The following is a 60,948-nucleotide window of genomic DNA, read 5'->3' as shown; positions in this document are numbered from 1 at the left end:
CATTAAGTTTAGTGAGACTATCACAATGAGCAGTAAACAGATCAGCAATATACATGTTCTTAAATCTCTTTTCTATCAAACTCATCGTCTGAGAGAGCAAGTTTGTGATAAAACAATTATCTGATAAGAGCTTAGCTTCATTTCATTCATCACAAATCTACACCAATAATGTAGAGTTTCTTGCCATTCTCCAAAAGAGAAACCTCCACCTTGAAGTGTCTTGAGAGAGAGGAAGTTTTTTAACCTTCTTAGTCATGTGTTTTGAGCATCTGCTATTTATCAACAAACACTGACTGTTTCCTCTCTTCTGCACCAGAATCACTTGTTAGACTTAGGAACCCACTTCAAACAGAGTTTCAAAAAACTGTCAAAAGGCTTAACAAGAAACCTTCCTGTCCAAGGGGGCAAAGTGTTCTTGCTAAAACGATAGCGAGGACCAGGTCCCTTGCGCTCCGTTTCCATATTATTGTCGGATCTGACAAATTTAGCATGAAGACCAGGTCCTCTTTCTTGATTTTCTTGATTATTTTCAGATCGGACAAACTTCACATGCCTTTCTTTAGCTTTTTTCTGCTGTTTGGAATAATTTGACGAACTTCCTTCAAATTTTTCAAAAATTGGACAATCTTTCTTAAGATTTCCATCTCGACCACAATTCTCAAACAACAGATTATCAGAATCAGGAACATTATTTCTTCGAGGATTGTAGGAGGATTTCATCTTGTCACAGCCTAACCCTCTTCTACTGTTGTTGTCTTGACCGATAAGATTTGTAAGAATCTTAGAGGAATTTGTCCATTTGAGAGATTTTTGTAGTTCCTCTTTTACACGGACCAAGTCCCTCTCTAACTCAAGATTTCTTTCTAATGCAATTTCGGTCTTCATTTCAGCAGTGTGCAGCTTATTCTCAAGCTCCAGGTGCAATCTTCTAGCCTCATTTTTTCTTTAAAACTTGTAGTAATCGCCCCTTTTATCTTTTCCTTCAGTTCTAGATTTTCTACTTCTAGAACAACCATTTAACTTTCAATATTAGATATTTGGGCAACTAAAGCAATTTTTCCATCTTGAAAGATGTCTAGGCTATTGTTTATGAGATCCTTCTCATCTGTCATCTCACTTATCAAATCAAGTAATACAACAACCAACTTTCTCAACTTACTAGTTGAAAAGGTATTCAAGTTTTGCTCGAAATAAGATAGAGTTACCTTTTCATCAGAATCTTCCTCGTCTGACTTTGCCATGAAACCATTATATGTGTTTTCAAAATCATCTAAATCACTTGAGGATTTTTCCCATGCAGCCATTTCTCTTTTTACTGCCCCGAAGAAGACTTCTCTTCTGCTTATCTTGGGATGGACCTGGTCCCCCTCTTTGTCTTTACCTTCTGCAGCTGTGACAAATGTCATGTGGTCAGCTTTGTGCACAGAAAAGTTTCCAATGGAGTGACCAGACAGATAACTCATGCCACACACTTTGCTTGAGCTGGTAGCCTTGTCATTATTTTCTTTCTTAGGATTGGCCTCATTAACCAGATCAGTTTTCTTGTCTTTGCCCTTGAGAATGAGCCCCTCATTTTTTCTGTGCATCTCCTGAACTTGAAGATGCTCAAATAGTGTATGCATCGTCATTACATCAGGTTCTCTTGTCTCATTTCCAGTTACAAAATCATTTGTCCAAGATCTAGGAAGAATTTCCAGTATCTTAGAGACTTGGTTGACAATAGGAACAGGTTCTTCAAGAAACATGAGCTCATCTGTGATGTTGGAGAATCTGGTGCGCACTTCATGAATGAGTTCACCATCATTCATGGTGAAATCTTCAAACTGAGTAGAAAAGAGATCTAGCTTAGATTTCCTTATTTCCTTAGTGCCCTCATAAGTTATTTTTAACAGATCCCAAATTTCCTTGGCTGATTCACAAGATGAAATCAGATCGTATTCATTTATACTAAGGCCACACATCAATAGCTTCATTGCTTTATGATTTTTTTGGACTAATAGTCTGTCAGAGTCATTATATTGTTTTCTAGTTTTGGGAATGACTCTTGTGACCTCTCCATCTTTAACCTCCATAGTTGGCACATAAGGACCTTCACATATGACATCCCATACTTCACTGTCCTCAGCCATGAGATAGTCTCTCATCCAAATCTTCCAATATTTATATAGCTTACTATCAAACAGAGGAGATCTTGCGGGAGACTGATTTCTTTGCTTATCTAGTAGTGACGCCATTTCTCGCAGGAACTTCTCTCTTGGTGTTAACCAGATAGAGAACACCGGCTCTGATACCACTTGTTGAAATATGTGCGTCCACTACCAGTCAATGGACCAGGTCCCTTGACACAGCAAAAACAGTGCAGAAGATTAAACAATATGAAGAACACACTACAATAAGTTTACGTGGAAACCTCCTTGCTCAAGGGAGTAAAACCATGACCTGTTGCACAGGATTTACAACCGTCTTCACTAATCTTCTCAAGCAAAAGTGAAACCCGGTTACAATCAATGTATGAAAAAGTTATTAATCTCACGATTAAGTAATCTACCTATTACTTGAAGATCCTAAGCGAATACCACACGACCCACTAAACCACCTAACTCTATATGACTTAGAATTTGACTAATCAACAAAATAATGTTTCCCACTAAATTAGGTAACCTTAACTGATTTAGACTTTTACAAACCCAAAACAAATATCTGAATCCTTTATAGATTAGGAACAGATTTACAATGTAAATACATAGACACAAAACTCTAAATACAACAAAGATTCTTCTTTACTCTATTAGGTTCTTCTGTTGAGTTGAGCAATGTTCTTCCTTGAAGATGGCCTTCTGTTCAAACTTGTGAATTTTCAGAGAAAATCCAAATTTAATTTGCCAAGTCTTGAATTTGTGTTTGTTGGAAAGAGATAATATAAATTCCCACAAATTCGTTGAAGTCATCCCATTGGCTGAAGGCCTGCTATTGGAAAAGATGTGCACCTACCGCATCAGAGATGACAGCTTTTCTGACAGCTGTCTTTTCGTCCTTTTCATGTCGCAGTCTTGCGGGTACCAGGTCCCTTGCTTGCGGGAACCAACTCCCTTGCAAACTTCTATATAAGTTCTTGAAAAGGCTTATTGGCTGACTTCCTTCTTTTGATGAACGAATATAATAAACATAAAGAGTTATTATCCGTTGGACAAACGCGCTCCTCCATTCTGATTGGTGTAGTACACTGACGCCTTACCAACCTTTACAGCTGTTACCATATATGTATCTGATGGAGGAAACTCTGCCTGGTACCAGGTCCCTGCATTTGTGAGATACTGAAACATACAATCTCATCCGCGCTTCTTATTGGTGTAGGATACTGCACTTTTCACCTACCACCTGACATGACAACTTTTATGACTATACCCCATTTGTATTTGGACGAGAGCACTCTACCAGGAACAAGGTCCTCGCATTTGTGAGGATCATCAAAACACCTAGAATATAACAGAAGTCTTCTTAATGGAGTGTTTCATTTTTAACATGAGATTTTTTGGTGCAAATTAAAATTTAGTCTAGCTCTAATATGAATATGGATTATTAAGCGGATATTTAAAAAAAACACTTTGTATGTGCTCCAGTGTTTGCCAGCTTGAAAAATCATCAAATTACCTGTTGCTGGAATCAGTTGCATCATATCTTTCCAATGATGTAAGCAGGATATTATATATATATATATATATATATATATATATATATATATATATATATATATACTAGGTAAGAGTTTTCCGTGTAAGCACGGGCCCAACGTTGTAAAATTTTTATGAGTTCGCAAGGATAATGCATACATGGAAACATATGGAGTCACAAATATATTGTAAATATGGTTGACAGTTGTTTTGTTTGTTGTTATTGTTGTGTTATTTACATTGAATGTTGACATGCTATTTCATTTCGACTATTTTGGAGTATTACTCAGCGCCAGAGGAAAAATATTCTGTGAAATAAGAGTAAAAATGAATTTAGTGTGTAGTCAATCATAGGGAGGAGTAAATGTGAAGTATAGCAGAGAATTTTTGAGCGACTGCAAGATGCAAGTACTTGACAATTTCCAAGAAGCGGGTAGCAAAATCCATGCTATCAACAGCATAAGTGAACGCCATCAACATTTATAGTAATTGAGTAGACAAAAGGAAAATAGTTGAGTAGACAAAAGGATAGTGACAACCATATTATAAAAAAACACTCCATACAACATACTAAGTTGATAACAAAAGGGGAAATCACCAGTTGTTGAAGAATTAGAGTGTTGAAAAAATATATGCTATCAAAATGAGTATCACTGCAGGTTGTGATATTAACATACAATCACTGGATTTAGAATCAATAGGATATTTGACTATGAGACATTTATTGAGACATAAATATAGGCATAAACTAATGGATTTTGAATGCAAAGCGTGCTAGTAAGTTGTAGTGACATACAATTGTTACTTAAATTGATTTCACACGGGATCGATTACAAAACAATATATCAAAATCAGACAATGAACAAGTTTATTAATTGTTCAAAAATTATCAACTCAAGACACTTTCCTAAGATCACATTTAATTTTCTAGTCTAATAGATCATCAAAATCCTTCAGAAAAATTCAACTACACCAAAAACTCATTTTTGTAATCATTTTACCAACCAAGAACCCCAAAACAACATTATTCATCCTCAAGTCCAAAAGGATCATGAAATAACATAAGTATCCACATAAGAAAAGTTTCCAAAAACATCAGAAAAACAAAAGAACAAGTTAAAGTCTAAAGATAGAAACTTCATTTAAACATTAGTATAATCACATATGACATAACATAAAGTATAAAGAAGAAACTTTAGTGAGGAAAAAAGTCAAATTTGTGAAGAACTTTATCAGATTAAGCCCAAAAAGTGTGAGAAAAAATAAAACATAAGGAGTGGGTTCAAAATGGGATATGTAATATTATTGGATAAAAATTGGAAGTTGTGTAGAGAGAATACCTTTTTAGTCTTTCTTTGTCATGATTTTCTTCAGTTTGCGTTTGCTGCTTTCTAGAGTAGTCGGTGCAGTGACTGGCAATGGTAGGTTGCTAGCAATATCCTTCTCGGTGATTGAAATGATGAACGAATTTGCTAAAGAATCCTTGTTGATTTGCTTGCAGTCAGAGCATATTAAATGATCCACCGTTTAGAAAGAATTGATCTTTCAGCAACTCTTCTGAAGACGGCTTAACAGACATAGAAAGCATACACTTCTCAATAATATCTCTGTAATATCTTTCACTCTGTAATCCTTCACCTTTTCGAGAGACACAGGCTTTACACCAGTGCACACTCATATATGCATTTGATTGCTGCACTCCATATATGGATATTCACCGGTAACCATCTCAAGAAGACACATCCCAAATGAATATACATCGATCAACTCATTGTATTCATCATTGTAGCACCCTGGAGCCATGAATTCAAGGGTACCTTTAGGCTCTTTTTCTTTCATAAAATCACCATCCATAATACAAACAGCCAACCCAAAATCTCAAAAGTGTAACTTGCTTCCCATCACTAGCAACAAACACATTGTCACACTCGATGTCTCGATGAATAATCTTAGGGATCTGGCTATGTATAAGCACATGGAATAAGATTTTAGGTAATTGTTCCTCATACTGTTCATAAGATATTTCTTTCCCTTTCTTCCTTGTCCAATGATGGATTTTCTATGTCTTGTCGTCTCCTTTAATCAGAAGAGTACAACCTAAAGCAAAATTTCACTTATATAAGTGAAATTGAAATAAACACACCATTACAGATTGTGTAAAAAAAGTTGAACCGTGCTAAACCGTCTGAATATAATCGAAATGTCATATATTCAAATGAATGTTCCTAATGCACTTTTCTAACTTTGATTGGTCAAAAGTATATAAACAGTGCATTGCAATGTGATGCTATCGCAATAAGATTCAACAAAGGAAGGACAACATGGTAAAAGTAACCCTACAAGTAAAAAAAAGTTAATAATCATACATAGTATATTTCTAAAAAAATAATAATCATGATCCCGTTTAAATATTTTTCTCCATTTTGGATGAGGAACAAAGTTCAAATTCGTGACGTGCACATTCCTCAGTCTAATTTTTCTCTCAATATCTAAAAATCATTGCGAAGATCAATGCATTGAATCCTTGCTCTTTGCATGAAAGCATAGAACTTTTTTAAATTTATAGTCTCTACCACTTGTATGTTATTTATGAACAACATGTTTTCCTCATCAAAACTTAGAAAAAACAATATTTCAACTAACACTACCAAATATAGCAAGAGGAAATGTCTAATTGAAAAGAACAAAACTCTAGTCTTTTACCTACCCGTTCTTTTATCCAGAACCTTAAATTAAGACTAAGGAAAGAATATAATAGTACCCTTAAAATTGGGAAAGACTTTTAGAAATTATAGACTCGTGTTAACTTACTTTTTCAAAAGAGATATAAATACGATTTTTTTTCACCTTTTAGTTGTTAAATGATAGAAAATGAAGAAATATAATCTTTTATATTAAAGATGGGAATGAGAACTGGGTCACTGACTCAAAAAATATTGTTGTCCATACCTTTAACTACTGCTCCAATTGCTTCACTATGGATATGAGAAGGCACAATGTCAATTGCATCCTAGAAATAAATTGTGAAAAAGAAACCACAAAAAGCATAAACTAAACGACTTCACTTGCCACACACCATCAGAAATCAAAATTTAATAGTAAAAAGAGAAATTGTAGCATTGAAAAATTAAACGTCAAGTCTGTAACTGAAATGTCAAGAATCAACTAACATGACTGCAATAAGTTTGTCATCTTACCAATTCGTACATCCTTTCATATTTATTAATCTGGGAAACTTCTTTAAGATTATTAAGAAGATAACTCCTTTTTAAGTTAGTGACAAAAGAGCAAGAAAATTTACAGAACCAAGTAACCTCATATGACAAAGTAAAGATAAAATAAGCTAATCACTCTTATAAACTTCACTTGAGCAATATAAGTGTTGTATTTAGGCTACCTTGTGTGAACCCCGACCAATCCACCGGGTACTTAGTGTTGCCTACCAACACAAATATTGAGCAACTTCGTTCACTAAGCTCCTAACAACACAAATCTCGAATAGCTTCATCCACTCAGCTTAGGTAAATGCGAGAAATTTCTGCACTTTTTCAAAATTCCTCTGTCGGGACGTAGCAACACAACTATCGAGTAACTCCATCAACTAAGCTTAGGTAGATGCAAGAAATTTCTGCACTTTTTCAGTTATTTCTCTATTGGGATTCCAACCTCGATTTTCAATTTCCCCTAGCAATTACTCAGTCGCTAGGCTATTCCAACTAAAATTCACATGTTGCAATTTCTTTTATTTAAAACATCATAAAGAGATAAAAGATATACTAAAACCAAACCAATACAGTATGGCAACGCTAGTTATATACATAAGTCGGTGGAGTAGTAGCAGAATCTATTGGGAAAATTTTTAATTTCATTGCCTATAAGATCCAAAGAAACTCCAAAATAAACCCACAAAAACTCCAAAATAAACCCACAAGAGCCAAGAAAATTGATTTCGATAGAAAGCCCATATATGAAGGAAGGAAGTTCAAAAGAATCGTGATTAAAAAAATAGAACTAAAATAAAGGAACCACAAAGTTAATTCCGAAGGTAAAACACCAAATTAGTTATTGCATGTAAAAAAATACAATAAAAATCCGAATGCAATTTCATGACATTCCAAATTAGAAAAACGAAAGCATAATCACCAAACCCAAATTGAAAATTGAGACTTCAAAAACACAAGTAAAATTAAACAGCAATAGCAGACCCAAATGGAAGACTTCAATTTTGATGAAAAGAAAAATGATACAAAAATAACTCAATGAAAACATGGAAGAACCTTACCTCGATAGAATGCTGAAGAAAAGAGAAGAACTTTGATGTCTACTGATAACACTGGAGGAGAACACGTAGCTATAACATGGATCTGAAAAGACATAAATGGTAACACAGCAAGAAGGTACGTAACTACAATATGAAGCTGAAAAGACAAAAATATCCTTGAGAGTAGTGAAACAGGCATGTTGAAACAAGATTTTTCTAATATATGAGTAATATGGGAATGTTTGTAAATATAGTCACTCAAAATTAAAATCATAATGCAATGTCATAACTTAGCTTACTGAATTAAAATGGTGAGGAGGATTTTTTAATGTATAGTGGGATAGATAGAATATAATGTTGGGGAATGAAGCATGGATGTGGAATTGGGAACAAATATCCACTGAGTATATATGGCCTGCCTAATGTGTCTGTTCATAATGATATTGATGTCACAAGCTCCTAAATCACCCTTCAGATTTTTCAATGTTTGGAAGGATCATGTTGATTTTCATTCCTATAGTGACCATAAATTGGACCAAAAGAAGAGCGGGAGGCAGCATGAACATGTGTGATATAATCCGAAGAAACTTAAGGCTGACTTTAAGTAGTTGAATAATGATGAATTCAAGCATATTGGACAGAAAGTTATAACTTATAAAAATGAGCTGGAGATGATCCAGACTGAGATGAGATCACTCTAATAATGAAGGAGAAAAAAGTATTGCTTAATGGTCTATGATAGAAGAGAGTGTGATGAAATGAAACAAAAGGCTAGGGTGACTTGGATTTCTCTGGGTAATGCTAATACAAAGTACTTCTCTTCTGTAATGAAGGAAAGGAAAAATAATATCTTTCGAAAATTCTCAAGTTTATTATAGGCTACTTAAGGCCACTTGAGATGATTACAATCATCAACTACACCACAATTTATACTACTCAAAATAGAAAACAAAAAGTCTTACAAAAATAACTAAATACATGTATCACAATTTACTAGATACATGTACAACGAAATTCTAAAAAGACTTTTTGAAAAAAATAAGAGACAATTTTCGAAGACTGAACATTAATGCATTAATTCCAACACTCCCCCTTAATGCATTTGCTTGATAACTCCAATGCGTTCTCGAAGATAGCAAAATTTTTCTCTAGGAAGTGCTTTGGTGAAGATGTCAGCAAGTTGTTCTCCTGTCTGACAATAATGCAACTAAATTTCGTCTTTCTCTTGTCTGACAATATGCTTTGATCTTTCATGGCTGACTGGATTCTTGACAATTGCAATTGCTGATTTTTTATCACAATACAGAACAGTCCTTTTTTTTTTGTTTTTCACCAATGTCTTCAAATATTTCCCTTAGCCAAATAGCTTGAGAAGTAGCATTGGATGCTGAAACATATTCTGCTTCGGCAGTGGATTGAGCACCAACACTTTGCTTTTTTGATAACCAAGAACAAATGCTTGATCCAAATAAGAAAGCATAACCAGAAGTACTCTTCATGTCATCTATACTTCCAGCCCAATCACTATCACAATAACCAATTAAGTTCAAATTTCCACAAAATTTTTACATTATCGCATAATCCATTGTTCCTTGCAAGTAGCGTAGAACACGCTTTGCAACTCCAAAATGCACTTGGATTGGTTCTTGCATGAATCTAGATAATAAACTAGCAGCAAACATAATATCTGGCCTTGTAGAAGTAAGATATAGCAAACATCCAATCAAACTCCTAAAAAGTTGAGCTATTAACTTTCTTTTCTCCATCATCTTTTCTAAACTTCTCATTTGCTGCTAATGGTATGGACACAGACCTGTAATCCATCATTTTAAATTTTTGAAGAATACTTTTAGTATACTTCTTTTAAGAAATGAAAATTCTTTCTTTCACTTGAGAAACTTCGATGCCCAAGAAATATTTAGCAATCAAGATCACTCATTTCATAAGCTTGCATCATATCTTGCTTGGAATTTTGCATCATCCTTACATCATTTCCTGTAAAGAGCAAATCATCCACATAGAGACAAACAATGATAATGTTGTCATGTTCTTTCTTCACATACAAAGTGGCTTCACTTTTACTTCTCTGAAAATTATTTTTCGGAAAATATGTATCAATTTCATTGTACCATGCTCTTAGAGCTTGCTTCAGCCCGTAAAGAGCTTTTTTTAGTCTATACACCTTTTCTTCTCCCCCTTGAACAAAAAATCCTTGAGGTTGCTCAACATAAATCTCTTCATCAAGTTTTCCATTCAGAAATGCTGATTTAACATCAAGTTTAAATATCTTTCATTTCTTTTGTGCAGCAACAACAATTACAGTTCTAATTGTCTCAAGACGAGCAACTGGAGAGAAAGTTTCATAAAAATCATTACCTGGTTTTTGCGTGAAGCCTCTAGCAACAAACCTTGCTTTGTGCTTTTGAATATCTCCTTCCTGATTGAGTTTGATTTTGTAAATCCATTTTAAACTTACAACTTCTCTTTCTCTAGGAATAGCCACAAGCTCCCAAGTGTTATTTTTTTCGATCATTCGAATTTCTTCTTCCATGGCTTTCTTTCAAACATCATGCTTTATTGCTTCTTCATAATTTTCTGGCTCAACACCGGCAAAATTACATCTTTGATAAATGTCACTCAACATTTTTGTTCCTCTTGGAGGCAGTTCTTCATTATCTGAATCTGGGATTTCTCCCCATTGAGAGACATCATCATCTTTCTCATCCTCTTCTTGATTTGAAAATATGATAGCAGTATTCTCTATCTTTTTATCCTCCCAATTCCATGTTGTTTTTTCATCAAAAATGACATCTCTACTAACAACAAGTTTGTTAGTTTTGACATCGAGAAGCCTATATCCTTTTGTCACATCACTATAACCAAGAAAGACACATTTTTGACTTTTTCAACCAATTTTTTTCTTTTCTCAGCAAGTACATGAGCATAACAAATACAGCCAAAAATTTTAAAATGACTTACAGAAGGTTTAATTCCACTCCAAGCTTCAACTGGTGTCTTGTCCTTTAGTGTCTTTGTTGGACACCTGTTAATGATGTGAACTGTTGTATGCACTGCTTCTGCCCAAAAATATTTTGGCAGCCCTTTCTCATTCATCATAGTTCTGGCCATTTCAATAATTATTCTATTTCTTCTTTCAGATACACCATTTTGTTGAGGAGTATACCCTGTTGTAAGTTGCTTCTGAATGCCTTCATTTTTGCAATATTCTTCAAATTCTCGACTTGTGTACTCACCTCCTCGATCACTACGAATGGTTTTGATGTTGCAACCTTTTTTATTCTTATTCTTGAATGTAGAAAATGCTTCTAAATTTTCTTTCAAGAAATAAACCCAAGTAATTCTTGAGAAATCATCAATAAAGATTAGAAAATAACTTTGATTTCCAAGAGATGGAGTCTTCATTGGTCCAGAAATGTCGGTATGAATTAGTTCCAAAAATACACTTGCTCTCCAAGACACCCCTTTTGGAAAAGACTTCCTGTGTTGCTTTCCCATTATACAACTTTCACATGTATCCACCTCAGTATGTATCTCAGGAAGGCCTTGCACCATGTCCTTTTGCTTGAGAAGCTTTAAACCATGAAAATTCAAGTGACAAAATCTTTTGTGCCAAAGCCATGAATCATCTACAATTTTATTTTTAATGCATTGTAATGAAATTGCAAACAAAAGTTTATTTTTATCATCTTTACTTCAACAATGACTTGATTTGGCTCAATTTTATCATAAATCTTGCAATAATTATCTCTAAACACAAGAGAATAACCATTTTCCATGAGTTGACCAATACTAAGCAAATTTTCTTCCAAGTCAGGAACATAAAGAACATCATGAATTTTCTTACAGCATCCTTTCATGTTGATCGAAATAGTACCTTTACCTTTCGCATCAACTAAGGCTTCATTCCCCATCTTCACTTTAGTAGTGATGCTATTATTAATTGAGAGGAAAGCCTTTTCATCTCCAGTCATGTGATTACTACAACAACTATCAACATACCATTCATTGCTTTTTGTTGAAGCATCAGATTTAGAAGCAAAGAAAAGATTTTCTTCCCTTTCTTCCTCATGTTTTTCACAAAAAAATTGCTTGCTCCCGTTTCTTGTGCCAACAATCCTTTTCAACATGGCCAAACTTTTTACAAAAGTTACATTGGGGCTTGCCTTTGTGCCAACATTTTTATGCATTGTGATTAGTCTTTTTGCAAGTTTTACAAAAAAGACTAGAGTTTTTCTCACATTTTTCTTCAACCTTCTTGGAAGAACCATTATGATCCTGCTTCTTTTTTGGCTTTTGATTTTTCTTCGGATGACTTTTTGAGAAATTTTGAGAATTCTCATTTATTTTAGACTGGAAAGCCGTTTCTTTGGGTTGATCTTCACGAAAAAATCTTCGCTTCTCGTGTGCATGAAATGATCCAACTAGCTCTTTGATGGAAAGCTTAGAAATATCTTTCGCCTCCTAAGTGATAGCAACGATGTACTCATACTTTTCTGTGACACTAATTAGAATCTTTTCCCCAACTTGTTGGTCAGAAATTGTATCACTCTGATTTCTCATTATATTAACAATATTCATGACTCTTGTGGAATATTCATCAATTTTTTCAGATTCTATCATCTTTAAATTTTGAAACTCTCTTCTAAAAGTTTGAAGATTTATAGTGCGTAACTTTTCATCACCATACACCTCAGTTTCCAGAAAATCCCAAGCTTCCTTTGTAGTCTCACAAGTAGCAATTTTTTCAAAATAAGCTCTTGAGACTCCCTTTTGGATTTTGCTCAAGGCTTTTGCATCTTGACGATACTTAGCCTCAAGATTTTTCATCTCTGCTGCTGTAAGATCACCATCGTTTTGTGGATCTTCAAAGCCATTTGCAACAATAGTCCACAAACCTTCAGCTTTCAAATGTGTTCTCATTCTTATCTTCCAGTATTCAAATTTAGTTCCACAAAAAAATGGAGTAAGAACAACTAAAGAATCAGCACCTTCATTTGTTTTGGAGGCCATATTTTTTTCTTCACCTAACCCCAAATTAAGAACGAAAACCTGCTTTGATACCAATTTGTAGGAAATATGAAAGGAAAAATAATATCTTTAGAAAATGCTCAAGTTTATTATAGGCTACTTAAGGCCACTTGAGATGATTAAAATCATCAACTACATCACTATTTATACCACTCAAAATAGAAAACAAAAGTCTTGCACAAATAACTAAAAACATGTTTCACAATTTACTAGATACATGTACTACGAAATTCCAATTTTGGAAAACTAAACATTGATGCATTAATTCCAACAGAAATAACAAAGAAAGGAGATACTAAATCTCACATCTCTTGATGGAACAAACTTGAAGGATATCGAACTAGAGATTGTCAAATTTTACAAGGGATTGATGTTGCTCAAGCCTTCCTGTTGTAAATGCTATGATTAGGCAACAAGCGCCTGTTCTTTCACATGAGCAACAATATGTGCTGAATAAAGATATTAAAGATGCTGAAATTCTAGAAGTCATAATCAGTCTGATAAATCCCCCGGGGTTGATGGATTTAATGCAACTTTTCATAGGGCTGCATTACCAGTGATCAAGGCAGACATCATTGCAGCTGTCCAGGAATTTTTTCGCATCCGCAAAATGTTCAAACCTATTAATTGCACTGCTGTAACTTTACTACCTAAGACTACTAATCCAATTACAATCAGGGATTTCAGGCCTATAACATGTTGCACAGTGCTTTACAAAATAATCTCTAAGGTATTGGCCAGGAGGATGTACAAGGTTATAGCCATAATTATTCGTGAAGTGGGAGAAAGATTGTTGATAATGTCATTCTAGCATATGAGCTGGTACAAACAGATACTGGAACACATATTTCTCACAGATGTATGCTAATAGTTGATCTCCTAAAGGCCTATGATAGTGTTGAGTGGGTATATTTGAGGCAGATATTGGAGTATAGATGGATCATGGAATGTGTGCAAACGGTGAGCTACACTTTTAGCCTAAATGGGGAGTATACCACCCCTTTTGCTGTACCTAAGGGGTTGATACAAAGGGACCCATTGTCCCCTTGTCTTTTTGCGATTGCAATGGGGGGCTACATGAATTGCAACATGACAAGGGTAATCAGTATCATCCTAAGTGTGATAATTAAGGTAAAGTTGACGCATATTTGTTATGCAGATGACTTACTCTTATTTGCAAAAGGAGATCTCCAATCAATAAGTGCATTGCATAGTGTTTTTGAGCACATTTTTACTGGTTCTGGATTGAAAGCAAATTGAAACAAGAGCAATGTCTATTTTGGTGGTGTCTCACTATATGATCACGATCTGATTTTACTACATCTTGGGTTTGTAGGTGGGGAGTTGCCTTTCAAATACTTACGAATTCCCTTGTCTACTAAAAAACTCAAACTTATCCAATGGCAACCACTTATTGAAAAGACAGTCAGTCGAATCACTTCTTGGACAACAAAGAGACTTTCATATGTTGGTAGAGTCCAATTGATTCAAACAGTGCTCTTTGGGATACAATCTTATTGGTCGCAAATGTTCCCCTTGCCTATTAAGGTAGTCCAAATAATTGAAGCTTATTGCAGAAGCTATGTATGGGCAGGGACTAACACCATCAACAAGATGGCTTTGATTGCTTGGGATACAGTTTGCTCACCTAAGTCTGTGGGTGAACTTAATATCATTAATTTGCTTCTATGGAACAAATAAGTCATTGCTAAACTTTATTAGGACCTTACACAGACACAAGATAGCCGTTGGATACGATGGATACATGCATACTATTTCAAGACTCAGATGTTGGGTTTTATTTGCCCTAAATTTCTTACCATAAATAGGTTTTCCTTGTAGGAAAGATTTTGGATTGACTAATCTTTTTCTTGCAGGAAAAGGTTTAGGACTCTATAAATAGATGCATGTTCCTTCTAACTTAATCAACATTCACAATGTAGTCTTAAGGGCTTTGAGAGTTTTGGTTAGGGGGAGAATTTGTGGATCAAAAGCTTGATACATTATCAGTTGTGTGAACCTCCCATGTATTCCGAGTGAATTGGTTGAGGTTGTTTCCCTCTGTATTTGTACTCTCATATTCATAGTGGATTGCTCATCTCCTTTGTGAACGTAGGTCGATTGACCGAACCACATTAAATCTTTGTGTTTTTTGGTATATTTCTCGTTATCATCTTACTCGTGGTCTTTCGAGGTTTGAATTGCTAACTTCCGCATTTACACCTGCTTATTTCCGGTCCTAACAAGTGGTATCCGAGCCAGATTCAATGACGGAGTCAGGTTCAATGGTTCGATAATCGATGATTGAACCAGGTTAGAAAGATGTGTTCATCTTGGCGGTGTAGTTTTAGCAGTAACCTTTTTTACAGTAGAAGATTTTGTTGGAGAAATTGTTTCAGAGAGATTCTTTGTGTTGAGACATAAATTTTGCAAAGGAGATTATGGAGAGGAGAAGCGAGTTGTTGAAGACTAAGTCAAGAAGGTGGACAAATTTATTTTGTCAGAAATTCAGGCCAAGGGGGAGATTTGTTGGCTTTTATTTGCCCTAAATTTCTTACCATAAATAGGTTTTCCTTGTAGGAAAAGGTTTTGGATTGACTAATCTTTTTCTTGTAGGAAAAGGTTTAGGACTCTATAAATAGATGCATGTTCCTTCTAACTTAATCAACATTCACAATGTAGTCTTAAGGGCTTTGAGAGTTTTAGTTAGGGAGAGAATTTGTGGATCATAAGCTTGATGCATTATCAGTTGTGTGAACCTCCCATGTATTCCGAGTGAATTGGTTGAGGTTGTTTCCCTCTGTATTTTGTACTCTCATATTTATAGTGGATTGCTCATCTCCTTTGTGGACGTAGGTCGATTGACCGAACCATGTTAAATCTTTGTGTCTTTTGGTATATTTCTCGTTATAATCTTACTCGTGGTCTTTCGAGGTTTGCATTGCTAGCTTCCGCGTTTACACCTGCTTATTTTCGGTCCTAACATCAGAACCCTTCCACAATGGTGATACCACAACAAGCATGTTGGATGATAAAGAAGATTATGGAGGCTAGAAAGTTTTGGGCACAAGATAGTGGGTCTAATATATCTGGCAAGAGAATCCTAAGAGAAAAATACTCAGAGCTGCTTGAAGACAGAGCTAGAATTCCTTGGAAGGCTACTATGTTTAGTAATGCTGCAGCACCCAAAATTGTGTTTATAATATGGGTTCAACTAGATGCTAGGCTGCTAACCAATAGGCTCTGGAAATGGGGAATGGAGATCAATCCCACGTGTGTGCTATGTAATCAGGAAGATAAGACGCAGGATCATTTTTTTGCGCATTGTGAATTTACTATGCTAGTTTGGGCAAAGATGTTGCTTTGGATCCAGAGACAGAACCCTCAGACTACCAATTGGAATGAGCATCTTCAGTGGGTGATCAATTCTTTAAAAGGGAAATCTATGCAGGTACAAGTATTTAAAATGGTGTATGCTGATACAGTCTATGCACTGTGGAATGAAAGAAATCAAACGGTGTTTGAAAGGAAAACTTTGGAACCTAATCATATTGTAAGAAGAGTAGATTATATTTGCAATGTTAGATCTACAACAACGGTTAGGACCCTTATACAAACGTGGCTATTGTAAATATGAGATGTTGTTAGACTTTGAGTTAGAATTGTAATGTAGTTGCTGGTTATTCTAAGCTGACTGAGTTGGACAACTATTTGTAATGCTTTTCACCGGTGATAAATCAAAACTTTAGTTACCTAAAATAAATAGTTTAATTATGCTTCATAATTATAGTTTGTTAATTACGATTTGTAGCTACATGTTAGAAATGTTATAACTCAATAACACTCCTACTACAGAATCAATGATAACAACCTAATTAAACACTAGTTCTAACATGTTTGGCTTCGTTCTTCACCTTTAATCATTGTCATTTATTGACTTGAGAAAGTTTAAATTCTTGTGCAATAGCTGCTCTGCTTTGTGTATTTTCTCTTCTTCCTTCTATATGTTGCACTCCGGAAGCCTAGGATTTGATAGAAGAAAAGATCTTACTTAATTTACTCGAAATACAAAGATATTCATACAAGTGATATCACTTGTGTCTAACCGTTTCTCCCCCTGCACAAAAATCTCAAAGCCCCTTTGAGAGACTTTCCTTGTAGAACGCAACCTCTTTTAACTCAAAATTTAATCCTTGGTTTTGATCGCCTTAGGGAGATGTTTAGAAGATGAACCAAAGGTTGGTACAGATTCGGTGTGGAAGGATAGTTCAATGAGGGACTCACCATGACTTGGTCCCCTTTTGAACTATCACCATTAGGGTGTACATGACCGGGTTGGTTCGAATTTTTCAAATATCAAATCAAACTATTTGTGTCAGATTTTTGAATTTACAAACCAAACCAAAACAATAAAACTCGGGTTTTTTGACTTCAGGTTTTTCGGGTTTCTTCGGGGTTTTCAAATTTTTGGATTTTTTCTATAAAGTATTCATACAAATTTACTTTTACTTTAAATATTTCTTTAGTCCTACCAAAATACAACTACCTAAGTTATTTCTCAAAAAAATAACAAAGAATATGATATGATTAATGACACTAAAATATTAAACAAAAAAATTAATACTAAAATCGCGTAAAAAATATTGCAAATTAATAAGTCATGATAAAATTAATCATAATTTAAACTTTTAAAGTACTAAATCATGCTAAAATAAGTTTAATAAGTATTTGTTACATGACTAAATATTAAAAGAAAGTAAAATTAGATCATCTATTTTAATTGTCTAAATCTATGTAAAACTAAAAAAGTAAATATTCAATATTATTGTCATTCTGAGTGTTGAATTGACTTTCATTTTGCATTAGTATTAATTTGATTTTTACTTAAACTTTATTATCATTACCAACATGTATGGACTATAATCTTTATCAGATCATTGAGAATTCTAACTTCCAAAGATGAAATAAATATATTAAAAGGTAAAAACTATGAAAAAGTATAAGAGATATTTAAAAATTATATCAAAATAAGTATTTTTACGTATAAAATTAAATTTTAAAATTAGAAATATAATGTGGGATTGGTTTGATCTAGGGTTTTTTTTTAGTTGAAACCAAACACACCCAAATGTAGTCGGTTTTTTTTTCTCAACACCAAAACAAGTCAAACCAAATCGTAGTCGAATTTTTTTTCGATTTTACTCGATTTGCGGGTTGATTCGATTTTCGTTTCGATTTTGTACGCCCTAATTACCATGACTAATGGATTCACTAATTGGCTCCTCAAACTCCCAATTTTCTCCCTATGGTATTAGAAATAGGAAGATACATGCTTTAAAACGCAGGATCCTATAGTTCTGATGTCTATTTAATTTGAGTGAAATGAGATTGAGATGGTAAAAAATATGGATGTTGCAGTGTCTCTTTTTGACAAAACCAAATTGTCTTCAATTGCTTGTATTGAATGGTCTTTAATGTATTTTATGACATTTACTCTCATACTTATAATTATTTTCCTATGGGACGTTAGTAGCTTGTCTCTTTGCACATATATTATATTGTTCATGTAATGTTAAGAGAGGAGCGGAAAAAAATAGAGAGATATCCTTTGAACTTTTTTTAAAAAAATGATAGAGAGAGATATTCTTTCTTCTAAATGTATGGTGCTTGTACTTGTTTTTCACACTGTTTGAAACTTTGTCATTGTGCGTCTAATTCTATATTAGATGAGCTTGTTGAGTTCTATGGGATACACATATAACGGGTGAAATATTGAGAAGAATAATGTCTTTATTTGACACGCCTCAAGCTATGCGAATTATCTATAAGTGTTTGTGATGAAATATTTTCTGTAAGATTTTCACCATAATTAGCTTAGGCATTGCCTAGACTTCTGTAGAGTACTCAGCCCTTTCGAGGGTTGAGGGCAAGGCACAAAGATATTATTCCTATTGAAGAAGGTTAAAGCCAAGGGGAAGATTTGGTAGTTATGTCTTGAATTTTTCCTCGATATATTTTAAGAAATTCATAATTTATATTGGTTTAGGAGACCCTTAGCCCTAATAGATTTGGGAATGAATACATTGTCCTCTTAAGATTGGGAGAACCTTTTTCTTATATGTTTGAGTATACTTGAGATCTATTCATAGGGGATGTAGTAGGAGATTTTAACGCATGTACACTTATTTTTTTCTTTTATAGTGAAAAACTCTACTTGCTTTTGCTTGGAATGAAAAACTCTACTTGCTTTTGCTTGGAGGATTAGGCCAAACCAAACTTCATTAAATCCATCTATTATTTTTTTTGTATTTTTCTTTATTTATTATTATAACTCTAATGTGGTTGAATCCCTTTTGTTGATTGGCTACAAATGTGTTAACCGCATCTAAAGATCTGTTAAATACAATCACTCGATGAATTTTTACAAAAATATTATCTCTAAACCCCACTCCCATATAATAGTGCCAAAATTTTGATGTCGACCAACAAGATTTGGATCGAATCCTACAAAGAGCATTGTGAGGGTATCTCCAACCCAAATATCAAATTTTGTCTCAACTCCAATTCGTTGCACCAAATTTTACACCAAAAAAGAATATTTTTCACTTTCTTCATTATTATATTTTTTATTTTTTATTTCTTTTATATTTTAAATTTCATAAAACAAATTCTTTCTAAAAACATTCACCATATATAATTTATATTCTTTCCTTTTATAATCATTTAAATATAAATTTATTGTGTACCATATTTTTTAAAATAATATAAATTGCTAGCAAATATTATTCATTATACATAATAATAGATAATAAAAATAAAAGTGAAATCATTAATGAAATACAATTAAATAAATATTACAAATTAAAAGAAAATATTTTGAATTCTAAATAAATATTCAACTTTCAAGATCACTACGTTGTTCCCCATAAATGCTCTATTAATGCATTAAGTAGTTCAAAATAAAAGAAAGCGCTTTGAAAAGAATTGAAAGAGGAAAATAAAATTATATTTATGAATGTGGATGGTATTGCTGATCCAAATGTTCGTGAATTTATTCAACAATAACAAAGTCAAATAATGGAAAAAAGAAGTCAATAATTTCAGCATCCCCAACCACAACCACAATAATTTTCGACCCCATATAATTCATATTTTAATAGTATTGATGAATCTGGAAAGAATCTATCAGACTATTAAGTCATTATAGTAAATTTTTAAAATTATCATGTTTTGTTGTACTTTTTAAAATTACTACGTATTTCAATTTTGATGTACGTCAATTACTACTTTGTTAAATGTTTATTATTTTTTGTTACTTTTAAGTACATTGTATTATTTGTTTAAAAATTTATGAATTAGCATTTTTAATTTTTGTGAAGGTTAATTGTAGTTTATATTATATAATTTATAGGAGAATTAATATAAATTTAATCTTTTTAAAAATTCATATATAGAAAAAATAATTTATCAAAAAGAAAATTTATGTCTAAAATTAATATTATAAAAATATTACATAAAAATGATTAAATATAAAAGAAATTTAATTAAAACATTCAATTTATATAATATTTAATAAAAATTTTGTATATTGAAATAATATTATAATATTCAAAAAGTAAACCGGTATGATGAATATTGTTACACCAAATTTGATGTAACACTATTCATACACCAAATATGATGTGAAAATTGGTGTGGATTGGAGCTCAAAAGATCAACTTTTACACCAAATATGAAATCTGATGTTGGATTGGAGATGATATGAGAGAACTTAAAATTTGTAAATGAAATCCGATCTAATGATTACTATTTAAAATAGGAATTTAAATGGGAAATTATTATGATGTATTGTATGAAAGACAAAACAGAGTTATGTTCTTGGATATCGAAATTCAAACAAATAAATTGTCACGACCCAAATCGAGCCGCGAGTGGCACCCACACTTACTCTCCTATGTGAGCGAACCAACCAATACAAAATCCAACATCTCAATATAATAACAGAAAGTAATGCGGAAGACTTAAATCTCATTAATGAACATTGATTAAATAACTTCTAAAACTCAATAACTATTATTATCCCCAAAATCTGGAAGTCATCATCACAAGAACATCTATCTCAAATTACTAAATCTAAGAGTATCTAAGAAGCTAAAATAAGTAAAAGCTAGTCCATGCCGGAAGTTCAAGGCATCAAGACATGAAGAGGAAGACCCAGTCCAAGCTAGAAGCATTAGCTCACCCTGAAATCCGGTGTAATGAAGACTGACTAGAGTTGCGGTTGAGTTGAAGACGACGGCACGTTTGCTGCACTCCACAAATAACAAAGAAAGAAACATACAAGTAGGGGTCAGTACAAACACAAGTACTGAGTAAGTATCATCAGCCAACTCAGAATAGAAAATAGTATATATCAGATCATATCATAAATCAACTACAATACTCAATCTGTAGCAACAACATGTACAAGAATCTTTGATAAATAACGTCAAGTACACTCATGAGGACTCAAGCCTCTATATCATACTCATTTGGGAAATAGGTTCTTTTCGTTCGAATTTATTAACATAATTTCAAGATTCATTATCTTTATTCCTCTTGTGTCGGTACGTGACACTCCGCTCCCCTACTACTATGTGCCGGAACGTGACACTCTGTTCCCCTAATTCTACGTGTCAGTTTGTGACACCCGATCCCCCTAATTCTACGTGTCGGTTCGTGACACCCGATCCCCTAATTCTACGTGTCAGTTCGTGACACCCGATCCACTAATTTCTACGTGTCGGTTCGTGACACCCGATCCCATAATTCTATGTGTCGGTTCGTGACACCAGATCCCCTAATTCTACGTGTTGGTTCGTGACACCCGCTCCACTAATATCATACTATTAATTCATCAAGCCTTCTTTTATACCAAGGCATCATCAACCTCATTACTTTAGTTCATCAAGCCTTCTCTTATACCAAGGCATCATCAACCTCATTACTTTAGTTTCATCAAGCCTTCTTTTATACCAAGGCATCATCATTAACAAGGTAAATTTAGGATTAGAGATTCAATAGACTCATCATGCTTATTCATCACAATTATATAATCACATCATGTAAGCACATAATTAAGCGTATAGAAGGTTTTATAATACTACCCAACACATATCATTCGCTATTAAGAGTTTACTACGAATAACATAAAAATCATAACCTACCTCCACCGAAGATTCGTGATCAAGCAAGCAATTTCCCAAGCTTTGTTTCCTCTTCGTTTACCTCTTCTCTCGATCGTTCTCTTTCCCTCTCCTTGTTCTTTCTATTTTCTTATTCAAACCCTCTTTCTTTTACCCTAATTAGCATATAATTAAGTATAAAAGATGATGAATTAATCCATTAATTGATTCAATGGTATCTCTTTTAACCCTCAAGTAGTTAAATTATTAACATTAACCCACTAAATTTATAATTATAGCAGGAATAGTCCAAAACGTCCCTTAAAACATTTAAAGAAATCCGACCCAGCCTGGGATTACGCAGCCTGTGACGGTCCGTCCTGCTGCTTCCGTCACAGAGTTCAGAGACTCAATTCCTTGAAGAGTCTGTGACGGTCCGTCGCTCCCACGACGGTCCGTCCTGCCATGTCGTCACGAAGTTCAGAGAGTCGATTTCAGTACCCAAATTTCAGAATTCTAAGTGTTTTGGAACGAGACCCCCTCGACGGTCCGTCGTGGGATCCGTCGACCAAGACAGTTTTTCCAGAAATAGAATCTGCTGCTCAAAAAGACTAAACAGATCGTTACATAAATTGCTATCAACTCATTCTGTGGATTTATTGTACAAGACGGTAAATCTAGCAGTCTTGTAAAGCCTCTCAGCTCAATTGAAAAAATTACACTCTAAGTTGATCTTGCACTTGAATGTAGATTAGATTGTTTGATAAGCATATGTGCCAGGTTAGCTATGGTATTCCTGGCTCAACCTATTAGATGGCGGTCGACAGAGCCAAATCCATATTAATGATCATTTTCTAAATTTCTTTTGTCAAGAAAAGAAGAATATTAGCATGTTCATAATGTGTGCAATTATTAAAAAGATAATTCATATGAAAAAATCTTAATGCACTACAATAACACTATCCTACAATATTTTTAACGAGATGAATGTTGGGTTATGGGTCTTTTTTCCCTTCCTATGTGGATAAATAAAAGTCCAATTTGGACCAACCCATTTTTGTCCATAAGCCCATTCTTATGAGGCAAATATAAGCCTATTTTAGGTCTTATTTTCAGATTTTTTAGAGAGAGTTTTTCAGCAGCCAAAAGAGAGAAAAAAGAGAGAAATTCGCAGTCAAAAATCCAGCCATAACAACCAACTTCAAATTGCGATTCTCGCTTCGTTTCTAGTCCGATTGAGCTGATTTTTGGACAGCATATTATATTCATCTCAATCTTTGATTAGGAACTGACAGAGTTGGATTTGGTGGTCTGCAGCTTCAGTTTTGCTGTCGTGAACAGTAGCTGCGAAATTGGTGATTTTGCTCCTTTAATTCTCTAGATTTGGTGCAATCTTATTTTGTTGTTGCTCGTTGTTTGGCACTTTGTTTTGTGGCCAATTTTGGAGAACAATATTGTAACTCTTGGTGATTATAGTGGAGCTTTTGGTCCCGTGGTTTTTTACTCTTCACATCGAAGGGTTTTCCACGTAAATATTGGTGTCTTGTGTGATTGGTTTATTATTGTCTTGTTATATTTGTTTGGTTGAATTACTTGCTGCCTTACTATCATATTGCTTGTGGTTGTTTGTTTTCTCTTGGTTCAAATCGAAAAGGGAAAGTATAGACTTGGGTATTCTTCCGCTGTTATCCTGTCAGGCATTCTTTGTTAGTGTCTTGTCTTTCCCAACAATGAATATGTTATCCTTACCCCTACTATCGATATCAATGGATCATTCAAAGAAAAAGATATCAATGATAAAAATAATTATAGTAACTAAAGAATATGAAGTGTAAGACACATAGACTTCAAATGGTAACGAAAGAATAAATAATTGAGAAAATGCACAAGTATCCTCTCAATCTATGCTCGAAATTTCAAAGACACACTTGTACTATACTAAGGTCCTATTACCCGTTGAACTTATTTTATAAGTAATTTTCTACCTTTTTTCGGCCTACGTGACATTAGTTTGAAAAAAAATCAATTAACGTTCTGCCCATAAGATAGTGTTACGTAGGCCGAAAAGGAATAAAAAATTATTGATAAAATAAATTTAGGGAAGTAATAGGACCTAAATATAATATAAGTGTGTCTCTAAAGTTTCGAAAATAGATTAAAGGGGTACTTATACATTATTTCATGAATAATTATAGTAACTAAAGAATATGAACCGTAAGATGAATAGACTGCAAATGGTAACTAAAGAGTATGGAGTTCACAAGTTAAATATATGTATATTATTTAATATTTAATATAAATATAGAGTCTAAGAAAAAACTATTGAATTAGTTCAAATTCACGAACTCCCTATATTAACAATAACTTAATTCAGTGGTCATGGAGACTGACTCACTGATTCTCCAAAAAAAAAAATGAAGTTGGAAAGAATTTGGGAGGTGGGTGCCGCTGGTTAGTTAAAAAAAAGTCAAACAGCTTAAAAAAATTAAATTAAGTGAAAACGGTTAAAAGAGTCAATTCAGGCCGCCAACTTTATGTGGGGGGGGGGGGGGGGGGCATTTTTTTAGTTAATTAGGTTAGATTAAAAAAAATAGTTAAAACACATAATAAATGCAAACAACTTAAAAAAATAAAATTAAGTGAAAACGGTTAAAAGGCTCAAGTGATTGATTTTTTAATTTTTTAATAAAAAATTGTGTACTTTTTTTAATGTATAATTTATCTTTTTATTTTTAAATTTTATTTTAATATATTTTACTCTCCTCTCTTCTATTTCTTCTCGCTTTCTCTTTTCTAATTTTATATCTCTCTTATTCAAAACTTAAGAAATTATCTACTCTATTGATAGTTTATCATTTAGATTTGGAGAAAAATATATCGCAGCAGCTCGACTCATTTTCGAAAATCAAATCTTTATAACTTTTGAATTCGGTAATATCATTTTAATTTTTAATGTTATTTTTATTTTGTGTCTTATATTTATCATATTTCTTATTTGATATTGTAAATGGTGCTTAAAATATGTGTTAGATTTTAATATGTCAATTAGAAAAATATGAATCCGGTCATTCAAAACAAAAATAAAGTTGATTACTTGATAAAATCTTAAAAAGATGCTCTTGATAAATTTTTAGAAAACAATGTTATAATTAAATTAAAAAATATAGGGAAATGCTCTTTAGAAGAACAAGTTAATAACTTAGTTGAAGTTGAGTTAGATAATAATATAAATCAAAAAGAAGAAGAAGAAGGAGAGGAAATTAGTGAAAAGTCGGATGTAGATTTTCAAGAATCAAGAACTCGTAAATGAATTCAATAATCATACTCCTAAAAATATCTATGGTCCTAGTCAATTGAATATTATTGATGCAAAGTTAAGTGATTTATTAGTAGAAAAGGGATCAATTAGAATTACCGACACATATTTTTCAATGGTTAATTTTTAAGACACTTTTCTACTACATAGTATTTTCAAAAGTTGGCAAATCGAGAAAGACATGAAAGAAGATGGTTAGTTTAGTCCAAAGATTTAAATAAGATATTTTGTTTTTGTTGTAAGTTATTTAATACGACCTTTAATGAAAAGAATAATAAGTTAGCTAATGAAGGTAGTAGAGATTGGAAAAATATTACTACTAAGCTTACAAATCATGAAAACTAATTAACATATTATTAATATGAGTTCATGAATTGATTTAAAATTTAGATTGAGTAATAATAAAACAATTGATAAAAACATTCAAGACCAAATTAATAGAGATAGAGAACATTGATAAAAATATACTGTCAAGAATTATTTGTCATAAAACTCTTGGAAGAAATAATTTTGCGTTTAGGGGAAAAAATGAAAGAATCTATCAAGAAAATAACGAAAACTTCTTGAGTCTTATTGAAATGATTGCAGAATTTGATTCAATTATGCAAGAACATATTCGACGAATCAAACATGATGAAATTTATAATCATTATCTTGGACATAATATGCAAAATGAATTTATAAATTTATTGGCAAGTGAAATTAAGAACAAGATTATTGAAAAAGTTATAAAAACAAAGTATTTCTCTATCATACTTGATTGCACGCCAGATACAAGTCATCAAGACCAAATGTCTTTTTATAATATGGAGTGTAGATTATTTTACAACTCTAATAAATGTAACCGAATATTTCTTAAAATTCTTAAAAGTGGATGACACAAGTGGAAAAGACCTTTTTGAAGTTATTTTAGATGAAATAAAGTGTATTGGACTTGATATTGATAATTTAAGAGGACAAGGATAATATGAAGGAAAAATATCAAGGAGTACAAAAAAAGACTTCTTGATATAAATCCTAGATCATTTTATACACCAATGGTTGTCATAATCTAAATTTGGTACTTTGTGATATGGCTAAGTTTTGTACGAAAGCTATATCATTTTTTGGAATGATAAAACATATATATTCACTATTTTCTTCGTCTACTAAACAGTGAAATTTTTTAAAAGATAGTGGACCTAGTTTAACTCTTAAATCATTGTCACAAACGCGATGAAAAATCGTATTGAAAGTGTTAAAGCAATAAGGTCTCAAACTCCACAAATAAGAGATGCTTATTTAAATTAGAAGAAGTTAGTGATGATCCAAAAATTAAAGGTGAAGCTAATTGTTTAGCAATTTTTGAGCTTGAAAATTTTGAATTTTTATTGGGTATGACTATTTGATATGATGTCGCTATTGATCAATTAAGAGGTTTAGTTTCTTTTTAAAAAAAAATATAGAGAAGAAGAATTTACAAGTGCTATGATTTCAGCTAAGAAAATTGCATTAGAGATGAATATAGAACCTGTATTTCGTAAGAAACGTGTAATTTATAGAAAAAAATTTGATGAGAATGTTGATAATGAAATCACAAGATCCCTTGAAGAATTATTTAGAGCTGATAACTTTTTATACATAGTAGAACAATCCATCTTTTAACTTCAAAATAGATTTGAACAATTTTTTGAAGTATATGAAAATATTTTGGTTTTCTATTTAGTGGGAAAAAGTTGAGATCATTAGATTATGAGAATTTTAAAAATATTTGCTTATTCTTGAATGTTCCTTAAAACATAATACTCACTCCGATATTTATTTATTTTATTTAGATTTATTTTTTGAATTAAAAATGTCAAGGGAAATAAAAAAAGTAGAAGACAATACTCTAATTGAGATACTCAATCAAATAAAAAGATTTGATTCTTTTCCAACTGCTTACATTGCTTATAGAATAATGTTAACAATTTTTGTAACAGTCGCTTCAGCAGAAAGAAGTTTTTCAAAATTAAAAATAAAAAAATCTTATTTAAGATCGACAATGTCTCAAGAAAGATTAAGCGGTTTGGCTGTATTATTATTTGAAAAAGAATTATTAGAAGAGATTGACTAAACAAAAATTATTAACAACTTTGCATCTTAAAAAGCTAGAAAAATAGATTTAAAATAAAATCATTTATAATTTTTTTAAGGACTTTAGTTCGATTTTGTCCTTAGGCCACCAATGAATTTGAGCCGACCCTGATACCATGAATAATTATTGCAGAGATGAAGAGGATTAAACAATTTATAAGTTCTAGTATTGTGGACGTTACACATTCACAGAAAAAAATCAATTGATTTATTTCTCTTTTGGAAATGGACTTGGGCCATTTTTAGCTCAAAATAATTAAAATATAATTAAAATCATAATGATATAACATTTTGACATTATCACTAAATATTGAAAGTGTTGACACTATATCCTATTAAATACTAAAATAATGACATTTTAACAAATTTTCTATTATTTTATTTATTTATTTATTGAAAAACAGGCCTTGCCCAATTTATTATTGGGGTAAAAACAAAAATGATTATTTATAGGGAAATTTTTTAAAATGTCATTATTTTAGTATTTAATACAGTATAGTGTCAATACTTTCAATATTTAGTGATAATGTCAAAATGTTACATTATTATGAATTTTAATTATATTTTAATTATTTTGTTTAATTAAAAAGAATACCTAATTTAAAAAACAAACTAGAGCTATTTAGGGGAATTATAAAAAGTAACAGATGCTTAAAACTCCCTACATCAGTTACAATTTTTTTCAAAATCTTAATGATATATCTGGCCATTATTCATGATGTTCATCCCAGAAAAAAAATTATTGCAATTTTATTGGCTGAAATCATAGCACTTGGTAAACGATTTTTGGAAACTAAACACAAACGAAAAATTGAAAGTCATGTATGTTTTAGTTAATTAATCCTTATATGTATTGTATTTGATTGTGATTTGATGCATTTTTTTTTATATAATAGCATTCTGATTTGAAGTCGTTTTTCCTAACTTTAGTATAAGAAACTGTATATCCAACAGAATACTTATGTGATGCATCAATTGTTTAGACAAGTAATAATGTTCAAATCTTTTATTTGAATTACGATTGTAACTTTATTGTTTTGTATTCTTTATACAAGTTAATGATAATGTCATTATTTTGGTATTTAGTATTGACTATTTTTTTTAACTATAAAGCATCTATGGGGAGCATTAGTTTTATAATAAAGCATTCTGGACATTGGACTGAAGATAATTGCTATGTTGATTACACAACTGAGGCAATTATGATTAAAGAATATGCATCGTATAAAGATTTAGTTGATGAAGTTGCTAATCAGATTGAGCTAGATTTGAGGTATAACAGAATGAAACTTAAGTATAAAATAGAAGGTAACATTGCACCTTTGGAGATACACAACGATATGGGAATGAGGGTATATGTCTCATTGAAGAAAGAAGTTCGAGAATTCGCAAAGTACCCCATTTGTGTAACTGTATTTGTGAGTGATCGTGATATAAATTGTAGAAATCATTATGAAGAAGATATTGGCAAGTGTATAATCAACAGAGGAAGAACTACTGATAACCAAGCAATAGTTATTAGTGCACCATTAATCAGTAATGAGTTAAGTAACTCTATTATCTGCAATATGAATCATAAAGAAGTCAGTGAAGATCAAGTTTATAAGAATAAATGTACTTTGAAAGCTGTGATGATGAAATATGCCATTGATAATATATTTCAATGCAAGACAGAAAGATCAAGTTTAGTAAGGTATTTTGTATTTAAATATATTTTAGCTTTTGTTGTTATTGTAATTATTCCATATAATATCATGTCTTAATTTATTTTGATTATTTTCTTTTATAATTCGAACAGTTATACACTTGTTTGTGTATCTGAAAATTGTGGATGGATAATGAAGGCTTTCAACATCAATAAATCGGGAATGTTTAGAATTAGAAAGTTTGTAGATGAGACAAGCAACAAGCAGTCTTGTTGGAGGTATAATAAAGCCCAAACTAGTTGATCATAAAAGAAAGTTGACACCGAAAGACATATAAGTTGATGTTAGACTCGAACTTGGTGTAGATGTATCCTACTTTATGCCATGAAATGCTAGGGAAAAGGAAATAAATACATTAAGGGGGACACCATCTGATTCATATAGTAAATTACCCAGTTATTTATATATATTAGACACCACTTATCCTGGATCGCATATAAGATTGAAGAAGACGAAAAAAATGAATTTCTATATGTCTTTATAGCTTTGTTTCCTTTCATAAAGGTTTTGAAAGTTGTAAGCCAATAGTTGTAGTAGACGGCAACCATTAGGAACTTAGGTAACTATTAAATATTTATATTTTTATAAAGAATTACGCACAGTATTATATTCATTAAACATGTATTTGTTGTATTTGACGATATGTATCCTAATGTTTGCATTGTATATGTTCAGGAAATATATTGCCCCTAGCATACAATGTTATTGATTCGGAAAATGATGCATCTTGGACTTGATTTTTTGAACAGTTTAGAGAAGCTCATGGTTTAAAGGATAAAATGTGTGTTGTATCGAACAGAAACGAGAGTATTATAAAAGCAGTTTCGAGGATATACAATAAATCACATTATGTTTGCATGTTTCATCTTTGGAAACACGTGAAGACACTTCACAAAAAGTCACATGACAGTCTTTCAGAAGTGTTTTATGCAATTGCAAAGACAAACAAACTTTCTGAATTTAATGAACTGATGAAAGAAGTAGAACATATTGATGTTAGGGTGAAGAATTATTTGGAATTGGCTGGTTATGACAAATGGGCAAGAGTGTTTGCACCACTTGATCGAGGCACTGTGATGACATCAAACATAGCAGAATGCATAAATGCATGTCTTGTGGAAGCAAGAGAATTACCTATATATGATTTTCTTTAGGAATTTAGACAAATGTTTGGTCGATGGAATTTCAAAAATCATACATCTGCTTCTAATACATTCACGACACTTGTGGTAAAGCACAAGAAATGCTCGCTGAAAATGAAGAACTTTCGCTGCGTATGACGATATGTTTATGCTTCCTTAAAATTATTGTATTTTGCATTTAATTCAGTAAAATTTAAAGATTATATAATTGGTATGATTTAACTTCCTTTTAACTTTGTGTAATAGGTAGTTGCGACAAGTAAATATGTACATAGTGTTCGTCATGAAGGGGAAACATTTATTGTTTGTCTTGAAAAGAAAACTTGCACATGTAGGAGATTTCAAGTGGATGAAATACCATGTTCGCACGCTTGGGCTGTTTTGAAGAAGAAATTTCTTGATCCTGAACCGTATTGTTTTGACCTTTACAAGCCCAATACATTACTTGTTACATATGCTAATCCAATAAATCCATTACCTGATCGAAAAGATCGGAATGTGCCTGCATATGTAGAGAATGAAATAGTTAAGCCTCCAAAGTTCAAAAAATTACCTGGTAGGCCTCCAAAAAAACTTCGTGATAAGACGACAGTGAGCTATATGGAAAGAAGAACAAGAATTCTTGTAGTACTTGTGGTCAAAAGGGACATAATAGGTGATCATGCAGGATTGGACCACGAACTGAATAGTTAGATATGTTTGAATTTGTTTTGAAAATTTACATTTGTTCATACAAATCGTTTATCCTTGTAATTGATGTTTTCATAATGTTCAATGAATAAAATTTTATCATAATATGTTCGTTTGCACGTATTTACTTGTATACTAATAAAAGTTTTGTATTTGTAATATATAACTTAAACGTTCTTAATAAATAAAGTAAACAAAAATAAAATAAAATAAAGTCGTTTGTTAGTTCACTCCATATTATTGCCTATCACACTGTATATTAATAAGTTGAGAATTCAATATGTATATGTATATGCAATAAGACTAAAAAATATGACTTGAGAAATTGTGATTTAATGTTCATAAACAAATATATTTGACACTATATAATATAACTAATGTGACCACATTTGAAAATAAATTATATTTTAATACAAACAATACAACTACAAGTAATGTGACTTAATGAATAATGTAGTACAACAATTTTACAACGATGAATATAACATACAAAATATAATAAGCTGAGAATTCAATATGTATATGTATATGCAATAAGACTAAAAAATATGACTTGAGAAACTCTGATTTAATGTTCACAAACAAATATATTTGACACTATATAATACAACTAATGTGACCACATTTGAAAATAAATTATATTTTAATACAAATAATACAACTACAACTAATGTGACTTAATGAATAATGTAATACAACAATTTTACAATGATGAATACAACATACAAAATATAATAAGCTGATAATTCAATATGTATATGTATACACAATAAGACTAAAAAATATGACTTGAGAAACTCTGATTTAATGTTCATAAACAAATATATTTGACACTATATAATACAACTAATGTGAGCACATTTGAAAATAAATTAGATTTTAATACAAACAATATAACTACAAGTAATGTGACGTAATGAATAATGTAATACAACAATTTTACAACGATGATTAAAACATACAAAAATACAACACATGAAATCAACTACATAATATATATACATAAATTCAAAATGAAAAACATGCACAATAAACTGTTAAACAAAAGTTAATCAAAATGATAAGTATGCAGAATTATCTGCTACATAAAAGTTAATCAAAATGATAAGTATGCACAATATAAAGCAACATAAAAGTTTATGAAACATAAATTAACTAGTTTTAAAACACGAAGAAGTATCTTCAACAAAAGCACAACTACTGTATTTCAATTGGAGCAGAAACAACACGAACATATTGAGGCATGGTATGCCTAGGGGGTGCCTCAGAGTCACTAATGGCTCCGTTGTCTTGCTTTTGCTTAGCATATTTTCAAAGAAGTACACCATATCTTGACCTTAAAAACATTACGTTAAATGTACCACTTGGATTTCCTTGACCATAAGACAGCCACTCGGCAAAAGCAAGCATATAGATACCACAATCCTTGAATAAAACATGAGAATACAAAATTAAAATTTAAATACAAAATAAAATTAAAATTGACTAACAAAATTAATACAACTTACAAGCTGCCATCGGTCTGTTGAGGTATGTTGTCTATGAAAACTATCTCAAATAACTCATTCTCTTCTTGACTAACAGATCTATCTAAGCCTCTGTTCTTGTAATAATCATACATAGTCAACTTAAGCGGAATGAGTTGAGCCAACTTGATAACCTCTTTCCTAATTGCTGCATCATGACCTGCCGCTCTGTAAAAACCATAAACGTATACATGTCTATCATTAAGAGAGAGTACCGTCAATGCCCAACGAAAATTTTCCTTTACAAATACAGGGATAAATACGCGATCCACCAAATGCCACGGAATGCCGGCATGAACTTTATACCCTCTAGTGTAATCACCTATAAAATGCTCTTCATCAGCGCAACAGACATCACTATCTAAATCTTCATACTTCTTTCAAATTGATGAAATTTTGAACGTAAACACACAATTCACAGTTGTGTATTTATACCTGCTGTCCACATCATATTTTGCTTTCTTTCTCAAATAATAAAATATATCATTGATATGTTGAACAATAGAAAATAAATAATCATTAGATAACAATAGAACAACTAAGAATAACTAAACAACTACAGTTGTTACTTACCGAATCATTCAACAATTGTCCTTTTTAGTACAAATTGTAAAACCAACTTTTATTGTCTACAATATCAACACCAAAGTCAAATGGGACAGGAATGAGTGCTTTACCCTTCTTATATCGGTCCTGATCATGACGTCTAAAGAAATACACAAAAAATAAAAGGTATACAATTTGCTTAAATTTCATATTGATTACATAGAAACATAGAAATTATATAGGTATCTAATGTATTTGTGAAAATATGCACCAGAATTTAGAGTAACATACATAACAACAAATAAAGATCTGAATTGTTATTACAATACAGAATTTTAAAAGGATTAATGAAAAATATATGAGTTGTTTCAATCAATTTATAAAACAACGTACATTAGCATTCAATAAGTTGATTAATTGAAAATACACTAACATGTTTAGAATACATTAAAAAAATGAATCAGAGTAATAACTGATTATGCAAAATAGCCTCAAAAAAATAATAATCATGAATACAAAAAAAAGCCATATCATATACTAAAAAACGGAGAATACAAAATACAGCATACAATTTTTTTATATTATTATGCGTCTTAAATACATACTTGTTCTCATGTTTTGCAAGAAGACCTTCGCGAATTCATGACCGATGTGCATCCCACATAATGATATCACGATTGCCAGAAATAAGATCAAAGATGAACGGGTGTTTCAGTTCAAAAATAATTGGTTGCACCGATGAAGTACGTGATGTAAATGTTAAATTTTAAAACAACATACCGTATAAAATTTTTTTAGAATAAACATATATAAATCAGATTTAAAATACATTAAAATTTGTTATGTCTTTATACCTGCAGATGAGCCGAACGATGTCATATATGGGGATGTATTGAAAGGGCCTGGACGTCTAATCCTATGCCCAGGTAATGGTGTGTGAACATGACTTTTTTTGTTCTGACTCTCCATGCCAGCCTGTTTTTGAATATTTGAGTTGTCATTGCTTATGGTTTGAATGTGCATGATAATGCTTTGTTCTGCATTAATGGTATTGTCAGTAACACAAATATTTTTTATGTCACTGAGACTTGGCATTAGAGAATCATCCAACTCAAACTGTGATTGTTGTGACCCTTCCATGGGAACAATAGATTGAATAGGGGTAGGAAATATGAACTTATCCTCGTCATCATCGTCATCTTGATCTGCAAAGTCATGTAGTGGCCTTATTTTTTGGGTTTGTAAAATACAAATGATGGTTGAGGTATTTCTAGTTAATAAAAAAAATTTATTCAAATGCAAATTATACTAATAAGAACAAAAATAATTAGTTTAGATAAGTAGAAAAACATACACTTGGAATTATTGATTTAGACGAACTAAAACCAGCATCTACATTGATAAGATTACGCACAGGAAAATTGTCACAATCAACCTTTAAAAATATAAAAATTTTAATTATAAGCAATAATAAAAATATTCTCAACTGCACTATGTAAATATGTAGGGTTAACCAACATACTTGTTTATCAGCACCCCCAACAATATCGGGTATGTCTCCATATTTGAATATTTAAGAATTGAATGATCCTTGAAAAAAGGAGATTGAATAAAAAAAATATCGTTAAACCATATAAAAATACAAAATTTATAATGAAGATACTTGGAAAACTTTCTCGCTGCCATCATTTGAGCTTTCATCACACTCCGTCTTCTCATCATCAAAAAGACCATTCAATCCATGTAGATATTTGATACAAAAGTAGTCAACATATATATAAAAAATATTTATATTGAAATACAATATTAACGCATGTAAAATACAAATTAATACTAAACATAAACGTAGTAAGAAAAAAAGAATATAAAAATACTAATCTTTATTTTCAAAATAAGATGTCTCTACCCGATTTTGATTTTCTGATGCAACTGGACTTGTAAAATGTTGTCGTCCTTGAGCAGCATTGTGATTGTTTATGTTGTTCTTAAAATATATTGGATATAAAAACAATCAACATATATTTAATCACTATGGATAAAGAAATAAAGTACTTACAAATATAGAAAAAAAAATATTAGACATAAATATATTACAGATTAAAGAATACAAACAGAACAAACTATTATTTTCAAAATGAGTTGTGTCTACCTGGTTTTGATTTTCTAATAAAATTGGACTTGTAAAAGGTAGTGATCCTTGACCAGCAATGTCATTATATTTTTTTGTCCTTAAAATATTAAATTACAACATAGAATTCAAAAAAATAAAAATAATAAATTTTTTTAAACATAACAATTGAGCATATTGTTTAACCTTCAAAGTAGACATAATGATATTAAAATTATCATTTATCAACTTCCGTATGTCTTTGAACTCTTCTCTAACCTGAAACAGTTACAATGTGATTAAATTTTACAGATTGCAATAATTTGAATAAATATATTGAAAAAACATAAGTATAAATAGTATATACTCCTTTCGTAACTCAGAGAGTTCATTCCTCATTAATTGTTCATGAGACACACTTACAGATGGTATTTGAGAATCCTTTGTTGGCACACAAATGCGAGTGGTTGTCTTCTTAGAACACAATTTTTGTTTCTTCCGCACAACTTCTCTAATTGCAACTTTTTTCACATTCCGATTCGCTACTGGATTCCGTTCCATTTGATATGTGATATTTGAGTCCTTTTTTCGTACCTTTTAGCAGGTGATACTGAGTGTCCTTTTTTTTTTATCTGTAACCTTCATTGAAGGTGGAGGAGGGTTGACAAAATCATCATCTGAATTCTGTCCAGAAAGTGCTTGTTCATCAATATCATGATGTGGCACTGTTTGAACACCTTCAGTTGATTTTTCAACACCTTCAGGAGGCAATTGTAGAACATTAATTTCCATCAGAGAAGGGACAACATTCTTCCATTTAATCTGAAAACGATAGTAAACAGAATAATTAACATAATAAAAGATATACATCGAATTGATACAATTTCATGAATTATATACAATACCTCTCTATTACCATCATTGAATGTGTCTTTCGTCAATGTTTTGAATCGGGATTTTTCTCCTATTCTTTGCCAGTTTAGAATACGGGGGATACAATCACTGATTTTCCGTGCAAAATTTGTCTGACGCTTACCCATGCACTCGTATATCCATATTTGAAGGACAACAGGCATACCACATATTCTATAATATTGACCATCAGTAGTCAAAACCTTGTTGATACTCTGTAGCAGCACTCAAATGCTTTCTGCCCCAAGGATAATGCATATACCGACCACTTTCAACCAACTCAAAATGGATTCTAGAAATTCACAATGATTCTCTTCTCGCCAGAATACACAAACATATGAATGAAATATAATATTTCAAACTTAATCGCATCATCATCATTGTCAACCCAAACTTTACCATTGAATCTATCGAACAAATCAGATTTACGTATGATCTCATTACCACCAAAGTACTGAACAATAAGTCGATTAGGTTCTTCTATGTTAAACTTGAAATCCTCTACAACACCAACACAGTTTAATCCAGTAATAAGCGCAAACGTCCTAATTGTGAACTTTAAAATAACTCCATTTACTTTGATTACAAGAGCTGATTACTACTAGCTTCTACTTCTAATGACATATAGCACCTGTGAATTTGACCTTGCCCAACACATTTTCTGATTTTCATATACTGACCAAAACACGTACTCTCACAAAAATAATTATACTGCTCCGGTGTAAGCTTGTCAGTCAACTTGGATTTAATGTCATGATTTACTATACAGTGAATGTGGGGTGCATTTTTTGGTAGATTTTTGCAAGCATAAGAAGTCCCCTGGCATATTGAATTCCAAAAAATGAAATAATACTAAAATAACAGAACAAAAAAAACATGATAATAAATAAAAAATTAACACAGTTACAACAACATACAAAAAAACACATATGGTTACAATTATGTGGTACATTGACATAACTAACACAAAAAAAAAAACAGAATACAAAATGAATTTATGGATGTATACTGATGTAATACACAATACAATATACAATTCCAAGTCTATGTATACAAAAAATGCAATAAAACTATGAACTACAAAAATACATACTTGACTAAAACATCAACAAAACACAATATACACTTCCAAATATATGAATACAAAAAATATTAAAACTATAAAACACAAAAATAAATAATATCAACAACATAATAAAAATTTCATATACACTTACAAATCTATTCAACAATAGTAAATACACAATCAAAATTATAAAATGTGTTACATTGACAAAAAAAAACATAATAGTAAATACACAATCAAACTTGTAAAATTTGTTACATTGACAAAAAAAATACAATAAGCATATTAAATACAAAAATACATGCTAACTATAATAGTGAATACAAAAAAGATTAGAACTATGAAAAAAAATTAATAACTATAACAAGATGAAAATTTTGAATACACTTACAAATGTATACGATAATAGTAAATAGACAATCAAACTTGTAAGTTGTATTACATTGACAACTAACACAAAAAAGAGGACAAAATACAAAATAAAATACATAAATGACATTCAAAAAATTTCCCAATACAAAATACATAGAAACTATAACATACTAAACATTCCAAATACACTTTCAAATTCGTTGTAACATGTATTTTTTTCAATCTTAAAAATTACTAAACAAATTAAACTAAACATGCAATACACTAAACATGCAAAAAAAAAAATTACCTCTTCTCCAAAAAATTGGTCTTCTTCAACTTCATGAATTTCTGTGGGATTTTGCACCTCAACAGGTTCAACCATTTTTACACCTCGTATAACCTCCTTAGACTTAGAAGCTTAATCTACATTGTTGTTTATTTCTTGAGTGAAAAAAAAATTAAACTATGATAACTTGGTAGAACTGTGATTTTTTTTTACAATACCTCTAGTAACTCTCTTGAATGCATCCATTGAAGAGAGAATTTTGTATTATGAAACCCTAAAAAATAATTTAAGAACAACAACAAAACAAAATAAATTATTTTTTTAAAAAAAATAAGTAAGTAAATCAAAAAGTAATATGAAGAACATAATACCCAACTCAATGTGAATCTCCAAATCAAACCTTCAAACAGAATTACTTGAGAATGATGTAAAATAGGAAAATTTGGGAATATGTGAATAAATTGATTTTGAAGAAAGTTAGATAGAGAAATTTAAATTCAACCGTAAATCTGGGAAGTTGATGATACGTGAATAAATTGATTTTGAAGAAGTTGTGCCTATTGAAGAAAGTTAGAGAGAGAACTTGAAATTCAAACGAAAATCATGGAAGATTATGAGTTGAATATTATCAAAGATATTCTATGAAGAATTAGTTTTGGAAAAGGTTAGAGAGAGAGTGAAAATCTTTTATTAATAAAAGTGAAAATAAATCTTGAAAGTTGTGGAATTACCTATTAAAGAGGGTTAGAGAGAGAACGTGACAATCCCAACTAAAATCTGGGAAGATGATAAGTTTAATATTAACAAATATAAAGTAAAATTCGGGAATCTTTGCAAATTAATTTTGAAAAAAGGCTATAAAGATAGTGAAAATCTTTTATTAATAAAAGTGAAAATAAATCTTGGAAGTTGTGGGATTGATTAGTAATACATATAGATAGAAATTAATAATAATCTTAATATAAGAGAGAGAAAATTTAAAATATCATTAGTATATATCTAATTACTTAAATATTAGGAATATATATAATTTATGAGAGAGAAAAAATGGTGTAAATAAAGAGAGAGAAAATATTAATAATATAATTATTATTATTTATTTTTAAAATAATGACACTTTTGACATGTTTATTAATATTATTAAAATATGAACATTATCACTAAATAAGTTGATTTTTTTGACTAGTTAGCTAAATTTTCCTAAAATAATCCCTGAAGTAATGTAGCTATTGTAAGAATATTTTACTCGTACTGTATAAATCACTATGAAAGTAATAAACTAAAGGCTAAGAAATATTATAAAGTAGTTTGTAGCATTGAACAATAAAACTTATTTTCTATTGCAAGAGTTAACCCTGGAAAAATAGTCCATATGGTCTAATTTATAATAGTGAGAAATATCATAAAATTCAATTGGACTCTGCCATCGCGGAGCTGGAGATCCACGCTTAGAGCTAGGGTCATTGCAGACTCTTGTTTGAGTCTCGATTCATTTTTTAGATCAAATCTTATTGGTTTCATTCTGAAAATAATCTAATATATATATTAGCTCATATCACAATAGTTGTACTTAAAAAATAAATATTTATATATAAATTTATATTCGACATTAAGTAAGTGGAATCATCAATAAAATACGATGCTTGGAATTTTTAAAAATAATTTTTAGTAAATCACTGCTACCGCATCAATTTTTTATTTTGTAATTTTTTTAAAAAATATTATTAAGTAAATCGCTGTTACTGCAGTGATTTTACATTGTTAAATTTGTTTTTTCTTAAAAAATATTTTTGGTAAATCGCTGTTACTGCAGTGATTTTACCTTCTGTAATTTTTTTTAGGAAATCACTGCAAGAGCAGCGATTACTTATTTTTTTAAAAAAATAATGGTATAAATCGCTGCACTGGCAGTGATTTAATTAATTTTTCTTACTAAAAAAATATTTTTTAAAAAATTTACAAAATGTAAAATCGCTGTTGTAGGAAGCGATTTATTAAAAAAAAAATTATATTGAAAATTGCTGCGATTTCTTGAATTTTTTAAAAAAAATATTTAAAATTAGCAAATCGTAGCTATTGCAACGATTTTGCTTTTTCCGGCGCGCAAAATCGTTGCTCTATCAGCATTTTTGCCTTTTTGGTTAAAATTAAAATTTATATACCATTTTAAAATTTTTATCAAAATTTTATATTCTTTAGGCTCCATACTCATTTATATTAACTCAATTGTGAGGTAATATACGTTTATTTAGAAAAATATTCAACGGCATACTTAAAACTATATTTTCTACTATATTGACCTTTTTGAGTTTTGAAGTATAACTTTGTAAGTAGTGCAATTGATCTCCTAAAAACTATCAAATTTTATTGAAGAAAATACAAATATAAAAAAAATTTAAAGATTTATCTTGAACTTTAAAAAATTCAATTATATAAAATAATGAATAAAGTGCTCAAATATCAATTAATGTGAAATAAAGGAAGTAATTACAAGGATCTATTTATTTGTCATAATGTAATTGTAAATTACCGTATGATTGTTCAAGAATAATTTTTAACTTCAATTAAATATGTGTAGTTATAAAGATATTTAATTAGATATTAGGGGCATGTTTGGACATGTAATATGAAATTATAAGATGAAGTTGAAGCTTTGTTTGGATATACAATTTGAATTTTTATATTGTATGTTTTCTTATGAACATAAGAAAATCATAAGTTGTAAAACTATTAAAGTTGTCTCAATTTTTTATATTATCTTTTCAAATAAGTAAAAAAAAATTAAAAAATCACATAATACACTAACAACTATTCAAAAAAAAGTATAACATTTATTGATCAAATTTTAATTCAATAAATAAAAATTGAACAAAAGGTCTAGAGTCTTTAATATAATACTCTCACATAATGCATGTCAATTATGTCATATTGAACTTGTAGTTCTCAATCATATGATCGAGAAGATGAACCTAGATTATTATTTTGAGTCATTTGTTGGTTCATCTAGTTGATAATAAATTTGATAAAAAAAAATATAAAGAATTTGGTGAATATAAATGGTAAAGAAAAAAATAATTTAAAATAATAATAATAAATTTCATGTTGGTGAGAATATTCTTAAGAAGAGTAGAAATGATTTAAATAATACAATATAAATTATACTTCCTCTGCCCGTATTTCGTTGTACATTTTAGAAATACAAATATTAAGATAACAATAATTAGCAGAGTGAAATTACATTAATTATGGTTTCAGAAAAAATGAATTAAAACTTAGAATATTTCAATAAGTTTAAATGATGGTATGATATGATTTTTTTGTCCTTTCTTGATTTGACAAAATGGACAAATAAATAGGGACATCTAAAAAAGGAAATATGGACAGATGGAGTAACTGTTACCCTCCCTTTTAAAAAAGAATGATCTACTTTCCTTTTTAGTCTGTTTAAAAAAGAATCATCTCTTTCTTTTTTGGTACATTTTAATTTCAGCTTTAGAATCACAAGATTCAAGATTCTTCTTTCTATTCTTACATTCCGTGTCAAGTCAAACCAGATCATTCTTTGTAAAACGAAGGAAATACTAATTTACTAAAGATTTTTCTCGAGTTTGGCAGCTCCATTTTGGTAATTTTCAAGGAAGAATTGCTCATTTTATCTTGGAGTAACAATCTAACTCTAAATATGGTATGTTCCGTTTAGTTTATTGTTCGTTTTTTTAAAATCATTTCACATTTGTGTGTTAAGAAATTACAATTTTGAAACTAAAATTGAGTAATCATATTGTATTGACTAGAAAGATTATTTTTGGAATTTTTGAACCATTCATGTCATTACAGCTAATTAATGTGACTGTAGTTTTTAGATAATTCATTTAATAAATAATAATGGACCAAGTTTAAATTTTGATTTTCCTATATCACTTGGTCCACATATATTAAAATAAATTAATAAAGTTTAATACATAATTAAATAAAGAATTTGTCTTCAAATTAAACGACCTTTTAGTACATAATTATTTTAGAGAAAAAAGAAAGGGAAAAACTAACCTATACCGAAAATGCAAGTAAGAGCATCCGGTCTCAATCTCCTTTAATAATTGTATGTATGGAATTTTAGGATATTATACCTATATTAGTGACTAGTGTATTTATGTAACTAGACATCAGAGCCGGTGCTAGCATGGACCATTATATATTATTTTTTATTTTAATTTATATGACGCAGACAAAACTAAAGAGTTAATCAAATTTTACTATTAATTTTTTTTTGTTTAATTATGGTATTTTTTTTGTGTCTTTTAACATTGTAAATTGTTAATTATCATTGTATGATTTGTAATATCTTTTAAACATTTTTCAAATAATAAAGGTTATTTCTTCTTTCTCAAATTTATGTGATACTAATAAAATTTTGAGATTCAATCAATTTTTTTATCTTTGAAAAATTTCTATTTATTAATTATTGTAATTTATAGTATTTTCTAAATAATTTTCAAATAATATATATTATTTCATTTCGTCTATCAGATCTTTTATATATTTTGTCTTTTAAATATTTAAGTAATTAATTATCGTAATTTATAATATTTTATATAATTATTATAATATAGTAAAAGAAATTTAAAAGAAACAAACAAAACAAATCCATCATAGAAAATTACCAGATCATGAATACTGGGTCCCACATTTTGATTTTTAAAAAATGCATATTAAGAGAATATTTTTGTCCAAAGTGAAAATCGAATTGAGTATAAAACATTAGACACAATGACATTGAATCATAAAATATCTAATAGATAGAAATAAATAATATCATCATATGCCTCAATACTACGAAACCAATGAATAACCTATGCTTGTCACATAGTTAGCATCAAGGATAGTTCCGTCATTTGATTCTAATTTGAGCTATTAACATGTCAATGTGTTTGCCTTCTGGGTTTCCACGTGGTTTAAACACAATAACAACTCAAGTCTTTTTCCCCTCTTCCCAGTTCCCACTAACAACTCCCAAGGAAGAAAAATTGTTGATTGTTCCGATTTCCCTTTTTTCCTACCTTTTTTGCTTTGCTGCTTCTTTATCATGTAAGATCATATACTTTATAACTTAATATCAGTATCTTGAATATGATAATTTTACATAATGATCGTTAGTAGCATATATATGATGAGGAAGATATTAACATAGAGAAAAACAGAATCATAATCGTAAATTGATTTCTACCTCCTCGTTCTAATTTTAGGTTATCACAACCATCATCGATAAAATTATTATAGAGAATATGTGATAACCCTAATGGGTGGAGGGAGGACCAATTGTAACAACTTGATTATGTCCTTATGGAAAAATCATTGAAGAAATAATTGAGGCCAAAATTCCTTTTGATAGTAACTTGGAATTTCCCAACCTAGTCCTGATTTGGATGAAATCGGAGGCATTAAGGTGTAGGGAATCTAGTAATGGATGAGAGATATAATTGTGAATTTTAGTACATTCGTGGATATCTAAGACGATATGGAACCGTACAACTTTACAGAACTGAATTTAGGCGAGTAGAACTCCAGAAATGATCTTTTTGTGAATGGGTACATTCTTTCTCCGCCGAGGCCACTGTAGTTGGATTCTGGGTGTTGTTACCACTTTAGCGGGATGGGTGCGCTGTAGCGGGCTAGATGCGGCTTAAAGTCGCTAATAAACCCTTAAACAATCATATTTGGTATATTTCAACTTTTAGGGCTAAGGAGGTGATCCCAAATAAGTTCTTGACAATTTTTCACCATTCATGAGGCTAAAGGTAAGGTCATAACACACCAAATCCGTTTTTCGATTAGTAAGACTATTTTATTGGGTTATTATCAATTGGGAAGAGTTTTGATCTAAACATTATGGTGGTAAAACCCTAAATTGGGTATTAGGATCTTGGGTTGGTCTAAGGTTATTGGGTTTGTCTATAACTTATGACTTCTAAAAAAGTTCCACTTAGTGTGATTGGGGAGTGAGACTCCATTCATGCATTGAACAAATGAACTTTAAGGGTGGTTGTGGTGTGGGTCTCTTATGCTATGAAGATGGTGTTAATCAATGTTGTTGATATTCGGTATATTACATGGTTATATTGTTTCTTTGACTTATATATGTTTCACTTAATGGGATAGCCGCGTGATCCTACAAGTACATAGTGATTTTGTACTGATACTGCACTTGCTATTATTTTGTTGAGTAAAAGTCATCTTCCAACGGCTATTGGTAGACATTGCTTAGAAGATCAGTGATCATTCGAATTCAAGGGTGAGGTAGTTCTTTCGAACTGCCTTGAATTCTCTTTTTGTACAGTCCATTCTATTTGGACTTAGAATAGTTCTTTAGATTATTTTCTGCTAGACTTATGAATCTTTTTAGAGTTTTGGTACATTGACTTTCAGGTCCTAAGGGTTATATTTCTGCATTCGTGTTAGTTCATTAATAAATAATTTAGTTATTTAAAATTGCTTTTGTATCTTAATAGGCCTAGTTTTTGTTTGTTATGTTGCTTGGTTGGGTTGTAGTAATGGTTCTCCCACTTGAGGGTTAGTGTGGGTATCAATCACGATGGTTTGGGTCGTGATAAAGTTAGTATCAGAGCCTAGTATTGTTGATCTCATTGTACCAAAATGAGTAGTAGAGTCTTGCAGAATGGTACGATGAAGTCCGTATTATTCTGCGAGAGGCTATAGGACTTTAGGAAAAACTCACTTCATTCTACTCCTTCATGATATAACTTGAATCCAATTGGTATCTGGGTGATACAATTGGTATCATTTTTTCCTTCATTTTATGATCCGAATTAGAGCAACAGAAGCGGTGAATCTATGACTAGCAAGAGAGAATGTGTATAGATTATTGAAAGTTTAATAGGGTTATCATTCAGAATAAGTAGTCATTGCCTCGGATAGATGACATTTTTGACCAATTGCAAGGTGCATCAATTTTTTCCAAGATTAATTTAAGATCTGCTTACCATCAGTTAAAGATTGAGGCGATTATGAATTGGGTTCGACCAAGTTCTATGATTGAAATTAGCAGTTTTATGGGGCTCACTAGCTAATATTGTCGCTTGTGGTATGATTTTAGTCCAATTTGTATCTTTCGATTCTAATTGGTATCTCAATGAAGTGAAATAGATGGAACACAAGAAAGTTAATTGGAATTGAGAAGGTTCCAATTGGTATCTGCCCTTAGAGACCATAAAAGGCATTACTGATGGACGTTTATGGAACGAACTAATTAAATCAACATTTGGACTTATCAGTAATTGTAACTTCTAAGGTGAATATGTGCTTCTAGTTGTCTAAAATTTTGATATTTAGGTGCCTAGTATTGCTTTACTGAATGTGTTATCTGCAATGTGTTGGTCTAAATGTTAAAAGTATGCCAGTTGTAATCGCTTGAGAGTTGTGGGGCATATTGTAAAAGGAAAATCATCATAAGGTTAGGCGTAAGGGGCTATATAAATTACTATGTAGTTTGTAAGAGAGAAATATTGATGTGCATTGTGACCACCTGATAATCGTATGAATGTTTTGGTGTATCCTGGGAATGATTGAGTTGTAGTTTTGAATGTAATGTAAGGAAAATTGTGAAAAGTTTGTCATTAAGATTGACTTAGGGTAACTAATGATTGTCCTAGTTCTAAGTAAAGTTGTGACCTTGGTGAAATTAGAGAAGATAGAAAAACCCTTCGAAATTTTTTGGCCTGGGTTCTGAACCTGACAGAGCCGTTACAGTTCCCACTGTAGAGGTGCCGCTCAGCAGGATTTATTCTGCTACAGCGGGATAATGGGAGGTGGAACCTCAACAGTTTTTTCCTTTTTTTCTTAGGCATAATAATGGACCTCAAATTGTGCCTCGGTGTTCAACAATCAAATATAAGTTATATGGTGTGTTGAAATTATGGGGAAACTGGGCATATGAGGGTCGGATGTAGTGATCACAATTACTATGCTTGTTGTCACCAAGTAACTAGTGTGTTGTGTGATATAGGATCTACTTATTGGTATGTGTTAACCACTCCCTTGGTTGGGGGCTGTGCCCCTGCCTTTCGATCGATACACAGTTGAGGAGGCCAATCACGAACGCTACAGGTGTGGGAGCGATTCCTAGTCAGGGAAGGCTAAGAAGGCGCCTCGCATATGGGTAGCAAGAGGGCACTTATGCCCCGACGGTGGGGCCTTATTGGGGAGGGCCCAACCCAATAGGGACATCACCCCCCCTCCAATCGCACTATGTGACTCGTGATACACTGGATGCCTTCATCCATATTTCTACCCCAGTTGAAGAGTCAATCATAGTCATCCTTATATATCTTATTTGTCTTGTTTGTGTTTATGAAATTTTAGACTTGGGATGATTTGGTTATGTTGGATAAGACTTACTCGATATAATCTTAGGTATGACTTGGTTGTCCCCCAATTATACCAAGATTAATCGTAATGCTAAATTGGTAACTCTAGAGATCCCCGGTAGGGCATCAGAGTGGGAAGGGTGTACAAGCCTAGGCTAGTTAAGATCATATCCTTCATTCAAGCTAGAAAGTTGATAGGGCATGATTTTTTGGCGTAATTGGCTCATATTTGGGATGTTGATGTCGAATCCCCCTCTATTGAGTCTATTCATGTGCTGGTAGAATTGAGAGAGCTTAAAAGCTCGAATCCAAGGGCTTCATGATAAAGGTTTCATTCGTCCTAGTGTTCTCCCGTGGGGTTCTCCTTTCTTGTTGTTAAGAAGAAGGAGGGTACTATGAGGACTGTTGATTTTATCTTAAGCCATAAGGGAGTGAATTAATACCAAAATGACGAGCTAATGAATATAGAGAGTCCCATTGAGTTTTCTTTGGTGAAGGCAATGAAAAATTTTTTTAGTAAGAAAGTGCATGTAAATGTTGAGTTAGTCCTTCAAATTTGATGGCTACACATGAGTTTGAGGTGTTATGTTGATGCAAATGTTGACTTGTAGTGATAGATAGGGATGAATGAGCATAATAGTAATAAGAGTTCGTGGTAGATTGTGACAAAATGCAACTATATAAATAGATTGTGGCCAAGAAAATTTGGTGTAGTAATTTATGACTTGCGTGTATCTAAATTTGTAGTTTTTCAATATTTGGTGAATAACATGGTTGTATGAAAAGTTTTAAGAGATGGTAGGACACCACCCAAATAGAATTTACAAGAGCAAGAGTCAAAATGAAGAATAATAGTGGGATGAGTGCAACCTTTAGAGAGAGGTGCGAATAATAATATCGTATTGATTTCAAAGTCTAAAAAGATATATTTAGAGACGTAAATTATTGACTTCAAAGACACATGTTTTATTTCGTGATGATATGACTATGGTAATAGGATCACAAGCCTGTTAGATTGGTTAAAAACTATTGAAAATGGACTTGAGAAGGAAGTGTACAAACGTTAGCTCGAGTATGATGATAAGTACTTTGTTTTTGTTTTGAGTTTAGTAATGAGTAAGATAGAATTTTAGCAAAGGATATTGTGAGATCAACGGGGATGTGATCAATGATAAACAAAGATCCATGAATTCATAAAAATCTTCAGCGTATAAGCTAACGTTGATAGATAAGGGGATTGTGTTAGATGGTTGAATTTAAAATTCAGATATTCATTAAAAGTCTACATTCGTGGTAATATATTTTGTCAAGGTATGAATTTGTACGGTGTGAAATCGTCACTTATATCAAGTATTGAGCATTTCAAAGTACTTACACATGGTTTGAGTTATAAAGTCTATTACTTTGATTTGTTAAAGTATCTAAGGAAGGTTTCATTCTAAAAGTGTTGGTTTAGAGTAAGGTAAACAATCGGAATTTTATGATGGTTGTTATTATTAAGAGTGTTGGCTTCAGTCAAAGTATGTGAAGAGTATGTTGAGTCAAGTGAATGGAAATTCTAGTATCGACTCTTCAAAGGAAAATCTTTTGTGTTATTCGATAAATTCTTATGTGACAATATTTTTTTATTTGTACATAGTTGTGAGTGTGATGAACTAACATGGTCACACATGCTTTTATTTTGAGGGTGGATCCCTAGTGGTGGATCAAGTGGACATGAGTTCTTAGGAGATTTTCACAATAGAAATCATCAGTTAATCTAATATATTCATAATATATGTCACATAACATATAGAAAACAATTTTTGAGTGAACCCATGGCTAGATCACAAGCCTTAGTTTTTTGTCACAATATCAATTTCAAAAATAGATGTTTTGAAAGGTTTCATGGAGAAACTAATCCATGAATCAACATCCCCATTCCTTGTTTCAGGTTAGCCCATGATATTGAAGTGAAAAGGATGAATCTTGAGTTCCTTAGCTTGAGTCTTCCCTGTTCTTTAATGGTGTGTTTGAGAGATAAGTTGCGAGAGAGTAAAGTGGGTTTTGATTTTTGATTGGGAGTTATAAGGCAGAAGACTTATTTTATTGTTTTAATATCTTTTCATATAACTAACTAACTAATTATAATCATTTTTAAGTGTTAAATAAGTGATTAGCTAGTTACCTTACTACCATTCATATAGCCGTGTTTGAGGGAAGTAAGCAGTGTCCATAGACGAGTCCCTGTGTGCAGGTCACTCGTTAATTGTGATCGAGGCATAGTTTTTGGGGGAAAATATGGTGGAAATTACGTTTTGACTCACGACTCCTATTGATGGTGCGTGAGTCCATTGACGAGCCATCAATGTCCTCGTGGACCAAGTTGGTTTTTGATAGCTTTTTAGACTCTTCCTTGGGTCCTCTCATGGACCCTTGGGAGGGTCCTAGGCTTGTCGTACTTGGACGTTTTGCTATTAGAACCTTAGTTTAGAATTTGGATGATTTGTTTAGGACCTTAACCTCAAATTTAGACTTCCTAAGTACATTAGGCTACGACTTAGGTTGTAGTATAGGTCATTAGACATACAAGGTGTTGCATTATCCCCCCTGTGAACATTCGTCCCCGAATGTCGAACAAGGCACCAAACTAAGTAAAAGCTACATACCAACAGCCCATACAACTTATAAAATTAATATGTGGACAAACTAAAATTTGCACTATTCACCACTTGAACCACTGTAATGGGATAGCAACACAAGTGGGTAGAAACTACTTCTACCAACTCAATATGCAAGTACTCATTAACTCACATGAGTATATGATGAACTAACATCTCCAACATCATTTATGTTCAACACAGTAATTTAGAGCAAAAATGTGAACTCTCACATTACAATATGTTCACCTTATGAACCAAAATGCAACCATCTTACTACATGCAATTCAACATGACAAACATAAGGATAACGAAATTCTATAGATGACACACATGACTCCCAAAAATATAACTTAAGGAGGTAGTTGTTATCTCAAGTTTGAATAGGAGTAGAAGGAAAAGATAAGTATAAAAAGACATCATATCGGCCTCGACCTCTCAAGTTGTCGATATCCAGTACACACAACCTACCTTGATACCTAAGTAACCCATCTTCCCCTTGGGAGAAAGCTTCGATGTATTTCCCAAGTATGGAGTCTTTTAACTCCATCAATATGGGATCAAGGTGTTGCTTATCTTTCACATCAACCACTAAAGAAGACTTGGCGTTAGGTTGCATCATCACACCTCCCTTAGGAGAATCTACTAGGTGGATTCCCGACCGGGATAACCTATGTACGTCACGGACTAACTCCTTTTTCTCATCTTATACATGAGCAACACTACCCATGGATAAATGACTCAATTTATCCGCGACAACATTGGCTTTGCCGGGATGGAAAAGGAAACTCATATCATAGTATTTAAAAAGCTCTAACCATCTTCATTGCCAGAGCTTTAACTCTGTTTAGGTGAACACATGTTGAAGACTTTTGTGATTGGTGAACACATCTACATGCACTTTATATAGATAGTGTCTCCATATTTTCAAAGCAAATACCATGGTCTCTAGTTAAAGATCATGAGTAGGATAATTCTTCTCATGTACCTTGAGTTGCCTTGAGGCATAAGCTATAACCTTACCATGATACATGAGCATACAACCCAAACCAACTCGAGAAGCATCACAATATATCACAAACCCTTTGTTGCCCTCTGGCAAGGCCAATATCAGAGTGGACTAAGTTTGTCTTTCAACAATTGAAAATTTTTCTCACATGCCTTAGACCATTCAAACTTAACCTTCTTTTGAGTCAATGTCGTTATGAGATGGATGAAAATCCCTCAACTAACTTCCTATAGTACTTTACCAAACACAAAAATCTTCAGATATCGGTAGGACTCAAAGGTATCGACCAACTTTCAACCGATTCCATTTTTCTCGGATCGACCTTTAACCCTTCACTAAAGACAATGTGAACAAGAAAAGCAACCGATATCAACCAAAACTTTCACTTACTATATTTTGCAAAGAGTTGGTTATCCTCAAGGACTTGAAAAACTATCCTCAAATAGTTCATATAATCACTCTCACTTTTAGACTATATCATGATGTTATCAATAAAGACAATCATAAAAAAATCAATATAACTTCTAAAAACTCAACTCATAAGGTCCATGAAAGCCGCGGGGGGCATTTGTTAGACCAAAGGACATGATTTGAATTCAAAATGACCATATCTTGTTCGAATTGCCGTTTTTGGAATGTTAACACCTCTCACTCTAAGTTTGTGATAACCCGACCTTAAGTCAAATTTCTAAAAGTAACTCACCCTTTGAGTTGGTCAAATAAATCATCAATCCTGGGGAGTGGATACTTATTCTTTATCGTGACCTTGTTCAATTGTCGATAGTTAATACACATATGAAGAGATCCATATTTCTTCTTCACAAATAGTAGCGGAGCACCCCATCGACATACATTTGGTTGAATAAAACACTTTTATAGAAAATCTTTGAGTTGAGTCTTTAATTTATTCAACTCGGTCGGGGCCATCCGGCAAGAAGGGATTGAAATAGGTTGAGTATTCGGCAATAAGTCAATGCTGAAATCTGATTTCCCTTTCGGGAGGAATTGCGAGAAAGTCATCAGGAAAGAGTTTCGGCAAGTCCTTCACTACAAGGACTGACTCTAATGGAGAACTCTTGGACTCAAGATCCTTGACGCTCACAATATGATAGAGTCAAACCTTTGAGATCAACTTAAACGCTTTTACACATGAAATAATTTGACCTCTAGGGATTAGGTTTCCCCTTCCATTCAAGAATGGGTTCATTTGAGAATTGTGATATGCTCAAATTTACTTCTCGAAAAGAAGTATAAGCGGTCGTATCAAGTGAAGAACCCAACAATGAGGTTGGGGTCGATCCCACGAGAAAAATGATCTGGACTTAATTTTAACCTTTATTACTTCTATTTAGTCATGTCCTTTCCGTAAATAAGTAACAAACAGGGGGTTTTTAAGCAATAAATGTAATTAGCTATTTCTAAATAAACAAGTCACATGTTTAAAGATTTGATTTTTATCAAGTAATGAAAGTAACTAGGGCTTAAGTGTTCCCCGCAGGTTCATAATGCGGTAATTCTAGCTATAACACCCTTTCCTTGTATCTTGCATGCAAAGTGGTAAGTTATGTATCCCTAATTCCGGTCCGGCAACTAGGAAATTTCATTCCGCACCTTAGTCCAGCTACGTGTGTATGATTTACTAAACCTTACCTTTACCTCATATTATGCATCATTATCGATGTTTGACTTAGTTGTTACCTCGCACCAATCGATACTAGCCTATTCAATATTGTATACTAAATCTATGTTGATAATTATTTTCTTATTATTTACCTCCTTGGTCCAGCAAGTAGCAACAAAATGAGTTCTAACGTGTGCACTTGTCAAAAAGACTTCTAAACAAAAGAATTATCAATACACGTAATACACTATTCTAAGATATTTATTTAGCTAGTTTTTACCTTGTTAATTACACATGGTTCCCACAACCCTAGATATGGATTTAGTTACCCATATTAATAATCACACAATTCATATTAGTTTGATAAGAATTCATGCACTTACTTTGATGAGATTGAAGAATACCTAGAAAATTACTTGAATAAATCAATAATTTGCAATAAACAAGTTCCGTAAAATAGAATAGTTTCCCAAAATTACAAGGTCACAACTAGAATAATAAAATCTAAAAAATAGTCAAGAGTCTAACCTCAAAAATGAGGTTTTTACAAGTATTTATAATAATAGAGTCCTAACAAAAGAGGGAAATCTATTTAAGGAAAATCTACCTTAAAACCACGTCTGAGTCGACAACCTTGATGACGGACCGTCGAGGCCACGACGGACCGTTGTGGTCCTCCGTCGTTCCACACTTAGCTTCATTTCAAGATGGGTACTGGGCTACTTTCTATTGACAATGATGGATGTGCAGGACGGTTCGTCGTGAATATAACGGTCCGTCAAGATCCTCCGTAGCCCCACACTTAGTCAAAATTCCCCAATCTTCATTCAAAATCATTTCCTTCATACGACGGTGGCCACTTACAAACCGTCGAGGGGTCGACGGACCGTCAATGGCTTTGTAGGTAGTCACTTTTGCAGTTTCAGCACAATTCTTCTGCATTTTCATTCTGGACAAATTTCGTGCAAACAAAGAGAAAAGTACATTTAAACTAATACAAAAAGGCTTTAGACACACAAGAAACTTTAAAAAAAGCATTGAAAGTACTGTGAAACCACGGTACATCAACTTGTAACTATACTACACGAAATCTACAATCAATAGAAGCAAACAAGCATGTAACCAATCCATATCCAAAATGACATAAAAGACCAACATCTCAAGTTCTACCAAATCAACCAATCTGGCTCTATGGGACAATAAGATAGGACAACCCCTATAAACTCTTTTAACTACCAGCGAGTCACCTACCAGGACACGGAAAAGGTTCCTTTAGGATTTGGGGAAGCACATTGAATTTTAATCCATCAAAAGAGTTTCAAAATATGAGGTGGCACCTGGGTCTAATAATGCATAAACATCTACTATAAATACTTGTAACATACCGCTAACAAAATCAAAAGAGCTCTCTTGATCACTCCTTTGATTGAAGGACATAGAAGTGATTCTTCTTGGAGCATCGGAGTTTGGAGCATTAGTGGGATCTTGGTACCTTCTTCTCTTTGGCCGTATGGATTGGACAATCCTTCAATTGGTGACCATTTTTACCACAAACATAACAAACGCCTATATCGGCAAGACACTTTCCTTCATGCTTTTTACCACATTTGGCACAACTAGTTCTTTCAATAAAAAAGACCACTCATATTGCCTCCTTGAGGATTAGGGGTATCCATCTTCACTTGATTTGGCCTAGGAGAATTGGAGAGACTTGGGTTAGAAGACCTCTTTTTAAACCTGATCTTTTCTTGTACATCAAACCTAGCGTGGAAGAAGTTCCCTTATTGGGACTTGACCTTTTCAACTATCTACCAACTTGCCAAAGCTTTTGTTCCTCAATTTGTTCGGCATGAACCATAAGATGAGAGATGTTCATGCTTGAAATTATCAAAATCGACCTACATTCATTCACCACAAGATCGGATATTTCCATAACAAATTTATTCATCTTGGCCCTAGAATTCGCTACCATTGTATGATCATGTTTGGATAGCTGAGTGAAATTGAGGTTATACTCCTTCACACTCATTCCCCCTTGATGAAGATTGATGAACTTTTACATTTTCCTCTCCCTTAATTCCAAGGGGAAGAACCTATCTAGAAAAGATGTTTTGAATGTCGCCTAAGTAATTAGACCTTCTCTAATAGTTATATTCCCTTTCCATTGCTCATACCAAACTTGGGCCACATTTTTAAGTTGATAGACAAATAGTTTCACCTTTTTTGAGAAGACACACTCATTGCATCTAGCACCTTGAATACTTCATTAATGAACCCTTGCGGGTCCTCCTCCACCTTGAAGCCAAAGAACGTAAGGGGATTCATCATTGAAAAATCCTTTATCCTTGAAGCAATTAGTTAACATTGGGGTTCACTTGCACCCTATTATCCCTAGCAACTTGAGTAGCCAACACTTGAGTCAAACTATGTTTGGCATCCCTTATGTTAACATTAGACATAACAACCTCTTCAATAGGGACTTGAGGGTTTTGAGAAGCTTGAGAGGGAATCTTCTCATTCACATTCTCCTCCTTGGCCCTTCTAGCATTTGTCCTTCTTGTATTCATAGCTTGTAAGAAGAAGAAAATGATTAGAAGGAAAGGACTAGATAGAGTTAGGACTATAACCATGATCATAGAATATGAAGAAATAAAGGTTCCTAATCATCTCATAGCCTCTTATTCATAGATGTGGCGCGCTTCACATTTATGAATCAAACTATACTAGATGTGGTGTATATGACATCAATCCTAATATTATCCCAAAACCTTATGCTCTGATACCAAGTTTTTAACGAATAGAGAGCATCCCCTAGTTGTTACCGGCATATTCAACCTCGATGAGGTATTATACAAGCCCTTAGCATAATCATCACAACATAATGAACTCGAAATAATGCAGAATTTCAAACTAATTATAATGGAAGTTCAAACTTGTTATTTTTATAAAATAAAATAGTAGGAATTTAATACCATCGTAACACATACACCATCTACTAATAAGAATACAATATAAAGCCTTCACGTAGGGTCCTTAGCCCTTTAGACACAATAGTCTAATAAAAAGAACTTACATAGGAATAACTACTAAGTCTATTACATCAATAGGGAAATCATAAAGTAGCATAAAAAACATTAGTCCTTCAATCAATGAGGACCTACCACAAGTCTTGGAGATAAGAAGTCCAAGAATTGTTCAAGGAGTTAGAAGCAAACCACTTGGCTGAAGCCTATACTTATAATAGAAAAGGAGAAATAGGTTAGTACAATTAATGTGCTTAGTAAGGAGAAATGCATAAAAACCTTTAAAATATGATAAAGGCATAATTATATGAAAATTATGCATTTATGAGGTTTGAAATCCGTTTACATCACCAACATAATACATAAGGAAATACCCAATAATGTCCAAACTACAATAAAAGCATGACTTCAACACTTCCTAAGGTCTACTTGTGCAATGTAAAGTTAGTATCTCGTAATACCAACCCTACCAAGCATCCTTGGAAACGACCTTGGCCACACATATTAACTTTACATTCCACCACATTTGATAATCATAAGTGAAACAAATGCATCATGAACCACATTTGAATATAGTAAATGTTCAACACAACTATTATCCATTCAACAGACATGTTCTCATATCATTTCATAACTGTATGGAACCTACCACAAAACCCTTCTAAGCCTACTAGTGCAATGTACAAGTGAAATTTCATACACCACTTCTACTTAGTAAACCTATTAGGATGTCATAGATTAGTTCTTACTTCATCATTACTTCATTATTTTGGGAATATCAACCAAAACTGATATAGACCATGAGAGTTGCATGGAATCCGGTGTCATAAAGCCTCACACCAAAATATGGTGTTCTACTTTCCAAGGTAGAATTTAAATACTAGATAATATGTGGATCCACTAGGTAAGTCTTATGGGGGCACGTAGTTAAGGGATGGAGAGATTGCTTCTAGAGACTCTACTTATTACAGTAGGGAGGAGTCCCCATCTCATGAGTATCTGTAGGATTACCCAACCTCCTGCATTAACGGAATGTTCTTTTCATCATTGGCCATATCCACTGGTGATTAGTCTATTTTCCCAACTTACTACCATTGGTATTTTTAATTGTATATTTCAAAAAGATTTGAAATATGAGAAGTCCCTCTTGGATTCGAGAAGAAAGAAATGAAGATGGGAACAAAATGAAATAAAGCGTTTCTAGCTCTAGCTTCGGATGAGCTTCTCCCAATTATGTCTGGTAATAGAATAGGGCGGCTTGGGGCTTAGTCTATTTTCCCAACTTACTACCACTGGTCTTTTTAATTGTATATACATATGTGAAGAAGTATTTCCTCTTTTTTCAATACAATTCAACATAAAGATCTTAGATTCATTAGGTGAGAATACAGTTTCATCCTAGAATGAACATACATATGTGAGTAGCTCTTTCAAAATATCAATCATAGTGTTTTGATGAGAACTACACTTTCAATCAACACAAGAGATTAACCTCATTATACATAATTAATGCAACATTATAGGTAAGGTTCAAGAGAGTGGAAACCATCAACCAATAATACCTTACTTGCATCCTTTTATAAGCCATGTACCTTGCAAGAAAATTCAAAGTTCATATACAACATTCTCCAACATATATACAAACCCTAGAATTTACCCCCTTTTCACACTCAAGAATCAAGTATCACAATTACAACTATAGACATCATAGTAGGCATGAAAATAAGATCCTATAACTAGATAATCATCAATAATAATTCACAATGTTCATATCTACTCAATTAATTTAACAACATTCATGAAATTAGGTCATAGAGTGTACATGAATTCTTAGGAGATTTTCACAACAGAAATCATCAATTAATCTAATATATTCATAATATATGTCACATAACATATAGAAAACCATTTTTGAGTGAACCCATGGCTAGATCACAAGCCCTAGTTTTTTGTCACAATATCAATTTCAAAAATAGATGTTTTGAAAGGTTTCATGGAGAAACTAATCCATGAATCAACATCCCCATTCCTTGTTTCAGGTTAGCCCACGATATTGAACTGAAAAGGATGAATCTTGAGTTCCCTAGCTTGAGTCTTCCTTATTCTTTAATGGTGGGTTTGAGAGAGAAGTTGCGAGAGAGTAAAGTGGGTTTTGATTTTTGATTGGGAGTTATAAGGAGGAAGACTTGTTTTATTGTTTTAATATCTTTTAATATACCTAACTAACTTATAATAATCATTTTTAAGTGTTAATTAAGTGATCAGCTAATTACCTAACTACCCTTCATTTAGTCGTGTTTGTGGGCAATGAGCAATGTCCATTGACGAGTCCCCGTTGATGGGGTGTCAATGCATTGACGGATCGTACTGGTCACTCGTCAATCGGGACTAAGGCATGCTTTTAAAAGGCAATGAAAATTGTTAGGGAACTTCTTTTTGTTCTTTTTTTCTAATCGTGTGTGGTTCCCTTCATTAGTATTGAGTGGTCGCATGTTTTTTGAACAAATGTCAAGGACTAGATCTATTGTTGTTGGTGGTAGAAGGGAGGTAATCCCCGAGAAAGTTATTGAGGCCCCAACAAAGGGTAGGGGTAGAGCTTGAACTAGAGGTCATGCCCGTGGAGTGGCACCAGCTGTAGGTCATACCCATGGAGAAATACCATTGAGGAGTCCTGCTAAAAAGGCCTTCCATCACCGTAGATTAGTTTTAGAAAGGATCGGGTTCCTCTATTGCATGTATCCACACATTCGCTTTAGGATACCTTATTGAGAGTGTTAACTGTGCTTGGACTCTTTACTCATTGTGGTGGTGCGATCGGAACACCACATAGATATTAGACTAGAGTTGGGGGCTCATACGCAGAGCAGCAACATACTCAACTTATTTAGGATTTCGTGGGGAAGCCACTAGTGGGTGTCATGGTAAGAAATGGTCTTGAACTGGAATTTGGCGGTCAAGGTGCACCTTTGATTGTTCTAACTGAACTTGGGCATCGCAGATATCATAAATTCCAAAAGATGGACCCACCATAATTTCATGGTGGAAGAGAGGGGATTCTCATGAGTATATGACTACACGCTGAGAGTTTCTAGATTTGGTTGAGTTATATAAGTCTCATATAGTTCAATATCAAAAAAATTTTGGTCAACGAGAGAGTGGTGATTTTGGGTTTTTCCTAGTTGGATCTCCTCTGGTAACTTGGGAGATACTTACTAGTGCATTTCATACAGATTTGTCCCTTAAAGGGTGAGAGAGGAAAGCCACTTGAGGTTTGAGAGTCTGAGACATGAAAGCTTATTATTTGTAGAGTATGAGGCCCCCTTTTTTTTCTAGTTTTGTAAGCAAGTTTTGTTCATTATTCTGGACGTGATGGAGAGGATTTATAGATTCATAAGGAAGCTGACATTCTCTTTCATATCATTTGTGCTTCGGGCATCGCAATAGGGTATTCCTTCTGGTCCATTGTGAGCCGACTCTTTAGCAAACTTTGGTTGCGATTCTCAGTTTGATAATAGGTGTTCCTCTACAGCCGGTCTTCCTCAAGAAATTTAGTTTTTTTCTCTAAAAAAAGTGAGCTTATTGAATATCATATTGGTTTGGCTTTGTTCACTTTCATTTTATTAGTAGTAATGTTTTTGGCTGCCTTATAGCTCTTTGTGAGCAGGTTTGTACTTTTTTTTATGGGTAAGGTTTCTATATCCTCCCCCTTAATCCTCTGGAGAGGGGCAGATGGAGAGAGCCAATAAAGAGGTAGAATTGATGGTGAGAGAGGAGTTTGGACATCCTAAGAGGGCTTATACATCATATCAGTTTTCTCATGCCTCATTTTGAGTTAGGGGAGCATATAAAAGGGGTGGTTACATACAACGTCGAAGACCCGTTTGAACTTCGTGCTCCTAGTTCAATACTAGAATCTAGTTGAACCCTAGGGATACACTTACATAGGTTTAAATATCCTTAAGGATGTTGTCTTAATTTGACACGCTTGATCAAGCTATGAAAATTATTGACGGGTACTCATTGAGGTTATCAAAACCACAACTTCAACAATTTTGACATTTTCCTAAATTCACTTGAACCTTAAGGTTTGGACCACCATGGATAACATAATTAATAAGCTTTCATGTGTAGTGGGTCTAATACCCACATGTGTTATTATCTAGTTTGCACTTAAGTCTTCATACCTATAGAATTTTCTTTTTAATAACTAAGGTGTGTTTCCTCATATAGCGAGCATATTTCTTGTATGCATATTATTGACGTAGAATTTGCTTATGTCATACCCTACCATAATCTCTCACATGATTGAAAAAAAATAAGTCTTCAAATGGATAAATACAAATAAATAATAGTTCATCCATAATTTCCACATTACATTAAGGAAGAGCCTCATAAAACATTACAAGTTTAGGAATTAATAGGAAGTAAAAGCCATTGAAAATCATTCTAAACATTCCATAGAATAAAATCCTTAAGTTACGCATCTTGATGTTTTAAGGACATCATAAGTTCTTCATACAAATATAGTACCTATGTTACATCAAGATCATCATAAGGTTCAACAATCATCCTTGAAAGTAAAGGGGAATATGTGAATATTTGCTTTAAGAAATCGAGTTCAAATATAATGCCCTCAAATTCTCTTAGTTCCACAAATTCAAGCTTCCCAAATTGTTAGTTAGACAGTTTGAATCTTCCAAATAATATGTAACTACACCAGTCTTTCTTACTCTCAAGCTATTTAAAACTTATAGAAATTCAAACAAAGACTTGATTTATATACACATATGTGTCACACAATGTTACATGCTCCAAATGGTAGGATTTTGATTGATCAAATCTTTTTGGAAAAAATTCTACACCCAGCTTGATAAAAGAAAAACAAAAGGTAAAAATGCATTAATGGATGGATATATGAGCATAGTAACATTTATTAAGAACTTTGTAATAAAATATTGATATATATCTCAAATTGTACTAACTTGAATGCAACAATTAATCAAAAAACCTTGTAAGGTTACAACACAAATAGACAAGAAGTGACCATGTAATGAACCTCCCTTCTTCTTAATAAGATTCTTCACGGAATCTTAACTCCCTAACATGTGAGAAATATTTTTAAAAAACTATTTGAATGTCATGACTATCATCAATAGTCAAGAACTCGGTCCTCAGAGAAGATATGTTGAACAAATGAACTCCATTTAAAGAAATTAATGTAAAGGATGAAAGTAATGGGGTATTCAAGACATAATTTGCTTTGGTTGGGCAAAATTTGATGAACTTCAAGGTCAATTAAAGGAGATTTGCGAATAATGCTTTGGGAGAAGGTAGTTTGACTATGAAACTGGTGTCATCTAGATATGTGAGAGTTGGACAATCAAATTTTACAAAAAGACAATGTATAGCACTTGCGTTTGTGTTTTTTTAGGATAAATTCTTTGACACGTTTACTTGTTAGACATAGCAACCAATGGTCAAGGCCCCTACCGTTACAGTAGATGATTGACAAATCAAAAAGAATTTTTACTAAGGATTCCATATATTTAAAGAGAATGTTGTTAATTATATTGATACGATCATTTTCAATCATTCCTATAGTACCACTTTTCTTCGCAAAGAACTCCATATCTAGAACTAGCATTGGATGCGTAACCCAGAAATATTTCCACCTCTTCAATAAAATACATGTTTTTATCGGTTATCAAAATGACATGTCCTTGAATATTTTAATGAGGATATCCATGGATAAATTAGAGATTTTGTCTATCTCATTAACATCAATGATCACTTATGAAACATGATTATTCATGTTCATCATTCTGTCCATAAAATAAGTCAAATTTTAGTCTATATTTTAAGAAAAATAAAGACAAAGACAAATTTTAAAGTTTTAGATTAAAGGTCTTCAAAAATTATTTGGAGTCCTTATTTTATTAAGAATAAAAAACGATATTAGAATATTGCATACACGTAGAGAAACTCTACACAAATTGGTACCTTTTCAATGTAGATCTAAAATTTAGACTATAAATTAGGTTTTTAAAAAATGAAGTAACATAGTTTTTTATGTTTGTGCATATTAAAAGGATTTTATTAACCTCTTGCTAGATCTAATGAATTTCACTTGTACAATTATGTTACACCTGGAATCTATGGAATTTATATAAAATGACAAAACATAGAAAATTATTTCTAAAATGTTTATTAGTAAGAAGAATTATTTTAAGTATGATTTTTCAAAGATACAAACAAAAATTTATAGATCATTCAAAAGAGATTATATACAACTATGAGAAAATGGCCGAACACCCCCCCCCCCTCTTCCCCCTCCAATCTATTCTCGAATTTCCTACTACACACT

The 60,948-nt window shown here is 32.3% G+C and overlaps 2 protein-coding genes and 1 long non-coding RNA gene across 3 annotated transcripts; all 3 read right to left on the bottom strand.

Moving 5' to 3' along the window:
• Positions 1–1,016: 1,016 nt before the first annotated feature.
• Positions 1,017–2,234, bottom strand: LOC138339453 (uncharacterized). The gene has a single exon (XM_069291051.1). It carries the CDS (start codon positions 2,232–2,234, stop codon positions 1,017–1,019), a length of 1,218 nt encoding a protein of 405 aa, XP_069147152.1.
• Positions 2,235–2,311: 77 nt separating this feature from the next.
• On the bottom strand, positions 2,312–6,727 carry LOC112940367 (uncharacterized). The gene is made up of 3 exons (XR_003244417.2): positions 6,621–6,727; positions 5,012–5,768; positions 2,312–3,476 (listed from the first exon to the last, which is right to left on the bottom strand). It is a non-coding gene; the product is annotated as an uncharacterized lncRNA (long non-coding RNA).
• Positions 6,728–12,414: 5,687 nt separating this feature from the next.
• Positions 12,415–12,963, bottom strand: LOC138339452 (uncharacterized). Its single transcript, XM_069291050.1, has one exon. It carries the CDS (start codon positions 12,961–12,963, stop codon positions 12,415–12,417), a length of 549 nt encoding a protein of 182 aa, XP_069147151.1.
• Between the last annotated feature and the right edge of the window lie 47,985 nt (positions 12,964–60,948).

This window comes from Solanum lycopersicum, chromosome 11, assembly GCF_036512215.1.
Source record: "Solanum lycopersicum chromosome 11, SLM_r2.1".
Taxonomy (NCBI): Eukaryota; Viridiplantae; Streptophyta; class Magnoliopsida; order Solanales; family Solanaceae; genus Solanum; species Solanum lycopersicum.
Note: the sequence above shows the minus strand (reverse complement) of the source record. Positions and strands in the feature narration are given on the sequence as shown.

Bases quoted from the DNA above. Each gene is read 5' to 3' on its own strand.
- LOC138339453 (XM_069291051.1), bottom strand. From the start codon at position 2,234: ATGGCGTCACTACTAGATAAGCAAAGAAATCAGTCTCCCGCAAGATCT.
- LOC138339452 (XM_069291050.1), bottom strand. From the start codon at position 12,963: ATGGCCTCCAAAACAAATGAAGGTGCTGATTCTTTAGTTGTTCTTACT.